Source organism: Microcaecilia unicolor, unplaced genomic scaffold (assembly GCF_901765095.1).
Source record: "Microcaecilia unicolor unplaced genomic scaffold, aMicUni1.1, whole genome shotgun sequence".
Classification (NCBI taxonomy): Eukaryota; Metazoa; Chordata; class Amphibia; order Gymnophiona; family Siphonopidae; genus Microcaecilia; species Microcaecilia unicolor.
The window spans coordinates 1-72,089 of NW_021963477.1; the positions used below are offsets into that span (position 1 = coordinate 1).

General features: G+C 44.9%; 1 protein-coding gene across 1 annotated transcript; it reads right to left on the bottom strand.

Annotated features, from left to right (window-relative positions):
- Positions 1-3,230: 3,230 nt before the first annotated feature.
- LOC115459341 (YY1-associated factor 2-like) lies at positions 3,231-54,790 on the bottom strand. The gene is made up of 3 exons (XM_030189182.1): positions 54,567-54,790; positions 54,027-54,152; positions 3,231-3,333 (listed from the first exon to the last, which is right to left on the bottom strand). The coding sequence occupies exons 1-3, from the start codon at positions 54,590-54,592 to the stop codon at positions 3,243-3,245; spliced, it is 243 nt and encodes an 80-aa protein (XP_030045042.1). The 5' UTR covers positions 54,593-54,790; the 3' UTR covers positions 3,231-3,242.
- Positions 54,791-72,089: the final 17,299 nt, after the last annotated feature.

Consider the following 72,089-nt stretch of genomic DNA (forward strand, 5'->3'; position numbering starts at 1 on the left):
AGCAGCAGAATCGGATACTGGGCCAGCATGATCAGAAAAACAAAGTCACCAGACAACAAAGGTAGAAAAATCATTTATTTTTATTTTAGTGTTTGGAATATGTCCAATTTGAGAATTACATCTGCTGTCTTATTTGCACTGGGTATACTGGAGCTGTAACAGCTTACAGAAATGATTTATAATGAAAGAAAATCATGTTATTTTTTTCTCCTATACTACTATATTTTCAATTATGTCTGTTTATATGCGCCATGGCTGGTGTAAGGGGGTGGCATCATAGGGGTGGAGTCATATTTGGGACCCCGCCCATGAGTACCAGCGCTTTGCGATAAATAATTCGATTTGGGTTGCTGTTTGGATACTCAGTCTCTGAAAGGTTCGCCATCACTGCCCTTACTAACAAAAGTGCTACTAATAGCCCCACTAGGGTAAGCAGGGGAGCCACAGGGAAAGAGCAGGGAACCTACCACACAAACTAGCACAGGTGCTTCTAAACACCAGGCTACAGCAGTGTTCCACAGCACTAAACTAACCAGGGGACAACAGGGGAGCCACAGGGAGAAGCAGGGAACCTAACCACATAAACTAACACAGGTGCTACTAAGCACCAAGCTACAGCAGGGCTCTACAACACTAAACTAACCAAGGTGCTTCCAAAGCACCAAGCTACAGCAGGGCTCTACAACACTAAACTAACCAAGGTGCTTCCAAAGCACCAAACTACCATAAGTGCTTCTAAAGCACCAAACACAGAAGTGCTTCCAAAGCACCAGAAGGGAAAGCAGGGGAGCCACAAGGGAAAAGCAGGAAAGCTAAACACATAAGCTAACACAGGTGCTCCTAAGCACCAAGCTACAGCAGTGCTCCACAGCACTAAACAACAGAAGTGCTCCTAGCACTAAAACAGAAAGTAAGGGAGCCACAAGGGAAAAGCAGGGAAGCTAAACACATAGGTCACCAGTGCACACTGCACCAACACTAACCTGGACCTAAAGCAAAGCACGAACGTTGCAAAGGCCCTGAAGGGAAGAACACCACTTCCTTATCAAGGCCCTGCCTGATGATGTCACAACTACCAGACACAGGCAGCCAGCACACTGAAACACAGAGCTAGAGCTAACTCAGGCAACACGCACAGGTGCAGTATAGTGAAGCAATTAGAGTCATGCTGCTGGAAGCAGCCAGCACAGAGAGACAGAGCTAGCTCAGAAAGGACAGACAGAGGAAACAGAAGCCAGCACAGAAGCTGACCACCAGAAATAAGGTACGTCTGGGAGAGGTCACGGCCACAACCGTAACAGCACCTTATCCCGAACCATGCGCTTTAGAGCGACTGTCGGCCTTCCTCCCATTTCTAGTTTAAAAGTTGCTCTATCTCCTTTTTAAAAGCCGATGCCAGCAGCCTGGTTCCACCCTGGTTAAGGTGGAGCCCATCCTTTCGGAATAGGCTCCCCCTTCTCCAGAATGTTGCCCAGTTCCTAATAAATCTAAAACCCTCCTCCCTGCACCATCGTCTCATCCACGCATTGAGACTCTGGAGCTCTGCCTGTCTCTTTGGCCCTGCGCGTGGAACAGGTAGCATTTCAGAAAATGCTACCCTAGAGGATCTGGATTTGAGCTTTCTACCTAAAAACCTAAATTGTCTTCCAGAACCTTTTTCCCACATTTTCCTAGGTCATTGGTACCCACATGTTACCGAGACACCGACTCCTCCCCAGCACTATCTAAAATCCTATCTACATGACGCGTGAGGTCGCCACCTTCGCACCAGGCAGGCAAGTCACCAGGCGATCCTCACGTCCACCAGCCACCCAGATATCTATATGCCTAATGATCGAATCACCAACTACAACGGCTGTCCTAACCTTTCCCTCTCAGCCAGCACTTGGAGACATATCCTCGGTGCGAGAGAGGATAGTACATCCCCTGGTGGGCAGGTCCTGGCTACAGGAGTTCTTCCTACTTCACAGGGTGATGCTCTCCTTCTAGGAGACCTCCCTCTTCCAAGGTAGCATAAGGGCTACAGACTGGAGGTGGGACTTCTCTACAACATCACTGTAGGTCTCTCTATGCACCTTCTGTCTCCTCGGCTCCACACGTCTGTACTCTAGCCTCAAGAGAACGGACACGTTCTCTAAGAGCTAGGAGCTCTTTGCATCGGGCACACACATATGAACATCTCACCAACTGGGAGATAATCTACATTGACACTCAACGCAGAAGATGGATAGCACCCCTCTCGTGCTGGACTGTGACTCCATTCTTAGTGTTTTGAGATTTTCAATAATTTAAAACTTGCTACAGTATTAAGGATATTAGCCTAATATAAAAGTGTCTTTTAGTTTATATAGTGTATTATTAGTAGTAGTAGTAGCATTTGTATGATTTATTTAGTGTTTCCTTCTTAGATGGTAATGAAATGTATTAAAAACTCTGTAAAAGCACTCCTTGCTTGATACCCTAATTACAATAACTGACTATAAATGCAGTTGTCCTAGGGGTGGGAAGACTAAACTAGATCCTGCAGTGCCTGTTAGATTCTATCTGTTAATGCTGTGGTACAAAGCTTTTAAAACTAAGTGGGAAAGACTATGGAGATTAGTTGTTAAAATTTGCTTTTTATATTTTTATTTTTCCTAACACTAACCTACAATTCCTCCATTAAACCCCAATCTTTAATGTGCTTTTTATTATAGTAGATTCTGCTTCTTTTAATACAACAGCTTTATTTAAAAATAATGTTGGTTATACAGCTGCATTAATATTTTCTCCAACTTCTCTCTCCATCCCATATCCTGAAAAACCTTTAAGTGCTATCTTCATGTCATGTATTAGATCCCATTCTCAAATCAAGACCACAGTTGCAAATTTAGATTTTTCATGACAAGCAATAAGAAATACTTGCCTGTAAATTGAGAGGTATCACCTCACAATATAACACACATAAATATAGCCCTAAGACAGCAGCAGATATAGATCTTAATAAATAACATCTTACGATTTTAACATTGCTTTTTCCTACAAGGTGATTACTTTTCAGACAGTTACTTGGAATTCTTCTATTTAATGCTTCTACAGACAATTAAAAAAAAAAAACACCACCTGATCGAATAAGAAATAAAAGACTTACAGAAATCACAGAGTTCTATCAGCCATTGAATAAACGTACAGAAAAACTATCCCTTGAGGCTATGTCCATATTTAAACATTAAAGCATACACTGACCTATTTTCCGAAGGCATTCAGCAGATGAGGCCAGCAAGCCGCCTGCTGAGACCTGGCACAGCACAAAAGACATTTTTCAACGTATCATCTTTTGCAGCTTTAGGAAACCTAAAGATACCATAATGGTTTCAATTTGACATTGTATATTATAATTGCAGAATTTATGCACACAACACAAAGCTGCAATACTACATCTTCCATAATTAAATGAAGTTTAAAAAATAAGCTATTCACATGCTTTCTATAAATTAATAGTCACAAATTAATATAATAAAGCTGGCTATAACAGCCATTTGGCATAAGGCAACAAACTGTATGAATTACAGCTGGTCATTCAAACTTGTTCAAATTCCATCATGACATGCTGATGTGGGTGGTACAAAGTGCCAAATCCAAAAGCTACCTGAATATACTCAGTGTCTGCTTTCTTGTTAACAGAAAAACAAAAAACATGGGGATTCACAGGACTTCAACAACTGTTTCCTGGAAGAGAAGAAACTGGCACTGCACCAGCTCCTGGAATGCATCCAGGTATTTCAGGAGTCCAATAAGAGTTGCTGGTCTCTGGCACCTGCAAATCAAATAGGAAGGATTTAGCTGTACTATAAAACAAAAAAATTCCTCTGGTAGAAAAACACTCTCCTAGGGCAGCTATAGAGAGCAGTCCACATGGCTATCATCTACAGAAAAGGGCAGAATCCAATAGATCCCTGAAGCAGAGGACAATGGAAGTAGAATGAACCTGGAAATAGCTAGCACTACTGAGGGACCTGGTACATGGTCAGCCTACCAAGAATCAATACCATTGGCCCTCTGTGCACTGAAGATTTTACCCCTTTGTTCCTAAAGGGATGTCAACAGAGAGAGATTGCTTGAAACATACATTGGACATGTTGGAGGAAAAGATTTTATGTTTCAATATTTTTATTGATGACACCATACAAAGGCAATAAACCATATAATTACACATTTAAACAACGCAATAGTATCCTCTCATGTTTCAGAGTTAAAGAAAGTGCATATCAGCCATCGGATTTGTGGTTTAACAACTTTTTCTCCCCCCCCCTCCTCCCCCCCCTCCCCCCCCCCCCCCCCCCCCCCCCACTCAAGTATTATGCTTCTATAGATATTAATAATATTAGCATACATCATCCAGAACTTCCTTATATCAGAAGGCAACACCATGGACATATTGAAACATGGGTGATATAGACAATATGAAATCCTTATTAACAGAATCAGAACTTGTCTTTAAACTCTCTAACCCAAAACTATTTTCCCTATCTCCCAGAACCTCCCCCCCCTCCCCTCCTCGAGCATTGCTCAGATTCAAATCCCTTCACTGGTTCCAAGGAAGTCTCTTCAAAATATGGCTTCTTGCCTTAGGCGAGATAGTGTTTATGTATGCCCCCCATATGTGCTAGGAACCTCCGCTGCCTTCCCGGCGACAGACCCGCCCCTCTAGATTCCCATGTCAATAATTCATGAAGTCAATTCCTCCAGTGTCAAAAGGAGGGTGGGCAATCACTAGTCCAGTAAGGAGGATGCATTTTTTTCCCAATATGCAGGCTCTTTCCAAGAAAACAATTTCTCCCCCTTTGTGGATCCCATCCAGAGCCTAGGTACGCTAAATACAGCTCTTTCAAAGGTTAAATTTATTGTGCGCCCCAGCACTTTGGTCAAGTATTTGCCAATGCCAACCAGAATAGTGATATTGGTCTACATTGCCAGATCCCATGAAAGAAGTTTGCCTCCAACCTGTGGCACTTGCTCAATGCTGTATAGTCGATACTCCTGCCCTGAAAGCTTGTCTCTGAGAGAAATATGCTCGATGGATAGTGCGAAAGTGACACTCCTGTAATTCTGCACTGTGTACCATGGCCACCCCACTCTGAAGAGCTGATGATATCAGCTGTGTAGAAATATCTTTGCCCGATTCTATACTCCAACTATTTGCTACCTCTGTCAAATCCCGCTCCATTGAGAGCCTACCCAATTTGCCATAAAACCAGGATACTGAAATTTGCCCCGCAGCATCTTCTTCTAATAATTCTCTTGTCTCCCGAACTGTGGACGCAGACTATCCGGTGGGAGGGTACTCACATAATGAGACAATTGCTTGTACGCCAACCAGGCCACCGTCCCCTGCCCACATTTCTCCAAAACGTCAGTGTACGAGAGCAGAGATCCATCTTCCCTTACCAGCTTTTCCAACGAATGGATTCCCTTATTCTCTAATAGTCAGAAGATCCTATTTTCGTCTCCAGGCCTAAATGATACATTCCCCCTCAAAGGTAACCATACGCTTCCTCTGCTATCCTGCCCCCAACATGTGAGCACTGTCTTCCACACATGCCACATTGACTTTAACAATACACTTCCTCTTACTCTTTCTGGCAAATCTCTCCTTGGAGAGTGTAACAGGGAAGCCAGATACCAAGGCCTAAAGTGGTCTCGTTCAAGTTCCACATGTGTGTAAACATCTGAATCCATCAACTAGTCTCTCAGATGCCTTAACAGGCATGCCTGATTATATTTCCGAATGTCTGGGAGCCCTAAACCACCCATCTTTTGTGCCCCTAATAAATATTTCCACCTCACTTTAGATTTTCCACCCTCCCAACAGAATTTCATCACTAATTTCCTAAGGGCTTCTAAGTCTTTTTTGAACAACCACAGAGGAAGGGTCTGTAGAAGGTAGAGCCATCTAGGGAATACCATCATTCTAAACAAATGTAATCGTCCCAATAAAGTTAATGGCAAGTTAGCACAAATCATCAGCTGCTCTTTTGTCTCCCGGAGGAACCTTGGAACATTGATTTCATATATCTTTGTCGGATTCATTGCCAATTGTATCCACAGATATTTAAATGATTCGTTTGCCCACTGTAATAGGAACCCCGCTCCCCACAATCTCCACAGATCATCTGAACTAGCCAACGCCTCCGATTTTGAAAGATTCAATCAGAAACCAGAGAAATCCCCGTACTCCTCCAGGCTCTCCATCAGGTAATGCAGGGAGTCTCTAGGCTCAGTTATTAATACCAATAAGTCATCTGCAAAAGCAGCTGTTTTAAACAGAAAATCCCCTATATGTACTCCTTTCACATCGGAATTAAGCTGCAACTCCCGCAACAGCGGATCTAAAGTTAATACAAACAATAATGGGGAGAGCGGGCATCCCTGCCTAGTTCCTCTTCTGATCTTAAATCTATCTGAGGTAATACCATTTGCATACACACACGCCTTGGGGTCCTCATACAGTGTCCACACAGCCTCATTAAACCAGCCTTCTATCCCATAAGCCTTTAATATACCAAACAAGAAGCCCCAGTTCACTCTATCAAACGCTTTTTCCGCGTCGAAACTGATAAGTACAGCTGGCTGCCCTTCCAATCTGATTGTCTCCAGAGCCGCTAGAATCCGTCTTATGTTTTTGGCTATTACCCTTCCCAGTGTGAACCCTACTTGGGGCTCAGCTACTAAGGATGGTAAGACTCTCGCCAATCTGTTTGCCAATATCTTGGCCAAAAGCTTAACCTCAGTGTTAAGCAGGGAGATGGGACGATAAGATTCTGGTTGATCCTCAGGTTTACCAGGTTTTCATAATACTATGATCTGTGCCGTATTCAAATGTACTGGGAGCGTTCCCTGTTGGACAGATTTCTGAAATACTTCTGCCAAAACCGGACTAATATCGTCCTGTAATAGTTTATAAAACTCATTGCGGAGTCCATCGGGACCAGGCGCCCTAAAAAGAGCACTTTGCTTGATTACCCATGCCACTTCCTCCATGTCTATTGGTGTGCTCAACTGAGATAACTCTTCACGCGATACCTGTGGAAGCTCTATGCTATTCAAATAAATATCACTATCTACCAACTGAGATTGCTGGGACTCATACAGTTTAGTGAAAAAGTCCCGAAGCACTTTATTGATTGACTTGTCATCATTCACTCGCTTCCCTCTAGAGTCCACCAATGTGGTTATCTTACTCTGACCTGTACTACCCTTTGCTAATCTAGCCAGTAGAGCACTACCCTTGTTTGCGAACTTATAGAGCTGAAATGTATAATAAGCCCATGATTTCTTTGCCTCTGTATGTATTAGCTCATTTAAAGTTTGTTGGGTTTCTAATAATTGCTTCTTAATTCGCAATGAGTGACTCGCTCCGTACTGCTGTCTTAAGATGGTCACTTGTTTTTCTAGGGGCAAAAGCTCTCGTTTCCTCACCTTTCTTTGGTGACTCACGTATGAAATAATTTCTCCCCGGAGAACCACTTTTGCTGTCTCCCGAAACAATGTTACATCTAATCTATGCTGCTCATTGTCAATTTTATACTGTTGCCACTTGGAGAGTAGAAATGGTGGGAATTTACTGTCTCTATATAGATGAGAGGGGAATCTCCAACCGCTCTCAGTTTGCCTAGAGTGCCCTCCTTGGAAGCTTAACTCTACCCACGCATGGTCAGATATCATTATAGGCCCTATCTTTGTGCTTTCAACCTGTGTAAAAAGTTCTCTGGATATTAGCAGATAATCTATTCTGGAGAGTGTGGAGTGAGCCCTTGACACATGTGTAAAGTCCTTCTCCAAAGGATTAAGAGTTCGCCACACATCCACCAGTCCCAATGCTGACCCTAAAAGGTTTAACCCTCTCATTGTCCTTGCTAGTTCTCTATCTGTAGGTTGAGATCTATCTATCTGAGTGTCTGCCACATCGTTAAGGTCTCCTCCTAATATTATTGGGATATCACCCAGCTCCAATATCTGTCTGATCACCTTTGTATAAAATGCTCGATCAAAGGTATTTGGGGCATAGAGGTTGCACAATAGTATAGATTGACGCTCAAGGATTATCGAGGCCAGAACATATCTGCCCTCTGGATCTGTAATGACTTTCTTAATCTCTAAATGCAAACCCTTCCTGAATAAGGTTACCACACCCCCCTTCCTTCCCACTGCCGGGGCTTCTACAAGGTCACTCACCCACCATCTTTTGAGTTTGGCATGCTCTGTCGCGGAAAGATGGTCTCCTGCAGGAAGGCACGGAGGCTCCCCTATCTCTAAGTACTTTCAAAATTTTATGCCTCTTAATTGGGGATTGGATCCCTCCAACATTCCGAGTGGTAAATGTTAGATTAGGCATGTTATCCTACCCCTAATCTCTCTTTATAGGCAATACCCCCAGGTGTCTTCCATCTCTGATTTGTGAGAGAGTGTCCCAGCCTCCACCCCCCCCCCCCCCCCACCAGACTTGCATATTCCCCATTCCCTACTTTCCCCCAGTCCCGTATCTCTACATACTTTGAGCAACGCCCTCCCCCCTCTAAGACCTTCCCGACTCTCCAAACTCCCCCCTCCCCCCAGTCCTCCCATTCAGTTCCCCGAATCCACTCTGTTCTGGACTTGGAGCTACCCCCCCTTTTATTATACAGATCGCCCAATCCCTCCTCCTCTATTCGGATCCATCTCTGCCCTCCGCTCTTTTAAGCATAAACATTGCCCCTCAGATGTCTTTCAATCATGCATCCTATCAGCCGCTCCTCAGGCTTTCCTCTTCCCCTACATGGTCTAGTACATGGACCTAAAGAATGGTGACTATAATAGATATTCACTCAGCTCTCCCCATTCCAGTTTTGCATTCAGTTCTTGGTTTCTCAGTCAGACCATCCTTGACCGCTCATAGCTGTAGGAGATGGCATCCTTTAGTAGTTCCTGCTACTCTCTGTAGTATAAGCCAGTGCCACTCTGCCCCGTATAAGTATAACGTCCTAGGCTGTCTTCTATTTCCATAATAATGAAATCATGGACAATATCCGCTCAGCTCCAGTCCGTTACCGCTTCTGACTGAGTAGTTGATCAATCGAAAATATGGAATTCGCACTCTATCTTAGGTTGGCCTGAACAGCCTCCTCAATAGCATACAGTCATTCATTCATTACCTTGTAAAAACTGCCTCATGTTGATGTCTCGCACTGATCCACATATGACCATGTGTCCTCCACATGTATAGGATGGAGCAATGGTCTTCGTCTAAACTCTCTATTATACAGACCATTGCAGGGTAGAGCGAGATTACATTTCAGATAATCTTAGACTTATCACATTACCCCGCTCGCTTCAAACTCTTCATTCATCCAATCATTCAGACATTCAAACATCCATCCCTCCATTCATTATCTTGCCCATCATGCTAATAATCAATATACAGGTAACCTACTATGTTCAGTATTGAATACGTGTTTTTAAGCACTGTATTTAGGAAACTGTACTGTCCCGACCAGACAATGCCCACTCGTCTGGTTCTTTTCAGTTTATTGGTGTCTTCTGTCGAATATGCCCTTTATTATAACTGTTTCCTGCGGACAGGGCCCATACTGCTATGTCTTGCAGCCTCCAGTCCATCTGCAGGGCACGCAGAATCCAGCCCATCTCATCTTATATCTTAATGGCTTGCTGCTGCCAAACAAAAGGTTTTTCACCTACTTTAAAGTTAAATCGCATCAGTCTCCACTTATTGTACCTGCCTTTCCTTATAGTGCTGCTTATGTGGATTGCTGTCTGTCGCCCTGCAATTTGTTCACATAGGCCTTCGCTTCTTCCACGCGATCAAAGAAGACCACTTTACCTCCATCTTGAATTCGCAGTCGTGCCGGGTACAGAAGGCTAAAACGGCAGTTCATTTCAAACAATTTCGAGCAAAGTGGTACAAAAGCCTTTCTTGCAATCGATACCTTTGCTGAATAGTCCTGGAAGCATAGGATTTTTTGGTTCTGGTACTGCAAGTGTTTCCCGCCTCGCAGCGCTTGTAAAATCTTCATTTTATGGGCATAATTAAGCGCTTTGAAGATAACTGTTCTGGGGCGATCTCCTCCTGCCGGCCGCTGTCCCAGCCGATGTGCTCGCTCCACTTTAAATTCGCCAGCCATATCCGAGAGTGCTGCTGCTTGCGGGATCCAAGTTTCCAAGAAATTCTGCAGATCTTTGTCAGGCAAGGCCTCTGGGAGACCGACCAGACACAGATTGTTTCCCCTCGATCGGTTCTCCAAGTCGTCAATTTTTTCTTCTAGTTCTTGAACCCGGAGGAAAAGTTTTTATTATTCAGTTTAACAAGAGAAGAACCCTTTCCAGTCAAATCTTTTGAGTTCTTGGGATTACTCAAGTAAGATATCTGAAAGACAGTGTGTCACCTAATGATATTCAGGAGACAACAGTCACAGCCAGATGTGTTATGGCATTCTTCCACAACTGCCGAAAAGAGAAGAAAGAACTGCACAGAATGAACACAAGAAGCAAAAGAGCAGAGGTGGCCAAATGAGATGGAAGCTCGCGTCACAGACACCAATGAAAAATCTTTAATGACCTGATACGGCTGTGTTTGGGCACAATGCCTGCATTAGGGGTCTTTACTGTATCAAGAACAAGGAGAAATTAGGTCTTACCTGATTTATCTCCATTACTCCTTCCCACTACTACAGAACCTGTGGGATAGTTGTGTCCATCAACCAGCAGGTGGAGATAAGAGACCCAAAAACTGAGCTGAGTCACATCTCTCTTGGCATCCAGTATTTACATAGACAAACAATAAGGAGAAACTTAAAACACAACAACCTTAAACAACTCACTAACCTAACACTAACCAGACAAGCATGTGTTGACCACTCACCTCTGGACAACTTGTAGAGAACAAGAGATATGCAGAAAGCACCATGCAAGGTGAGTCATTATCTGAACCATTACTTCACATAGACTACACATCTCAGAAGCCTCAGGCAGGTTTCTGGAATAGTGGGAAGGACTAATGGAAAGAAAATCATCATATAAGACCGAATTTCTCCTTCCATTACACAGCTTCCCACTATTCCAGAACCTGTGGGATGTTCAAAAGCAATATCTAGAGTAGTTTGGATCCTGGCACTGGTGCTACCCTGAGGACCAAAGCCCCAAAACTGACTTGAGTGCACTGTAGTGCTTGGCAAAGGTATGCAGCGTTGACCATATTGCTGCCTTGCAAATATCCACCAGAGATAGTAAGGCAGTCACCGCCCAGTATATTGCCATCCGCCTCGTAGAATGAGCCCACAAAGCCTGAGGAGTCTGCTGCCCTGCAGAAACAAACTGACACGATAGTCTCCTTCAGCCATCTAGCAATTGTGGGCTTGAAATCCATGAGGCCAAACCACTATCTACCCAAAAGCACAGTCTATCCAATTTCAAAACTCATTCATGACTTCCAGATATTTAATGAGGCCTCTACGCACATCGAGAAGTTTCAAGGAAGAATACTGAGCCTCTTCATCCTCCTCTGTGAAAGAACGGAAGCTCCACATATTAGTTCAGATGAAATGCTAATACCACGATTGGAAGCAAGGAAGAGTACACAGGGAGATCCCTGCCTCCAAAAAGCAAAGAAAGGGATCCCAACAAGAGAGCATGAAACTCCGAAACCCTACATGCTGACACAGCCACCAAGAATGATGTCTTTAGTGTAAGATCTTTCAAGGAGGCCTTTCGGAGTGGCTCAAAAGAAGACTTCTGAACAGCCTGAAGGACAAAATTAAGATTCTACTCTGGACACAGAGTACAAAAGGGAGGCTGCAAGCATCAAACAATATACGAGTAAGCCACGAGAAATGTCTTAAGTAGTCGGCCCCTGAAACAGGCCAAAGCCAGACCTGAACTTTTAAAGAACCTAACACCAATCCTTTCTGAAATCCTGTTTGGAGAAACGCTAGGATATGCGCGATCTGAGCAGAGAAGGGAGACAGATCAAGATCAGCCTCGAACATCCTCCACATCCTTACACATATGCTATGGATGCAGCCTGAAGCAAGGTAGCAATAACCTAATCACGATAACATTTTGTCTCAACCAAGCCCTTTCAATGGCCAACCCATAAGACCAAAGGGGCACAGATCCTCTATGAGCACCAGACCGGAAGATGGAGAGGACCCCTCGTCCAGCAGTTGAATCAGATCTATGTACCATGGCTTCCACAGCCAATCCAGGGCTACAAGAATTATTTGACCCTGGTGCAATGTGATCCTTTCAACATGCAGCCTACCGTGGAACAAGGAGGGAAGACATAGTTGTGTCTACGGCCAGGAATGAAGTAGGGCATTGATCCCTATCAAGCCCGGTTCTTTCCGATGGCTAAAGAACTTGGGCACTTTGCCATTCCTTTTTGTTATCAAGTCCAGAAGCGGAGAACCCCATTGATTCACTATTGGCTGAAACCCCTGGCTGGCTGGATGGTTCCCATTCCCCTGGATCTAAGGAGTTCCTGCTGAGAAATTCCACCTCCACATTCAAGGACCCCACGATGTGAGCTGCCGACAAACAGAGAAGATTTTTCTCCGTCCAGCTCATGAGGGAGGCCAGCTCCATCACCACTGAAAAATTATGTCTTACCTGATAATTTTCTTTCCTTTAGTCGCAGCATATGAATCCAGGAACTTGTGGGTTGTCACCATCTACTAGCATGTGGAGATATAGGATGCAATGCTCCTTGGTCAGTCAGTATTTCTCATAACAAAGCAGAAGGAAACAGGATTATAACATTTCTCCTTCCCCACAGGAGAACTGCAAAGACATGAACTGAGCACAATGGCCCATCTAAAATGTAAAAATGTAGAAACAAGAAGCAACTAAGAGAATGAACCAATAGGAATTGCCAATATGTATAATCCTTCCTATGCTTGGTCCACAGGCCTGGCCTGCAAGCACTCAGATCTACTGTCAGATAAAACAGGGTGGGGCTCTGGATTCATCTGCTGCAACTAAAGGAAAGAAAACAGGTAAGACAATTTTTCATTCCTTAGTGTCAGCAGCAAATGAATCCAGGGAATTTGTGGAATGTAACAAAGCAGTTCATAAGTAGGTAGGGAACCTGAAGCCCTCGTGGATAGCACTGAACCCTGAAAGAAAGCAGGCGACCGAGCAGAGGCATCCAAAAGTAATGGATGCCGCAAGCAGGCCCCAAGACCATGTCACCACCCCAGATAATTCCTCCACGAACACCAGAAGAGCTGCCACCTCACAAGGTGCCACAGCTGGGCAAGAAGTCCGAAATCCAGCCGAACATGCCACACCCTCTAGAAAATACGCAGACACAGAAGCCTCCTCAAATCAATAGAAGTTGCAGTACTTGTAGAGGTCCCGCCAGAACTAATGAGCCAACCACTGTCAAAAAAGGACACGCACACCGAGAACATCTAGCTCGCAGGAAGACATAAAGGTCAAGGGAGAAGGGAGGCAGAAAGCCACTGAAGAATAGCAGGAGAGACTAACAGGCTCATTTTCGAAAGAGGACGACGCACATCTTTCGACACAAATTGGAAGATGGGCGTCCTTCTCACTGCTTTCCGTCGCAGGGACAACCAAAGTTCAAGGGGGCGTGTCAGAGGCGTATCAAAGGCGGGACTTAGGCATGCCTAACACATGGACGTCCTCGACCCATAATGGAAAAAAAAAAAGGGCGTCCCTGACAAGCACTTGGACGACTTTTACCTGGTCCTGTTTTTCTTATGACCAAGGCACAAAAAGGTGACCGAAATGACCGGATGACCTCCCCATACTCCCCCAGTGGTCACTAACCCCCCTCCCACCCTCAAAAAATATCTTTCAAAATATTTTTTGCCAGCCTCTATGCCAATCTCAGATGTCATACTCAGCTCCATCACAGCAGTATGCAGGTACCTGGAGCAGTTTTAGTGGGTGCACTTCTGCCAGGTGGACCCAGGCCCATCCCCCTCCCTACCCGTTACATTTGTGAAGGAAACAGTGAGCCCTCCAAAACCCACCACAAACCTACATCTAGGTGCCTCCCTTCACCCGTAAGGGCTATGGTAGTGGTGTACAGTTGTGGGTATTGGGTTTTGAGGGGATTTGTGTGTGTGTGTGGGGGGGGGGGGGCTCAGCACACAAGGTAAGGGAGCTATGTACATGGGAACAATTTCTGAAGTCCACTGCAGTGCCCCCTAGGGTGCCCAGCTGGTTTCCTGGCATGTCAGGGGGACCAATGCACTAGAAATGCTTGTTCCTCCCAGGACCAAAGGGGTTGCATTTGGCCGTTTCTGAGATGGGCGTCCTTGGTTTCCATTATCGCCAAAAATCAGAAACGACCAAGTCTAGGGACGACCATCTCTAAGGACAACCTAAATTTCAAGATTTGGGCGTCCCTGACCGTATTTATCAAAATAAAAGATGGATGTCCATCTTGTTTCAAAAATACGGGTTTCCCTACCCCTCCATCGGGACATTTTGCGAGGACGTCCTCAACAAAACTTGGGCACCCCTTTCGATTATGCCCCTCCACATAGACCATCACCCTAGCCAGAGGAATCCAGAGGATCTCAACAGGCCTAAACCCAGAACGCTGCCCGGGCAGATCTCTGGATCTGTAACAAACTAGAGTTCCCCTGATGAGAGCTCCTGTATCACTAAATGAGGGCGAGCGGGAACCAAATGACAAGAATGTGCAGACCCAACCACAGGCAAACACCAAGTCCTAGAGACCATGCCATCTGACACAAAAGGTGTGAGGTCTACTTGAAAAAAAAACAGTTTGTCGCAAAGGAGATCCGAACCAACCACTGTACTATGCTTAACCGGCTACCCAGGGATGTAAGTATAGCGAATATCGGGCTGGGATCACCAAAGACATCAACTCGGGAGACGCCTGAAGCCAGAATGCCTAGCTATCCGGCCGACGCCAGCCTCGATTACCCATTCAGTAACTCGGGGTGATGTCAACTGCTGGGCTCCTGGAAGAAATCCAAAATCTGGGGCACCAGCCAAGGCACGCCAAAGCCACCAAAAATGTTCAGACAGCCACTTGCCAAGAGGACCAATGAAGACAGCACTGGAGCTCCTTGCTGAGGCCAAGCTGGCTCAGATAGTCCAAGAGGGAAGAAGTCCGACAATCGAGAAGAAACCATTGAAGCGATCTGAGGATGAAGTTTGAATCTGGAAAACACACCCAAGAAAAAGGCCAGTGCACTAAGACCTGGCCTCCCAGCCTGCAGGACCCGGTAGCGAAGTAGAACCTGACTGGGGTGAGAATCCTTAGCTGATGAACCATCAGAAGAAAGACTTTCCTAAGGCTATATCAAATAACCCTCCAGGATACAACAAGCATGCGAAGGTAACTATGGACTCTCGGAGAAATACAAAACTAATCTTAAGTTCTGAAGAAGAGGAGCCCTTCGGGAGGAACCTGCAGACTCTTCTGAAAGAAGAGATGTAAAGCAATCAGGTATGGAATAATCTGCAATCCATGACAATGAAAGAGGGCTGCCCCCACTACCATGAAAAATGTCCGTGGAGATGAGGAAAGGCTGAAGGATATGGTCACAAAATGGAAGGAAAGCAAGCATAGAAATCTTCTGTTGGAAGGGGAAAGGAAAAGGCATTTGCATAAGAGCCAAGGAGGTTATAAACACTCCTGGTAGACTGAAAATATAATAGACTGCAAGGGTCTTAAAAGAAAAAAGTTGACCCTTGTGACTTCCAAGGGAAGTGGAAGGAATGTCCTTCCTATGGAACTGCACAGGAAATAGAATAACTGCCCACGCCCCAAAAGCAGCAGGGGTCAGTCTCAACTGTGCCAAAATGGTCCCCAGGTGTCTAGAACCACCTGAAATGTGGACTGGAGCCTGCATGAGAAAGAAGAAGGGGAGACCCTAGCGTGTAACACTACACAAGCCCGTGCCCCAAAGGCAGCAGGGGACAGTCTCAACTGTACCAAAATGAAGAAGCGGTCACCAGGTGGCTAGAACCGCTGAAATGTGGACTGGAGCTTGCATAAGAAAGTCCTCAGAAGAAGGGAAAACCTTAGCATGTAACACTGTAGAAGCACAGCCAAGCCACATCGGGCAGAGGCTAGTTCAGTCCAATCCACCAGTAACCGAGAGGGGAGATCCACCATACTGAAAAAAAAAACTTAGGAGAGGCCCGAGACCCCCACCCCGAAAGGCATGGAAGGCCCTGGTAGACCTGGAGTTGGAAGTCAAAAACCTTTCTGACCACATGAATTATGGATTGATTTAGCCGAAGCAGAAACTGTAAAAGAGAGAGACACCCAGCCTGGAGCATCTGGGCCCCCCGACAGCAAAACGTAGACTGAAAAGATTCAATGGAATTTTGAGTCCTGTCCTCCTGCAACCTCAGCAGTTGGGAAATACTAGGTCTGCACACAACTGCACTAGACCAACTCTGAACCCAAAGCTATCTCCGAAGAGTAAGCTTGGCAAAGAAGACCGAGGCAAAGGTGAAGTGGGCATAAGGCAAATGTATCTTCTTGCTGTGAGGGCAAAACTCAGCCCAAGAGGCCGTACATAAAAAACTGGTTAGTAAGAATGCTTATTGGAGCCAACCAGTATGAGGAATAGCCACAGCTAAGTGCTGCAACAGAATCTGGCCGTTGGTACCATAGGACAACATGGATGGCAAGCCACCATGGAACAGAAATTAGTAAGCCTGGACCTCCAGGCCCTCCAGCCATACATGAATAGCAAGAAGCTCACCCTCTCCAGCGGAGCCTAGTACAATTGCCAGCCACCCAATACCTGGAAAAGAGAGGCAAAAATGCCATAGAAGCATGTCAAAACACGACAGCATCCTGCTAACGACATTGCAGAAAAAGAAAAGGCTAGAGAACTATAAAAGCTGCAGCTAATGCCAGTGAAAAATACCATAGCCCAGTAGCGAAGTAGCTGCTATCTTAAGTGGGCAAGAATCTGATGCCAATGCCAACCAGAAAGGAAATATATCACACCCCTTAGGACAGAAGCGTTACCTCAGCATTGAGGAAAAGCCACCACATGCAGGTTAATGCCAGCCACCTCACAGAGAACCTATGCTGGAGGTACAAATACAGAGGTGTATCTGGGGCAATGGAGGGTAAAAACTGGCTACAGCCACATGGAGCAGTGGGAAACAAACTCAGCTCCCCAGTTGCCCAGACCGCTGCTCTAAAACAGCAGGCAACTGCTCCACTTAAAAGAACTATTCTGCCGCCAAAGAACCATCTGACATCGTACCTGGACCAAAGAGACATGTAAACAGGACCGCAGCTGCAAACAAAGCATCCCTGGGGAAAAAAACAGCTACCCTGCCAAAGACAAGAGCGGTGAAGCAAAGAATGCCCCCCCCCCCCCCCAATGGCAAGGAACACTGCCCAGGTGGCTTATTTCTCGCACTGGCACCCGACAGAAAGAAAAAAATAACATGAGCTTACTACAGAGGGTCTGACATAAGCCACTGCCTTCGCATTAGTTGGAGAAAACTTGGACTGGAGCCCCAGCCAGAAAGGGAGCAAAGTCGCATAAAGCATTCTGCACTGCCCTGAGCTTTAAGCGATTTATCAACCATTGAAATTTTTGTTCCATCCAGGTGCCCTGTGCTAGATGGAACTTGTGATGAGTTCCCCAACCCGACTTGCTGGTGTCCGTTGTCACCACCTCCCATTGTGTTATTGGAAAGGGAGTTCCAAGACTCTAATTCCTGGGCAACCACTACTACTGCATATTCCATCTGGCAATCAGCATCCAAAGAAGATGAAGGTCATACTTCTGCAATACCAGAGTCCAGCAGCTGAGAAGAGATTCCTGTTAACAGTTGCATATGAGCCCTTGCCGCACTATCACCGTTATTGACCCCAGCACCTGGACATAGTCCCAGCCCAGGGCCTACCTTGACTGATCATCTTTTGAACCCGCTTCCTCTTCTATACTGTGCTGAATAAAACACCCAGATACTCTATAATCTGCGATTGAGTTAGTCTGCTCTTCTCAAAACTGATCACCCAACCCAACGACTGCAGAACACAGACAACTTTGTCTGTTGCCACCATGCTGCCCAAATAGTGTGACGCATGAATAAGCTAGTCATCAAGATACGGATGATCTGATTCCTGGCAACTGAAGAAAGGACGACGACGCCACCACCACCACCACCATAACCTTGGTAAACATTCTTGGAGCTGTGGCGAGTGTTATGATTGTGGTCATAACCCTTCTCAAACTTACCTTTTTCCTGGTGGTCAGCTTAGCTGGCTTCTGTTTCTTTTGTCTGTCCTTTCTAAGCTGGCTCTCTCTCTCTCTCTGTGCTGGCAGCTTCCAGCAGCATGACTCTAATTGTCTCACTTTACTACAGCTGTGTGTATGGACTGAGTTAACTCTACCTCTCTTTGGGTGTACTGGCTTCAAGTGCTTCACGGTGCTGCATAGGTGTGGGTTGGGCCTCTATGGGTTTCAGTGTGCTGCCTGGGTCTAGGGAGTGTGACATCATCAGGGAGGGCCTTGATAAAGAAGTGGTGTTCTTTCCTTCAGAACCTTTGCAACGGTTGCGTTTGCTTTAGGTAGGGTGGTGCACTGTGCACTTCTGACTTTGTGTCTAGTTTCCCTGCTTGCTTTTGCTAATGGTCCAGGTTAGTGTGAGTGCAGTGTGCACTTGTGACTGTGTGTTTGCTTTCCTGCTTTTCCCTCTTGGTGGTTTTGGAAGCATTGCTGTGTGTAGGGCTTTGGAAGCTCTGTTGCTGTTAGAAGTACTTCAGGGTTTGGTGGTGTTAGGTACACTACAGTTTTTGCTGTTAGAAGTACTTCTGGTGTTTGTGCAATTGGGAGCATTGCAGTCTTTGCTGTTTGTGTGTGGTGCTTTGGAAGCACTTTTGGCTTATGAGTTAGCTTCCCTGCTTTTTCCTTGTGGCTCCCCTGTCTTCCCTTTTAGTGCTAGGAGCTCTTCTGGTTGTTTGGTGCATAGGAGCACCTTAGTTAGTTTAGAGTTGTACAGCTCTGCTTGTAGCTTGGTGCTTAGTAGCACCTGTGTTAGCTTTGTGTTTAGTTCCCTGCTCTGTTAGTTTAGTGCTTAGGAAGTCCCTTTGTTGAGCAGGGCTTAGGAGCTCCTGTTTAGTATAGGGCTTAGGAAGTCCTTTTGTCAGTTTACTGTTAGGAACACTTCTGCTGGTTTAGGGCTTGGGAGCACTTAGGTCAGTTTAGGTTTAGGAGTACTTCTGTTTCCAGTCCTGGTCCCTGTGTCATCCGGTATCCGGTAAGTCCTGCCGGCCACTCGAACCCAAGGGCTTAACCCTTAGAGGGGTAGTGGCCAAGCGCAGGTGAAGCTGTACGGACAAGTCCAGTGTGTTCCGGTCCGGTGTGTGTTCCAGTCCTGTGTCCTCCAGTCCGGGGGATTGCAGTCCAGTGTTCCAGTCCTGTGTCCTCCAGTCCAGGGGATTCCAGTCTGTGTGTTCCGGCTCGCTGGGCGGTGCCTGCAGTCCCTGCCGGTGCGCTTGCCCAGCGTTGGTTGGTGGGTTTTGCCTGCTGCTGTCGCTCCTCGTCAGCAGCCCAAGGGCTCACGTTTGCTCCAGAGCCCGGCCCCGTGGGCTCTGAACCTGAGAACCTGACAGCGAGATCGAAGGGCAAAGCCCTGGACTGGATGTGCCGGCCCAGCACCGCAAAATATAGAAACCTCTGATATGGCAGCCATATGGGTATATGCAAGTATGCCTCCTTTCGATCGAGGGTGGTAAGAAATTCTCCCACTTGAACCAAGGCTGACTGCTCTTAATGTCTCCGTGCGAAAGCAGGACACTCAGAGGCAGTGGTTTAGACCTTTGAGATCTAAGACCAGACAAAAAGGTGCCTTCCTTCTTTAAGACCATGAAGCAGGCGGAGTATCTGCCTTGTCTGTGATTGGCCTGAGGAACTGGAACAATGGCCCAGAGCAGCAGCAAGGAATCTATGGTGGCCTGAACCTTGACTGCCTTAGTTCCCTTTCGAAAAGTAGACTGCAAGAAGAAATGAGCGACAGGGCAAGAAACTATTAACCTTCTATAAGAATATCCAGAACCCACTGGTGCGATGTAATTTTGGCCTACTCCTCCCGAAACTCCTGAAGACGTCCTCCCACCAGAGGAAGAGAAGAGCAGACCAGCCTCACATTATTGCAAAGCTCTGGAGGCACTAGGCATTCTAGCTGACCAAGAGGAGGGCTTCCTGTCTGCACAAAAGACTGGTGTGTCTGAAAGCTGGAATTCTGATCATATTGCTTACGACCAAACCGGTACTGTCTGCCATCTCAAATTTGAGATTAAGAGCCCCCTGAAGATGGACAATCAGAGGCTTTCAGCTTATTCTCCAGTAACCACTGTGGCTTAGTTTCCCCAGTTCTTTCACCAAGTTACTGAGATCGTCTCGAAATAGCTATTTGCCCCAAAAGGGCAGTTTACTAGATATGACTAATGCTGCTTCTGCTGCCCAATGCTGCAGAGTTGCCGACACGCCAGATAGCCAAAGATACTGCAGGCCGAAAACATGTCATAAATAGCATCCACCGAGTAGGCCAACTCGCTTCCACCTGGGCATTATGGTGCCAATCTTGTGTTGCCAACGGCTGATGCCACTTCAGGCATGCTCTTGCTGCTAACAACTTGAAGGTCCAAAGAGGCTATTTCAAAGGCTTGGTTCAGAAAGCCTTCTAGCTTCTTATCGTGTAGGTCTTTCAGGGCAATGCCCCCTTCCACCGGCAAGGTGGTCTTCTTAGTTACTGTGAGAGAAGATCCACCAGCAAGCGGAAAACTCAAGCACCCCACGGTAAAAACAATAGTGTATAAAGAGTGGGAGTACGACCAAGGATACCAGAAACTGGAAGATGTTCTTAAATAAAGATTTTATTAAAGGTATGAAGACTCGACACGTCGTGTTTCGGCCGTCAGGCCTGCATCAGGAGTCTGCTATGCAGAGTGCTGCAGAGCAATGACGTTGGAAATCCTCTGAAGATTTTACAGAAGTCTCTTGCACGAAGAATTACTAAATACTAATGGGATTGGTTCTTCAGAAATAGTGTAGTAGTCTTTAAAAAGACTATTTGATAAAGTCCGTCAGAAGCGCTGCACGCACAATTGGTAATGCATTACCAATTGTGCGTGCAGCGCTTCTGACGGACTTTATCAAATAGTCTTTTTAAAGACTACTACACTATTTCTGAAGAACCAATCCCATTAGTATTTAGTAATTCTTCGTGCAAGAGACTTCTGTAAAATCTTCAGAGGATTTCCAACGTCATTGCTCTGCAGCACTCTGCATAGCAGACTCCTGATGCAGGCCTGACGGCCGAAACACGACGTGTCGAGTCTTCATACCTTTAATAAAATCTTTATTTAAGAACATCTTCCAGTTTCTGGTATCCTTGGTCGTACTCCCACTCTTTATACACTACACTTCTTAGTTACTGCCATAACCAGGGAGTCTACCCTGGGAAGATGCAATTTATCTTTCTCCTTTGCAATACCTCTTCCCACTCTCAGCCCTGCGCCCAGTGAGACTCATTCTGCAGTAAATAGGTCCTGAATGTCTGGATGCATCGAGAAAGCCTTAGGAGGACCTCTAAGCCCCCCCCCCCCCCAAAAAAAAAAAAATCAAAGATGGAATTCCTGACGCTGAAGCAGAAGGCTCCTCAATGGAAAGCACTGCCAGTGCCTCAGAAATAAGAGTACTAAGCTCCTCTTTATGAAACAACCTCGGTACTTTTTGATCATCCCCTTCCTCAAGAGGGAGCTCTGTCTCCTCTAACGGATCCTTCAATGATGGCTCCGCTGAATAGACCAAGGCCACATCAGATAAGGAGGGAGAAGCAAAGATAGCCTCATCTCCCCACTCCTGGAGTCTAAAAAAATCTCTTAGGAGCCAGAGGGGCAGTGGGGCAAGAAACTGAAACACCTTGTTGCAATTCTGACTATCCTTGGTTCAGTAAATAGGCCTGGTTAAGAGCACTATAAACTCCATAGAAAACAAAGATCCAGATGCAGTTGACTGCTAAGTTGGGATCTGAGGCTGTAAAATGGCAGCTGTGCTCCGCATGTGATTAGACAGAGGCTGCTCCTTGCTACGTTAGCCCCAACAAAACGGCACCAGTTCTCATGCTCTCCTGCATCAAACTGCGCACCAGCCCTGCCAGAGAACCCGAAGACCCCAGTATGTTCAGATGCTGCGCCAAATCTGAAGATGTGCCACCAATGACCATTTCCTCCGTGTTCCGTGGGATTCCCGGCTTTCACGCCCTGCAATGCTGGCCGGTGGATCCCACAGCGGGAACATCACTTAATACCTCCAATGGAATCGACTATCACAGCACATGTCCCAAGCAGTGAGTCAAGATCTCTCCCTCTGAACCAAGTAGAACTTGCAGCCCTCCAAGCAGTTCTGAGTCAAACTTCAGTTGGACTTACCACTGCCAGCTACTCCCTCCAAGCTCACAGTCTCCACAAGTCTTACCACAGATGAAAAAGGTTCAGGACTTATACTCTGTCCCATGCTCTCCAGCAAACCTCTTTCATTCTTTCTTTCCTTTCTCCCCCCCCCCCCCCCCCCCCCCCCCCCACCCAAACTTTGTTGTGCTGGAAAAGGAGAGCTCCACAGGAAATAGGGGAGAGGTGAAGGAAGGGAAGAAGTAAATTCACAGGGCACCAGAGACAGGGATCTGAAGACCTCCAGATACAACTCTGCAGACTCGAGTCACCTGCAAAGCTCAACTGGGGACCAGATGACTAATTGGACCAAGAACAAAGCACTCAGAACCACAGGCTGAGAAAAGTGTGTCCATCCACCTGCTGGATGTAAAAAAATACTGAGGAGCTGACCTAGATGCAAAGAGAGTTCTCTATTCCACCTGCTGGTTGATGGGCACAACTATTCCCACAGGTTATGAATGTGGGTAAGAGGAACCCGAATTACAGCTATGTCATGCAAGGTTCTGCGTTAGGAGTTACGGACCTAGAAAGGGATCTGGGAGTCATCGTTGATAAGACGTTAAAAACGTCTGCCCAGTGTGCTGCCGCGGCTAAGAAAGCGCTCAGAATGTTGAGTATTATTAGGAAAGGGATGGAAAACAAACACGAGGATGTTATAATGCTGTTGTATCGCTCCATGGTGCGACCGCACCTCGAGTATTGTGTCCAATTCTGGTCGCCGCATCTCAAAAAAGATATAAAGGAATTAGAAAAGGTGCAGAGAAGGGTGACGAAAATGATAAAGGGAATGGAACGACTTCCCTATGAGGAAAGGCTGAGAAGGTTAGGGCTCTTCAGCTTGGAGAAAAGGCGGCTGAGGGGTGATATGACAGAAGTCTACAAGATAATGAGCGGAGTAGAGCGGACAGATGTGAAGCGTTTGTTTACACTTTCAAACAACAACAAAACCAGGGGACACAAGATGAAGCTAGAATATGGTAGATTTAAAACAAATAGGAGAAAGTTTTTCTTTACTCAGCGTGAAGTTAGACTCTGGAACTCGTTGCCGGAGAATGTAGTGACAGCAGCTGGCATTACGGAATTTAAAGGGGATTTGGACAGATTCCTGAGGAAAAAGTCCATTGAACATTATAATTTTTTTTTTTTTTTTTTTTTGGGGGGGGGGGGGGGGGGTTTGCCAGGTTCTTGAAGCCTGGATTGGCCGCTGTCGGAGACAGGATACTGGGCTTGATGGACCCTTGGTCTTTTCCCAGTATGGCGGTGCTTATGTACTTATGTATGTAATAGAAGCATATGTTGTTGCAGCAATATGCAGGTAACCAGCAAACATAAATGTCTTGCAGCTGAAAGCAGCACAATGCTTAGTCGAACGCGGCTTTATGTTAGAATCGATGTTTATACGTTTGCTGGTTACCTCCATAGTGCTGGAACAACATATGCTTGCTCTTGATACAGCAAAGACCCCTGACACAGGCACTGTGCCAAAACACAGCGGTGCTGGGTCAGTTATCAATAAAGATTTTTCACTGGCATCTGTGGTTCAAGCCTCCATCTCCTTTGGCCACATCCGCTTTTTTGTTTTCCTATGGTGTTCTCCTAGACATTTAGGGGTATGTTTGCTAAGATGCATTAGCGTTTTTAATGTGCCTGTAAATTTAAGGCGCGTTAAACGCTAACGCACCTATACATTTCTATGGGCAAGTTGGCGTTTAACGCTCGTAAACCATTTACGCGCATTTAAAAACGCTAACGCGCCCATAGCACTGCTTAGTAAACATAGATCTTAGAGCAGAGAGCATAATAATCCTGGATAAATATCTTCTGAATGCACCTGGGCCAGCTTGTCAACACAGAACGCTGTCAATTTAAAAGATTACATTTTCTAATTAAAAAAAAAATTTTAAAAGCCATCTTGAACATGCTACAAAGTATCAACCACATTTCAACAGAATGGATTATGTGACAGTAAACTGAATGGCAAAACTGAAAGCTTAGAAACAAGTCAAAAATACTTAAGGGCACTAAACAATGGTGAAAAAATGAAAATCCTTGCTAAATATGGCTAATTGCTTAAATAAACAGAAAAGAAGCCCTAAAAAATGGTGGCAGATGTAGGATAATGTTCACTCAACAATTAAAGCTGATGAGCAGTTGGTATGGTGACACATGGGAAGCAGACTATACCTGACCAAGAAGTGTGATGTATTGTTTTTGCTTCTCAGAGAAACGAACAGACACGTTCTTGCTGTCTATCTGAACCTGTACAAACTTCTGCTTACCTCTTTCTACAGGTAAAGAGCTTTAGCAGGAGTTGGCTTAACCGCTACCATATTTCCTCGATTTTAAGACGCACTTTTTTAACAGTTTTGACATGCGTGGAAAGTAGGTGTGGTTTACATTCGATAGTATCTTAGAATCAAGGCCCAAAAATTGAAGTCTAATGGTCTGATTGACATAGCCACTGGAGGCTTGGGGACCTCCTCCCCCCCCCCCCCCCCCAAAAAAAAATGATACCTGTACCATGCCAGGCTGACTCAGAACCCTTGTCCAGTTAACACTTTTTTTGTCCACCATGCCTCTCTAGTCTCGCTGTGCCTTCCGTGGGGTATGTGATCTTCAAACAGCCAGAACCCAGTGCTGCCTCAGCAAAGAAGTCAGTGGCCTGCCAACACTGGCATTACTCACACATGCTTACTTCGCATATGAACTGAGCGTGTACAAGGAGAACACTGGGATTCAACCAAAGACCACCTACATACCCCAGGGCATTCTCTCCAGCAACAGTATTAATGAGGAGGGCTGGGGGAGTAGAGAGAAAAGAAAAGAAATGTCCACCCCTGTGCCCCCCCCCCAGAAGTTAATCCTGGCAACGCTCCTGCCTGACGGGGGATTGTGTTTTCCTGGAGAAACTGTGGCTGCCGGTAAGCATCACCAATGATCAAAGAAGCCGAAAGGTATGTTTGCAGTATTTATTTACCATACTGGTATTTTTCACTTTTGCAAAATGATGGTGCATCTTAGAATCGAGGGCATCTTGTGTTTTTTTTCTCCTTGTATGCTGGGAGGGGAGGTGTGTCTTTGAATCGAGGAAATACGGTAACAGTTTTTAAGCTTATTTGAAGGTAGAGCGCGAAGGAATCTGTGGTCTTTTGGAAATCCTTTGGATCTTCTACATGTAAGAAAACCAAATGAAAGAGTTTTACCTAGAAAGAACATGTGGAGGGCTGGGTTTTAAGCCAAGTAGCCCTTTAGGTGTTTCAGAATTTATTTTTAAAATTATAGTCTGCTTTTTTGTGCACTGCAGGAAACAGCAAGTGGATTACAACAGAGTTAATTACATTACCAAAAAGGAAAAGGAATAAAAGAAACAAGACAAAAAGCATATCATACATAAAAATTAATAGTAAACTGAACAAAAGCTAAGAAAAAAATCCATATAGTGGATAATACATTAATCCGGTAGATAGCAGCACTCGAGCCATGACTTAAGCTTCAAGGGCAGCTGCTTTTTTCAGAGAGCATCAGAGATCTAATATAGGGGAGAAAATAGGATAGTAACACTGCTTGTTACATTTGTCTTTCCACAGGACAAAGATGCTATCCTGAACTACTACTTTTCAGGATGCCAGAAATTATGGAACAAGAAATACATATTTTTCTGCACCTATCTCAAACTACTCAGTATTGGAGAAAAAGTACTTGCTATGTCCCTCCTCCTTTTTAAAAATTTAAATATCCTTGTAAATTTATTTTATTTGGATTTTGCTCACACCTTTTTCAGTAGTAGCTTAAGATGAGTTACTACATTCAGTTACACTGGGTAGTTCCCTGTCCCAGGAGGGCTCACAATCTAAGTTTGTACCTGAAGCAATGGAGGGTTAAGTGACTTGCCCAAGATCAGGAGGAGCAGAAGTGGGATTTGAACCAGCCACCTCTGGATGTGTTTTGAGTGAACGCTAATGACGGCTACGCGGGGGAGCAAAACAGAGATTAATCAAATGTCTTCCTTACCTACAGTGGTCTAGATAGGCTCACTTCCACTCCAGTCTATTACACCTCCTTGGTTTAACCTCCTTGGAGATTCGCCACAGAGGGAGGAGAATAGAGAATCGCGGCGCTGGGCTATGGCTGGTGATCGCTGCAGTGTACTATAAGCAGCAGCAGCCGTCAAAACATGGACGTGCTCCAGTCTCAAGGCTATACTTAAATCCGGGGGATCCTGCAGATCCGGCTTTTACACCGTTCCCAGCGCGCAAGAAGTTAAGGAGCCAGCGGCAGTTGCGGGGTGTAGCCAGATGGTGACTCTGCAAACCAAGACAGCCTGCAGCCGGCACCACGACTCCTAACCCCAGGGCAAGATGTACACAGCCGAAGGAACCTGAAATCCCTCACTTTCAAGGCGCAACTCAAGATCCAAGGAAGCAACCTGCCACCAAGTCAATAAAGAAGGCAGACTCAACAAGCTTACTTCCTCACCTATTACATGTCCCAGAGAGGAGGAGGACTAACGGCAACCCAAGCTGCTAAACGCCTCGACCCTTCCTCCTGCCACTGGAGCAGCACATGCACCCCAGGAAACCCAGCATATAACCCTGCTGATGATGGAAAACAGAGCTCTGCGCAGCTTGTTGTTGATGAACCACAGAGCTCTGTGCCCAGGACAAAACTCCTGAGCATCTGACTGTGAGTACCCTATCCCAAACTGACACCAAATGAACACAAAATACTCCTAGTCATCTACTCCCTTTCACTGACCCATCTAACACTATCCATCCCACTGTACCCATCCTACAAAATCACCAAAGACTGATCAAACACTCCACACTTCACCAAACTGACACCCACCAAACTAAAGGAAGACTATCTAAATACGGACAATACCAACAAAATGGAAGGAAAGATCACAACAAACACACACCATCCAAGGAAAGAGAACTAACAAAAATCCACATATGATCAAACCTAGCAGCCCCATACAAAAATATCCAAGTGGGCTACATTAATGCTAGGTCCGTAGTCAACCAAACAACAACAATATCAGACTGGATCAGCTCAGAAAACCTTATCTTCATCAATGAAACATGGATCCACGATCAAAAGGACCCCATAATCCTTGAACTATGCCCTCCAGGTTACAAAATTACTCACTGAACCAGATTGGGAAAGAGAGGTGGAGGCTTTGCACTAATTTACCGAACCCAATTCACCACCAAAACAAATTGCTGTATCCATAACACCCCAACTAGAAATTGCTTCATTCAGAATCCATAACAAATCCATAACAAATCCCTGATCGATCACCTGAATTGTGTCCTGTTTTACAGACCGACCGGTAATTGGAACAAAAGCCAGCCTATCTTCAGGGACTTCATCTCAAATACTTGTGTTAACAACTCCAATACACTAATACTAGGTGACATAAACCTTCACATAGAAGATCCCGACTCCACCAACATACGTGAATGCAAATACTTCCTACAATCCTGGGATCTAAAATGGCCTCACATGCAAGCTACCCACACCAAGGGACACACACTGGATCTCATATCACACAAACTGTCCACGGATCATAACCTATTAATAACCGATATCAAATGGTCAGAAACACCTTGGACCGACCACTACAAAATGAACCTATCCCTAGACTGGCGGAAAAAGGGATTAAATCGTGCACCAGAACATACAACTTACACTACAAGGAGGCAAATAGAGACACAAGCATTTTGGCAAATGATATATGACAACAAATGGACAACACGAACGGATTCCATACATTATCTTAATCACTGGGAGGATAGATGCAGAAGGGTACTAAACAAAATAGCACCCTTAAAGACAAGAACATCAAAAAGACAAAACTCGATACCATGGTTCAATGACGAATTTAAAAAAACACAAAACACAAACCAGGAAACTTGAACGAGCATTGAAAAAAATAAAAGATGAACATACACTCAATGTATGGAAACAAATACACAGAAAATACAAATATGCAATAAGACAAACCAAAAGGTCATACTACAAAACTAAAATAGGATCGGGTTACAATGATCTGAAGAAACTATTCCAACTCGTAAATAAGTTACTAGACACCACCCCTATCACCACAACCAACACAGACATCCCACCCGCAGACAAACTTGCTAACTACTTTAACAAAAATAAATAAATAAAATTACGCAGCACACTTACTCAGCACAACACCGAAAACTTCATCAACGACCTGGACCTAAGCCCTGGTGGATACCCAGCTGACCGTATCTGGACAACATTTATCCTCCTCACCACTGAATCAGTTACACAAGCGACTCATAGGTTCGCCAACACCCACTGCAAGCTAGATATATGTCCCGGTCATCTACGTAAATCCGTCCCCGGCCGCTTCATAGCAGACCTCACATCCCATCTTAACCTCATGCTACAACAAGGTCTCTTCCCCGAGGAATATGGTAAGATCCTACTCACCCCAATACCAAAAGACACTAAGAAAAACACAAACGACCTCACCAACTATCGCCCAGTTGCATCTAACCCACTAGTAGTCAAACTGATGGAAAGCTTGGTGACCAAACAGCTTAAGGAATACATGGACAAGTTCTCAATACTGCACGACTCACAATCAGGATTCCACCCCCACCACAGTACTGAAACTGTCCTAGACACTCTCCTGGCGAAATTCAAGTAGGAAATAGCCACAGGTAAAAGCACACTTCTACTCCAATTCGACATGTTGAGCGTATTTGACATGGTAAACCACAATATGCTACTAAGAGGCATATTTTCAAAGCACTTAGCCTTCCAAAGTTCCATAGAAACCTATGGAACTTTGAAAGGCTAAGTGCTTTGAAAACATGCCTCTAAGACTCCTTGGCCACTTTGGGATTGATGGAAATGTACTTAATTGGATCAAGGGTTTTCTAACCACTAGAACATACCAAGTAAAATCAAACTCAAACATATCACCACCATGGAAAGCAGCCTGCAGAGTACCCCAAGGATCACCATTATCATCAATACTCTTCAATATAATGATGATCCCACTAGCAAAGTCCCCATCCAATCGAGGCCTCAACCCGTTCCATCTATGCAGATGACGTTATAATCTACATTCCCTTCAGACATGACCTAACAGAAATAACCAATGAAATCAATGACGGCCTGAGCATCATGGGCTCTTGGGCAAATTCATTCCAACTGAAACTGAACATGAAAAAACACACTGCCTCATCCTCTCATCTCAACATAACAAATACAAACCCACAACCATGAACACCCCAGGACACACCCTCCCTACCTCAGACAGCCTAAAAATACTCGGAGTCACAATCAACCGCAGCCTTACCCTTGAGAGCCAAGTAAACTCCGTAATAAAGAAAATGTTCTACTCAATGTGGAAACTTAAAAGGTTAAAGCTTTTCTTCCCGAGAGAAATTTTTCAAAACCTAATACAATCAATGGTCCTAAGTCATGCAAATTACTGCAACGGAATCTATGTGGGATGCAAAGAACAACTCACAAAAAAAAAAAAAAAACTCCAGACCGCCCAAAACACAGCAGCCAGGCTGATATTTGATAAAAAACGATTCAAAAGTGCCAAACCCCTCCAAGTAAAGCTACACTGGCTCCCAATCAAAGAAAGGATCATCTTCAAAATCTGCATCCTGGTCCACAAAATTATCTACAGCATAGTCCCAGGATACATGACAGACCTCATAGATCTACCAACCAGAAACAGAATCGGATCATCACGACCATATCTAAACCTACGCTACCCAAATTGCAAAGGACTTAAATACAAAACACCTTACGCACCCTGCTTCTCCTACATACGTGCACAACTATGGAATGGACTCCCAAAAGCTGTGAAAACAATCCATCACCATCTAAACTTCAGGAAATCACTAAAAACCAACCTCTTCAAAAAGGCTTACCCCACCGATCCACCGTAAATCCCCACACCCAGAAATACAGCATAATCAATGATCTTACTGGACAAAATACAATCTACATTCCCTTCGACCCTCGTGTTGCCTGATACACACCTACCTCATTAGACCACAATACAACCTGTATTTGTTATCAACTGAATTAGCCAATGCCATTACGGTACTATGTAAGCCACACTGAGCCTGCAAATAGGTGGGAAAATGTGGGGTACAAATGTAACAAATAAATAAATAAATAAGGCAGGTGCTCTAACCACTAGCTCACTCCTCCACTCCTGTTTAAGGTTGTCAGACATCCTTCAAACCTGAACAGTTATGAAGCTTTCTCTATCTGAAAAAAATTGGGCAAATATTTGTTACTGGATGAAGCGATATAAGCAGGAACTATGGTTTCATTTCGTATGTACTGAGGGGGCATAATACTCCTTTTATCATACATTTGTTTTTAATTGTTTTTCTTCGCTGATAGGCCCAAAAAGTCAAGGAAGTGTGACTGGACATTATGGATTTCTTTGGTATGTTTTTTTCTTTCCTTCATGCTTGTGGATAATATTTCTGGATTTCTTATTCAAGCATTTTACTTCACGTGTATATAAAATGCATAACAGTTAAAAAGGAAGGGAGGGGGGAAAAACCCTAATACGTGAACCGTTCTGAAAGAAGTACATTAGCAGTGGAACCTAAAAAAAAATGTGGCAACATGACAGAACAAATCTCATGACCTTTTGACGCAGGTACTGGGGGGGGGGGGGTGAGAGAAAGCGAAAATAATTACCTGTAGCATTCTCACAAGTGGGTAGACAATCCTACATCACCCGGCACAGTACCAAGCAAAAAAAATTGAGAGCGCTTTCTGGAGCACGAGCAGCGCTCCAACGCGCATGCGCAAAGTGCCTTCCCACCCGCAGCAAAACCGTGCCTCTCAGTTTAATACAAAAACAAAAAAATAGAAATAAAATGTGACGAAAACAACTCCAAGGGGAGGTGGGCGGGTTTGTGAGAATGTGAAGCTTGCTGTCCTCGGAGAATACCTGCTACAAGTATCTTCGTTTTCACAAGCAGGCTTACATTCTCATAAGAGGGGAATCCCTAGAATCCAGGCTCGCCCTAAACAACAAACAGTGGTCAATTGGGCCTCGCAACAGCGAAGACATAACGCAGATTAACCTGAAACTATATACAGTAGTACCTCAGTTTTCGCTGACGTCGGTTTTCGTCTGTTTCGGATTTCATTGATTTTTTCGACAAGAAATTTGTCTCGGTTTTCGTTGGTTGCCTCGGATTTCGTCGAAAAAGAAGGACGTCCATCTCCCAATTTGTATCGGAAGATGGACGTCCTTCTCCCGATTTTGGGCGTCCTGTAATTGCCTCGGTTTTCATCGGTTTCGGATTTCACCGATTGTTTTTGGACGGATTATCGACGAAAACCGAGGTTTCACTGTACACAACTAGATGAGGGTGCAGTTTGAAACAGAACAAAACGGGCCTAGGAGGGTGGAGTTGGATTCTAGACCCCAGATTCTGCAAACACTGACTGCTCAAACCAACTGTCACATCGGGTATCCTGCTCAAAGCAGTAGTGAAATGTGGATGTGTGGACTGAAGACCACGTCGCAGTCTTGCAAATCTGTCCAATGGAGACTAACGTCAAGTGGGCCACCGACACAGCCATGACTAACATTATACGCTGTTACATGACCATCCAAAGTCTGCCCAGCTCGGGCATAAGCAAAGGAAATTCAATCTGCTAGCCAACTGGAAATGTGTTGTTTACCGATGGCAACTCCCCTCCTGTTAGGTTCAAAAGAAACAAATTGGGCGGACTGTCTGAAGGGCTTCATCTGCTCCATGTAAAAGGCCAACACTTTCTTGCAGTCCAAGGTGTGCAAGCTGCTTTCACCAGGATGGGCGTGAGGACAGGGAAAGAATGTTGGCCAGACAATCGACTGGCTCAGATGGAACTCCAACACCACCTTCAGCAGGAACGTAGGGTGTGTGCGGAGGACTACTCTGTTGTGATGAAACTTAGTATAAGGTGCATCCACTACTAAGGCCTGAAGCTCACTGATCCTACGAGCCGAAGTAACAGCCACCAAGAAAACGGCCTTCCAGGTCAAGTACTTCAGATAGCAAGTAACTAACTTGTTAGTCTCACTCACACACACAAGGATTGACTCGGGCTGCACATATCCACTCCTACCCTAGCTGAGATATTTAACCATCTCTCTGACCTCACGTGTAACTTTCTTCAAATCAATCACCTTACTTTCTAACTCTTCCAACTTTCTTACTCATCTATATGTTACAACTTTGCCTTACCCTTCACTACCAATTATAATGTTCTAGTACATATTGTTGTCAACCATGCCATACTTTGTATTGTTGTTCGAATATTTTTATTGCTCTAATTGCCTCCTGCTCACGTTTGATCTATTCTTACTGTACACCGCCTTGAGTAAATTCCTTCAAAAAGGCGGTAAATAAATCCTCATAAATAAATAAATAGCTGGAATTCAGTGGCTCAAAGGGAGCTTTCATCAGCTCGGTGAGAACGACATTGAGATCCCATGACACTGGTGGAAGTTTGACAGGGGGCTTTGACAAAAGCAAACCACTCATGAAGTAGACAACTAAAGGATGTCCAGAGACAGGCTCACCTTCTACATGCTGATAAGCACTAATAGCACTAAGGTGAACCCTTTCAGAGTTGGTCTTAAGGCCATATTCTAATAAGTGTAGAAGGTATTCAAGCAGGGTTTGTATAGGACAAGAAAGGGGATCTATGGCCTTGCTGTCACACCAGACGGCAAATCTACTCCATTTACAAGGATCAAATCTTTCCTGAAAGCCAGCAAGACCCGGGAGACATCCTCTGAAAAACCCAAGGAAGCGAATTCTAGGCTCTCGACATCCAGGTCACGAGAGCCAAAGACTGGAGGTTGGGATGTAGAAGCGACCCCTCGTTCTGTGTGATGAGGGTCAGAAAACACTCCAATCTCCACGGCTCTTCAGAGGACAATTCCAGAAGAGGAGGAAACCAAATCTGACACGGCCTGTACAGCGCAATCAGAATCATGGTTCCATGGTCTGTCGGCCAGGCCGTTGTTTACACCCGCCAGACAAGTGGCTTGGAGAAACATGCAATGACGGCATGCCCAAAGCCACATCTGGATGGCTTCCTGACACAGAGGGCGAGGTCCGGAGACCCCATGCTTGTTGGTGTAATACATTGCAACCTGATTGTCTGTTTGAATTAGAATAATTTGATGGGACAGCCAATCTCTGAAAGCCTTTAGAGTATTCCAGATTGCTCAGAGTTCCAGGAGATTGATCTGGAGATTAGTTTCCTGGAGCAACCAAGCTCCTTGGGTGTGAAGCCCATCTACATGAACTCCCCACCACAGGAGAGATGCATCTGTCGTCAGCACTTTTTGTGGATGAGGAATTTGGAATGGTAGTCCTAAGGTCAAATTGGGCCAAATTGTCCCCCACTGAAGAGAGTATACAAACTCCGGGGATACTTGGATGACATCCTCCAGACTTCCCGTGGCTTGATACCACTAAGAAGCCAGGGTCCATCGAGCAGATCTCATGTGTAGACATGCCATGGGTGTAATATACACTGTGGAAGCCATTTGGCCCAACAATCTCAACATCTGCTGAGCTGTGATCTGCTGCGATGTCCGAACCTTGGACGCAAGGGAGAGAAGGCTGTCTGCACACGTCTCTGGGAGGTAGGCTCGGACAGTCTTTGTATCGAGCAGGGCTCCTATGAATTCTGATTGTTGAGCCGGTTGTAGATGGGACTTGGGGTAGTTTACAACGAACCCTAGTAGTTCCAGCACCCGAATAGTCATCTGCATGGACTCCCAAGCACATTTCTCCGAGGTGCTCTTCACTAGCCAATCGTTGAGATAAGGGAACACATGAACTCCTAGTCTGTGTAGTGACACTGCAACTATGGCTAGACATTTTTTTTTTTAAAACTGGGAGCTGATGCGAGGCCAAAAGGCAATAAGAGGACTGAAAGTGATGTGTTCCCAGCCAAAATCGAAGATATTTCCTGTGGGCTGGAAGTATGGGGATGTGAGTGTATGCATCCTTTAAGTCCAGAGAGCATAGCCAATCATCTTCCTAAATCATGGGAAGAAGGGTGCCCAGGGAAACCATCTTAGAACTTTTCTCGGACCAGGAATTTGTTCAGGGCACTTAGGTCTAGGATGGGAAGCACCCCCCTGTCTTTTTCTGCACAAGGAAGTACCTGGAATAGAATTCCTGCCCTTCCTCCCCTGGTGGAACGGGTTTGACCGCATGGGCCTTGAAAAGAGTAGAGAGTTGCTCTGCAAGTACCTGTTTGTGCTGAGAGCTGAAAGAATGATCTCTCAGTGGGCAATTTGGAGGTTTGGAAAGCAAATTGAGGGTGTATCCAAGACAGACTATTTGAAGAACCCACCAGTCAGAGGTTATAAGAGGCCACCTTTAGTTGTCTGGAACAGACACTTTGATCATGGCTATGCTCTGCTGGAGCCAGTCAAAAGCTCGTCCCTTGCTTTTGCTGGGGAGCAGCAGGGGCCTTGGGCGCATACTGTCAACGAGAACGAACGCGCTGGGGCTGAGCCTGAGCAGGCTGGCGAGCCGCAGGGGTGTACCTACTCCTAGAATAGGTGGCACTCCACGACCTAAAAATATACCTCCTGGATGAGGAGGCAGCTGCAGAAGACGCCCAGCGGGAGAGAGAAGACATAGCATCAGTGTGCTTCTTAATATGGTGAGTGACCTCTTTGACCTTCTCTCTGCAAGAGGCATCCGCCATCCTGTGCTGGACCGAATGGTCCAGGTCAGAAACGTACAGCCATGAAAGTCTGCGCATTGCTATACTTTGGGCAGAGATTCTGGATGCCACATCAAGTGTCATAAATGCCCCTGGCCAAGAACTTGCGACACGCCTTCTGCTGCTGCTGATGAAACGGCTCAGGCTGCTCCAGAGGAAGAGAATCGACCAAGTATGGCAGCAGCCTCACCGAGTTTCGTAAGTAAACGCTCATGAAGAGCTGGTAAGATTGAATACAGACAATGAGCATAGCGGCCTGATACATCTCTCTGACAAAAGAGTCTAGGGTTCTAGCTTCTCTGCCTGTCGGAACCGAGGCATAGTCCCTAGTACTTCTGCCTTTTTTGAGAGCGGCATCCACCACCATGGATTCATGGGGTAACCGAGACCTCATCAACCTAGGTTCCCCGTGGATCCGATATTAGGTATCAATCTTCTTAGAGACCACAGGGACGGACAGAGGGGACGCCCAGTTCCTGACAAGGACTTCCTTGAGTAACTCACAGAGAGGAGCAGTTACTGCCTCCTTAGGTGGAGAGGTGTAGTCCAGGACCTCGTGCATCTTGGCCCTGGGCTCATCCTCCACTTCTACAGGTAATGGAATGGCCTCAGCCATTTCCCGTTCAAAAGAGGTGAAGGAGAGACTCTCTGGTGGGGACAGTCTCCTTTCAGGTGCAGGGGAAGGTTTGAAGGGATCCCATAGGGCTCATCTGAGAAGAAGTACCTGGGATCATCCTCCGATTCCCATGAGTGTTCCTCTTCAGTATCGGACAGCACTAGAGTTGCACGGGGACAGAAATCTTACCCATCCCCGCCCGTCCCTGCTAGAATCTCACCCATCCCCACTGGAATCTTACCTATCCCGCAAAAATTTAATCCAGCCCAACCCGTCCCCGCAAGAATTTAACCCATCCCCACCCATCCCCGCAAGAATTTAATGGTACATAAAAGAAAATTCTGGTCAGCTCCCTCAGTCTCTCTCTGGATTTGAGCCACATCACTGTAGGCAAGGAAGGAATGGAAGCTGAAACTTAGAACACTCTGGTGTGCATATGTAAGATTTGTCTCTGATTTCTGGCACTGTGTGCTGAGAGGTCACCACATGCAGGTGACATCCGATGCTCTTGCCTGTGTCAGAGCTGAGGTCTGCGCATCTGCCCGGGAGCAAAGAGGATCAACTGTAACATAGTAAGTGACAGCAAATAAAGACCTGAACGGTCTATCCAGTCTGCACAATAGTCTCACTCACTATCAATTCATGATTAAATCAACGAGTGTGATATTATATACTTTCTTTCGTGTTTCTGGAACATAGACCACAGAAGTCTATCTGGCCCTATACTTATGTTCCAGCTGCTGGAGTTCTCGCTGAAGCCCACTCCAGTCTATTCGTCTTCTCATTTGTGGGATACATACCATAAAACTCTGTCCAGCACTGTCCTTATGTTCCAGCCACTGAAGTTGCTGTCTAAGCCCTTTCTAGCCCATCCTAAACCAGACTGCCATATATTAGACACAGACCATACAAGTCTGCCCAGTATCGGCCCTAGTTAATCACAGCCAGAGTCGCCATCTAAGCGTCACTTGATACATCCACACACATGCAGCCATTTAAGGTTAGAATTTTTATAACTTTCATTTTCTAATTAGAGATCCTTTGTGTTCATCCCAAGCCTTTTTGAATTCCATCATCATTTGTGTCTCTACCACCTCCTTAATGGAAGTCTTTCCACATTTGTGCTGTTAAAGCAAGGAGGAAGAAGAGGAGGAGGAGACAGCACTCAAGGTACTCGGTAGATGAGAGGCTGATGCAGTGCAGCTTACACTTCCACGGGAAACCCGCAGAACTGCTTCCATACCCGTGGGAACCCCACAGGACCTGCTTCCGTCCCCGCGGGAACCCTGCAGAACTGCTTCCGTCCCTACAGGAACCCCACAGGACCTGCTTCCGTCCCTGTGGGAATCCCACGGGTTCCGTGGGATTCCCGCAAACCCCGTTCCCGTGCAGCAAGGGATGTCAAAGACCGAGCCCGCCTCAACATTGAGGATCCATGCCCTCGAGAATGGAGTCGAGGAGTCGGATCCCGACTCGACTCCAGAAAAGCTTCCTCCGACATCAAAGAGGTACCGGACTGGGTGGTAATTGACAAAGGGGCCGTAACTGGCACTGGCGTCAGAGGCCGCACTGTGTGCTGAGTACCAGACGGGGCCCCTGCAGAAGGCAAGGCAAGCACAGGCACCGCCAATGCACATTGCTGCATCAAATCTCTCCAAAAGCTCTGGGAGCAAGGCCCAGATACGGTAAAGGCCACCATCGGTAAAGGCTGAGGGACCAGTTGGGGGTCAAGTTGCCGAACCACCTGGAGTGAGGGAGCAGGATCTAGGCTGCTGGGAAAAGTATGAATCAGCTCCTCTTGAATGGAGGGGGAGCGATCTTCCCAGTGTCGACGCTTCTTGCATGCCAAGTTCCTCAGTGTCCCAGAGCTCCCGGCACCGTGCATCAAAGGAGATCAGTGATGGTGCTTCTTGGCCTTCACCCGATGCACCTTGCCCAAGCTGCTTGGTGAGATGGGGGCGACATTGAACCCAATTTAAAATAAAATAAAGCAGAAGCAAAGGCACAAAAATAAGCTCTCTCTCGGGCATGTGGAGCAACAAGATGAACCGCCACTTCTCACGTGGAGAAAAAAAGAATCGAGAGGCACGGTTGCACTGTGGGCAGGAAGGCACTTTGCGCATGCGTGTTGGAGCTGCTCATGCTCCAGAAAGCTCTCATAATTTTTTTTGCTTGGTACTCTGCCGACCCGGGATCGTCTACCCACTTTGGCTACAGGATGCAGGAAGAAAAATCACTTGTAACTGTAGCCTCAGGCAGCTTTTAGCCTGCAAGCTCAAAAACTTGGCTGAGCTCAAAAGCCAAAAGAGGCTCCTTACGAAATACTAATGTTTATTGGAGAAGGAGTAGCTTAATAGTTAGAGCAGTGGGCTGAAGCCAGAGTTCAAATCATACTTGTTTCCCAGTTCAGCCAGAGTTCAAATCCTACTGGTTCCCCATGTAATCTTGGGCAAGTTACTTAGCTTTCCAAGGAGCTGATACAGAAAACCTTGCATCAGAGCTGTGTGTTGACAGCTACGTGCACAGCTTCAAACACTAACATAAAGCAAAAGTTTTTGTTGATGATGCAGTAAGATATTCATATGCAAATTTGAAGTATGCAGAACTTGTGTGCTAATCAGGACAGGCACACCAAACTTCTGTACACAAGGTTCTACACTGAAGACAGCTAGTACTTTGGAAATGTCCAAGCAAAATGAAAAGTGTTGGCACATATCTGCATGTGCTGGAATGTTATTGTGCAAGTAAATAATGGCATCACAAATATCTGGTGAGAATAAAATTTATAAGATGCCAACATTTATGTGGAAAACTATATTCTAGCACATGTGCAGACAGAATGAAGATCAAATTAACCCTTTTAATGCCACATCACAGGAGGGGTAAAACTCCTTCCTTGTGCTCTGCCTTAAAGTTTTCTACCCACTTCTCTATATCAGGACAGAATAACTATCAGTTTCATTAACATTTATTCTAATATGCTATGTGCTATCCTATGCACAGATTCATACAAAATAATTTTCTGTGTGAAACACTTCTCTGTATCATGCGGCTATAAAATTGCATGCAGATGTCATGCTAACTCCATATCAACACCTGTGGTAAGCTTTTTGCATCAGCCCCTTAGATTCTAAGTCCTCTAGGGACAGGGAAATATCTGCAAATATCTGAATGGTAACTGGCCTTGAAATACTAATGAAAAGGTACGAGCCAATGGCGTGGCTGGGAAAGAGGCCTGGGCCCCCTCACCTTGTACTTAAGCCTCCTCCAAAATTGTGGCACTCGTGGAATCTAACTGCTGAAAAGGCCAGTAGTGACTAAACTTGAGTGAAAGTTCATAAATTCCCTTTAGTTAGGTTCAGTTTGGGAGATATAGTTTTAGCTTGTACCAGGGGTGTATGCAGACACCCATTTTTATGGAGGGGGGGTCCACACATTTCTTTTCAGCTCATCTCTGCCCCCTCCCTGCTTCCCACCCTCATGGTAGTGTTGGTGTTAAACCCTGCCTTTTGCTGGTGGAGATGCCCAAACCCAGGCACTGTCCGTTTGCTCTGGTCCTCTGTTTGCTACTTGGCAAAGGGAAGTACATAAGTACATAAGTACATAAGTACATAAGTAGTGCCATACTGGGAAAGACCAAAGGTCCATCTAGCCCAGCATCCTGTCACCGACAGTGGCCAATCCAGGTCAAGGGCACCTGGCACGCTCCCCAAACGTAAAAACATTCCAGACAAGTTATACCTAAAAATGAGGAATTTTTCCAGTCCATTTAATAGCGGTCTATGGACTTGTCCTTTAGGAATCTATCTAACCCCTTTTTAAACTCCGTCAAGCTAACCGCCCGTACCACGTTCTCCGGCAATGAATTCCAGAGTCTAATTACACGTTGGGTGAAGAAAAATTTTCTCCGATTCGTTTTAAATTTACCACACTGTAGCTTCAACTCATGCCCTCTAGTCCTAGTATTTTTGGATAGCGTGAACAGTCGCTTCACATCCACCCGATCCATTCCACTCATTATTTTATACACTTCTATCATATCTCCCCTCAGCCGTCTCTTCTCCAAGCTGAAAAGCCCTAGCCTTCTCAGCCTCTCTTCATAGGAAAGTCGTCCCATCCCCACTATCATTTTCGTCGCCCTTCGCTGTACCTTTTCCAATTCTACTATATCTTTTTTGAGATACGGAGACCAGTACTGAACACAATACTCCAGGTGCGGTCGCACCATGGAGCGATACAACGGCATTATAACATCCGCACACCTGGACTCCATACCCTTCTTAATAACACCCAACATTCTATTCGCTTTCCTAGCCGCAGCAGCACACTGAGCAGAAGGTTTCAGCGTATCATCGACGACGACACCCAGATCCCTTTCTTGATCCGTAACTCCTAACGCGGAACCTTGCAAGACGTAGCTATAATTCGGGTTCCTCTTACCCACATGCATCACTTTGCACTTGTCAACATTGAACTTCATCTGCCACTTGCACGCCCATTCTCCCAGTCTCGCAAGGTCCTCCTGTAATCGTTCACATTCCTCCTGCGACTTGACGACCCTGAATAATTTTGTGTCATCGGCGAATTTAATTACCTCACTAGTTATTCCCATCTCTAGGTCATTTATAAATACATTAAAAAGCAACGGACCCAGCACAGACCCCTGCGGGACCCCACTAACTACCCTCCTCCACTGAGAATACTGGCCACGCAATCCTACTCTCTGCTTCCTATCTTTCAACCAGTTCTTAATCCATAATAATACCCTACCTCCGATTCCATGACTCTGCAATTTCTTCAGGAGTCTTTCGTGCGGCACTTTGTCAAACGCCTTCTGAAAATCCAGATATACAATATCAACCGGCTCCCCATTGTCCACATGTTTGCTTACCCCCTCAAAAAAATGCATTAGATTGGTGAGGCAAGACTTCCCTTCACTAAATCCGTGCTGACTTTGTCTCATCAGTCCATGTTTTTGTATATGCTCTGCAATTTTATTCTTAATAATAGCCTCCACCATCTTGCCCGGCACCGACGTCAGACTCACCGGTCTATAATTTCCCGGATCTCCTCTGGAACCTTTCTTAAAAATCGGAGTAACATTGGCTACCCTCCAGTCTTCCGGGAAAGTAGCACATAAGTCTAATATTTTCGATACTGCATCAAAAGCTTCTGCTGTGGGTACTAACACCGGAGATTCACCTAGTCTTGAGCCTCAGATGTAATGTATGATGTGAAGGATGTGAAGGAAAAACTTGCGGATCTGCTGTTCCACTGGAGATAATTTCTTCAGTGATAAAATGGAAGAAGCTTCTACCTTGATCAAGTAACAGTGACATTCTAAAAACCCTCTCCAGGTCCATTTCTGATCTAAACTCCTCTTCCAAGAGGTATCAGAGTAGAGTACAAAGGAGATCCCATACATAGCATCCACCCCAACTCACCAGTGAGCTATGATGAGAAGGAGCTGTATTAGGAGTGTACCTCTTTGGGGCAGGAAAGAACACCACTCTTTCCTGCTCGCTGCACCGAGTCGCTACTGCTGCTTCTTCCAAATGGCTGCCAAGACTTCCTGTGGCAGTCTCACAAGATTACCACTTGAAGTGTCAGCGGCTATTTTGAAGAAGCAGCAGCACTGGCCAGAGAGAAGCAGAAGTGGGCAGGAAAAAGAATAGGGTTCTTTCCTGTCACCGAAGAGGCCACTAGACCACCAGGGCATGTTAAGGTAGGCCCAGGGAGCACAGATTCTGCATGACAATGATGAATCCTGCGCGGCTGGGGAACTCTGCGCAAATTCTAGGCTGCACAGTTGCACAGAATTCCTGCAGAAGTAATACAACCATTCAGGTCCTAGAAATACTAGGGTTTTATCATAAATTACTCACAACTTACCATAAATTTCACCTAAGCTTGTAACAGCAATTTGAGCTCATAGGAGCCCTACTAGACACAACTCAAGCAACTGCCTTGCTTCTTAAGCAGAGATCAATTTAGTGTCCATAATGGAAAAAAATCAAAACATGTCAGTAAGTATCAGCAAGGCATGGCCCAACAATAAATGTATCACTCCTGGCACGTCTCAATTTGATCGAAATTAGAGGCAAGATTTAAGAAACAGCAGACAGGGGATCTGGTCTGGAGAAAACAGAAAGCCAAACACAAGGATATAAGAAGCACCAGTATGGCAAAAAAGGTCATTTGTTGAGCAATGAAAGCCCAATGTGACCACATGCCAACAGATGTTGACCATCAAGGGTGTGGAAAAACAGTGTCATCTGCATTTTACATATATGTGCTCAGGATAAATCTAAACTCTCTAATCCAGAAAGAGATGTTGACTTCCTGAAATGAAATCTCAGTAATGCATTCAAGTCTTGCTCAGAAACAAAAACTTCATTAGATTGTCCTTTTATCTCATCTGTTGAACTCTCTAAAACATCAGAGATATCCAAGTATTGCATAGCATTTTCTTCTCCTCTACCTCTCCTCACAGGCAAGAAGTAATCCTTATTAAAAGGAGGGAGAAATATCAACCATTACCAATACTTCTACCATATACTGTTAGTCTATTTTTTGAGAAACCCATTGAATATTCTATATCCTGGTCATCCTGTTACTGTATTATTTACATGTATACTTTTGTAATACATATTTTAATGTCTATATTGGCTTTTTGGTTTCAAAGGTTACGATTTATTCATATTCATATCATCAATATTGTTTTTTAAAGTTACAATATAAATAAAACATGTTGAATAAAAACATATCTACATTTTCATTTTTTTCCGTATGTAATGTACATATATATGTTTTTCACTCCTGAGATAGGCACTTTGCCAAAACATGGTGCCGTATCAAGTCACCATTTTAAAAATCTTTTATGGAATAAAATGTATATACTACTCTCCATCTCCCTGGAAATATTTGAAGACTCTTGTTGATCACGCTACTTTTTTGTTTGACCCAGTACGATCATAGTGGATCCTTTTCCTCCACCTCGGTGGTTGACTCACATCATTTTTCAACACATTCCAATTTCCTCTGAAATATAGCCTTGTCCTTAATTAATGCATTCACAGCAGATTGATTTTCAGCATCTATTAACTTCTGTTGAAATTCCTGAGAAGTACTTTCCACTATAGATACAAAAGCTGACATATTAGATGAGATTTAGATAAAGAGGTGTCCCAAATGGACTGTAAAGAAACCTCAGATCTTGGCATAGCTGGAATCATACCTGGAACCACAGAAGGCTGTCTCCTCCCAATGCAGCCGGTTGAGTCCCAGTGCCAACTTCTCCTATATTGGCAGGATTTCTTCCCAACACTGCTGTTTGTTCTTCCCTTCCTGAGGATGATCCAGTACTGGAAGCAATCTCTCGCTGCAACAAAATCGCTCTTTCCATGAGTCCCTGGGGAGGTAATGGGAAACAAATATTCGGACTGGAGAAACCTCCCCCTTCAAGCAGCACTGCCACTCCAACAGAAGCCACAGCAAAACACTGGTCCAAGTGTGAAAGTGAAAGCGGCTGGAACTGTGAAACTGCACAATCTTCTGTTGAGAAACCGGCTGAAAAGGGTCAGCAGATGGGTAAACCAGAGTCTCGCCTCGCTGTTTAGGAGCCACGAAAAAAAATCAAAGACTTACAAAGGTAAGAGCAAGGTTTCAGCAAGGTACAGCAGACACCCCATGAACAATTTTTTCACTGCTGCCTCAGCAACAATATATTTTGGACTTGATTCCCATCACAAGCCCTTCCATTACTAAAAAAAGGATCACTAAAATTTACTAACGCCTTTGCTGAATATATAGAGAAATTCCTACAAAATCTCAGACAAGAAATCATTATAGATGCATTTATACGAAGAATATTCCACATAATCTCAGATTTCTGCAAGACATCTTTTAAAAAATGTTCAACAGGATATCATTAGCCACACTAATTGCTAACTTCAGGAAAGAAATCAGCCTAGGCAGGAAGATCATCCTTATGCAATTTGATGTGTCAAGTGCATTTCATGTAGTAGACCATAATTTACTACTTGCATTAATGGACAATCTAGGTATAGGAGGGTCTAGCCTAAATTGGTTTTGAGGATTTTTAAAATCTAGTTCCTATCAAGTCAAATCTAATTCCATCTCCCACCAATAGGCTCCAGACTGTGGAGTCCCCCAGGCATCCCCTCTTTCACTCATCTTATTCAATACTACTACTACTTATTTCTATAGTGCTACTAAACGTACACAGCGCTGTACACTAGACATAAAGAGACAGCCCCTGCTCGAAAGAGCTTACAATCTAACTAGGACAGACAAACACGACAAATAAGGGATAAGGGAATTACTTAGGTGGGAATGATAAAAATGGGGGCTGAAAGTGAGTACGGGTTAGGAGTTAAAAGTGAAATCAAAAAAGGTAGCTTTCAGCATAGATTTGAAGACAACCGAAGAAAGAGCTTCCAGGCATATGGTGCAGAAAGATAAAAGGAACGGAATCTGGAGTTAGCAGTGGAGGAGAAGGGTGAAGAGAAGGGAGATTTACCCAGTGAACAGAGTTCCCAGGGAGAAGTGTAGGGAGAGGTAAGAGTGGAGAGATACTGAGGAGCTACAGAGTGAATGCACTTGTAACTCCCTATCCGGAAACGGATAGGGAGCCAATGGAGTGACAAGGAGAGGGCTAATATGAGCATCGTAGGGAGGTAGGGAGGAGTGGCCTAATGGTTAGTGCAGCGGGGTACGGACCTGGGGAACCGGGTTTGATTCCCACTGCTGCCTAACGGTCAGTAGTGGGTTAAGATCCTGGGGAACTAGGTTCAATTCTCTCTGCAGCTCCGTGTGACCCTGGGCAAGTCACTTAGCCCTCCATTGCCCCAGGTACAATATACTTAAGACTGTGAGTCCATATGGGACAGTGCAAGTACTTGAATAGTTAAAAGATGTAAACTGTTCTGATTTGCTATGCAAGAAGTGACGGTATAGAAAATAAACGCTAAACGATCGCGACACTGGCGGAATATAAGTCATGCAGCAGAATTTTGAACAGATTGAAGGGGAGAGAGATGGCTTAGTGGGAGACATGTGAGAAGCAAGTTGCAATAGTCTAAGCGAGAGGCGATAAGAGTGTGGATAAGGGTTCTGGTAGTGTGCTCAGAAAGGAAATGACGAATTTTGGTGATATTATAGAGAAAGAAACAACAATATTATGATGTACCTCTTAGGAAAGGTGCACGATGCCCATAGTTATAATAATTTTATTTAAGCAAATAACCTAACCACCAACATCCCTTTCAAAGATTTCTATTGAAGAAGTGCTATCATGAAATCTGGTCTAGACCAGATGGAGATTTGGGCCTTTATTTATGTTATTATCTAACTCTCACCATGTCGTAAACTGTCACAGCTTCACAATTGATAAAGTAACTTATCCACTGGAGTCCCAAATACTTGGTATAATAACTGATTCCTACATGTTATTCAACATCAAAGTCCAAGCAGTCATCACTAAAACCTTTAAAGCAATGTGGAAACTAAAAAGAATCAGGCATCTCTTCCCTAATATGTTTAGAACCTTAGTACAAACATTAGCATTATCACACTTCAATTATTGCAATGCCATTTATGCTGGCTGTAAGGAATCTTCCTTGAAAAAACTGCAGACAATTCAAAATATAACACAGCCAGATTAGTCTACAAGGCTACGAGATTTGAAAGTGCAGCCCTTTTGCTTATAAAGTTACACTGGCTCCCAATCAAAGACAGAACAACATTCAAACTATGTACATTTGTTTACAAAACTGTATGTGGCTTAACCCCTGATTATATGCAACCTTTAACTGATCTCCCCCTTCACAACGCTCTCCCTGGTTAAGAGATTATCTAACCCTCTACTATCCTGGTTGCAAAAAATGTGATCTACAAGTCTATCTACATGTCAGGATTATTTCTGTACCAAATGGTGGAATTCCCTTCCGAAAATCACCAGATAGGAACCTAATTTTTTGATATTCCAGAAATAACTTAAATCCTCTCTGTTTAAGCAATTTCTCACGGATGATCATAATTAATTTAAACCCCAAATTGTACAATTATTCAATTTCTCAGATATTTTCTAATTGTTATTATACATGGATGACTGTTACCTTTTTTTGCAACTAGCATTCGTTCCATATTGTAATTACTCAATCCTCATTTATTTTATTATAACAATAAGTTGTTAGCCACACTGAACCTCATCTATTGGAATAATGTAGGATATAAATGAAATAAATTAATTAAATCAATCATATACTTATAACCACTGGTCTCAAAAATAGAAGATCTCTCTGTAACTTAGAAAAGTAAAGTAAAATCATGCAACAAGCTAAAATACATAGGCCATATTGGGAACCAGTTACCCCCCCCCCCCCCCCCAAAAAAAAAAAAAATAAAATAAAATATATATATATATATATATATATATATATATATATATATATATATAATACCACTCAACAGCTTAATTTATCTGTCACTCATCTAAATCTATATAAAAGCTCTTCTTCAGTATTGCAGTATCCTCCATGAATTCATTTTGCCAGCCTAAACACAAACAGATCAACTATTATGTTCATTTAGTCAATGTAATTAAAAAAAAACTACATCTTGCCTCAGAAAAGGTTCTTGCTGTATTTTTACAATTAAAATCAGACTCCATGAAAGCTTCTATTATAAACAGAAAGACTGCTAAATGTTAATCCTTTGTGCTTTTGACCCAGCAGTTTCCTCCTGATCCTTTGGGCTTCCAGTTCACTAAGAACGATAAGCATTCATTTGCCACCATCTAGGGACTTTCCCCCATTTTATATCCCCTTTCATTTCACGTAACTCAAATCACTGCAGTGAATCCTCAGCAGGAAGCCAATGCATCATGCACTCTATATCCAGCGACTCAGTATCACTGTTGCACAATTACTAGAGCTCCTTACAGCTGGCCTGGGAAGCAAAAGACTGAACTAAAGAAGCCACGTTATCTGCATGGCACTGCACCACTATGAGTCGCCCAATTAATCCATTTTAAAAACCTCAATAGCTTTCCTTTTATACACAAACTATGAATGAGAAAGACCTTCGTTTTAATGAACTATTTAAAAGTTATGAAAATAATGAACTTGGTAGTTTTGGCAATAACTCAACATGGCAGTATTGCAATGGATTATGTCCTAACATAGTTTCAAAATTTTCTCTTAGGTAAAACATTAAAGTTGGTTACAGAATGCTGGTCTGGAAGACACACTTCTGTGTTGAGAGTATACTTTTAAGCATAACACAACAAAAAAAAACTTGTCCTAAATGCCTATATTGAAATTTGCTATCTTAAAGCATATTGAGGTCATGAGACACCATGTTCGGGGAAGCAGCCGAGAACAGCTTCTCCCTCTACCCCGCTTAAAAACCCAATTTTGCAAATGCATCAGACCCATGAAAACATACCAAAGTTTGAGGTAACACCTTGGAAGCATAACCAAACTGAAAAGAAGTAGCGGAGAGAGTGAGGAGATGCCCGCAAAAATGGTAGAGACAAGGAGACGACGCGAACAGGGGAGGAAAAGATGGTGACATCCCACAGTCCTGCACCTCCTTTTGTTAACTCAACATGGCTGGCTGCAGAGGTCACGACGGTTATGGAGACACCGCTGGACAAAAAATTGGTATTGATCAATGCCAAACTGGAGGGAGCCAGAAAGCAACAAGGCAAACAATCTGCAAAATCCAACATGGAGAACAAACCAGCAGATCAGTATAATATCCAAAATACTTTATTGAAGATACCGTATGTTAGACAAATGCCCGACACAGGCCGTGTTTCGCCCAACAAAGGGGCTGCGTCAGGGGCTATAATGAACAACAAACATAAATTAAAAAATATGAGAAATTATAAAAAATAAATAAATATATATATCTCTATCTCTATAAAACACATAAAACATCAATGTGAATGATAATGGAGGAGTGGCCTAGTTGTTAGGGTGGTGGACTTTGGTCCTGGGGAACTGAGGAACTGAGTTCGATTCCCACTTCAGGCACAGGCAGCTCCTTGTGACTCTGGGCAAGTCACTTAACCCTCCATTGCCCCATGTAAGCCGCATTGAGCCTGCCATGAGTGGGAAAGCGCGGGGTACAAATGTAACAAAAAAAAATGTACATGTAAACCATAGACGTGAATTATAAACATTGTCTCTTTTGATTCAAAAATAATATAAACATTTAAAAATATATTAAAATGAACATGTAAAATTACATTAGACATTAACTAATATTGAAAAATATAACATAGAAATGCTTAAAATATATATAGTAATATATCTAAAAACTTCTACATTGTGAATTGAAAACATATACATTATAAATTACCAACAAAGAAAGGGCACAGGCGCAAATGTGAAGGTTTAATTTTGAAATGAGTTGTAAAACCATTAAGAAACATAAGATTAAGGACACGTACCTAGTTAGTATGTTTCTTAAATAAGAACAGCTAAAAGAAGAAGAACAGTTATGTAAAATGCATGATTACATGAAAAAATGAATGAAAAAATGAAAACTAAAAAAAAAATAAGGAAATAAATTAAAAATAAAAATGAAAAAAAAAAATAAAAACTAAAAAATAATAAATAATTAATAAACATAAAACTCAAATAGGTATATAATACTTACTCGCAAATTGCATATCAGAGCAAGGATAAAAGGAATTTCTTTAAAAAACCAGCATAAGCAGCCCAAAACTGCGTCTACCTGAATAAAAAGCAATTTTTAATAGACAATGACGACATCTCAATAATGAGACTATGAAAATAATAAAAAACAATAAATAAAAATGAAGAAAAAAAATAAAAAATAATGAAAATCGAGATATATAAGCCCATAGGATACTTGTATCAAATACCAAGAGCTAGCGTACTACAAATTAAATTATGATTCTATGTATATCAATATATGGATCATGTGAATGATAAAATAGTGAAAATCAAGTAGTGAAGTGAATAAATAAATAATAAAAAAATAATAATAAAATAAATAATTCAAAACAGATACATAAGCTCTATTAAATACCAAGAGCTCTATAAACTGAATGTGTATCAATATGTAAATCATGTAAATTGCAGTGGTGCTCTGTCAGGACCTAATTTGCATGAAACGTGTTTCACCATCGATAAGGACAAATCAAAATTATCATCAATATAGGCAGCCGAAACAGCCTAATATTTAATGTGACAATATCACTGGACTCAAACTGTGTCCATATATAAGTCTGCATTTATGATGTATCATGAATTTGTGTTCAAACATAACATTTGAAACAGCTTAATGTTTAATGTAATAATATCTTCAAGCTATTAAAGCTATCCTCGTGCTGGACTCAATCGCTGAAACCATAGCAATGAGCTCACTGGCTTCTTGGATGCCAGGTTACCTTGGCCTTTACAGTTGGGTACTCATTTGGGACAGTTAAGAGTGGAGAAGGCCCACAAACTTGGGTTTGACAGATAGCCTCTAACAAAACAAGGGTGGCGATTTTAAAAATGTTTAATTACATAAATATTAAGTCACAATCCTCCAGGCCCTGAGAAACGGAAAAACTCTCACATATGAAAACAAAAACCATAGAGACATACAAACAAAAACTTAAAATCCATTCTATTCAAGAAATACGTCTTACCAAACTCCTCGCAAATCTGATTCCCCAACATGACTTTTTCAATATGTCTAATGTCAAACTAAGTCTTTTTCATTGCATCTATGTATTAAACTGAATTATCTACTACTAACCCACTCTGTAATCTGCTATTGAAACTACTCTTCCCAATGCAATCTTGATGAATTCTCTTTACTCTGTAACCCACTCTGAACCTCTCAAGGTGTGAGCGGAATATAAGCACCTGGTAAAGTAAAAAAATACTTTCTTTCAAGATTTCTCTGTGGGTGTGGCTGCACAGAATCGAAGATGCCCTCCAAAATGCACGCAGCTCATGACCTGCAAAATCAGATTTGTACTCCCTCTAGCCAGTTCGTCTCAAAATAATACCTAATGGAAAGAATCAGCTCTAAGAGACTATGGAAGCAGCACAAATTTTTATGGCTCAGCTTGAAGTTGGAGTGGCTTCACCGACGGCGAGCATATGTTGAAGTGATGGGAACTGAACCATTTGTGCAGATGCCTCAGGAATTAAACCAAACCCAGAACAACACTATGGGTCTTTTCTCAGTCCTCCCTGCTCATCTGGTTATTTCGCTGAGTGGATTGTACAATCTCTAAAAGCTGTTGGCAGCCTTTCTGAAAGGGTGGGTCTTTGCCCAGGTCAAGTGTTTTCATGATACCAACAGCCTCTTACTGAATGGTGGGTTTGTCTCACAGTTGGACTAGGGGTTGGCTACCTTTGGCTCAGAGAGAGAAATCCTACTGCACAATATCTTTGATAACTCATGGTTCTTAGTTGGACTAGTTACACTCTCAGCATCAACAAGCATTTTGTAGCTGTTATGGATCAAGTGATGAGTGATTTTTCCTTTTGTTTAAACATCTGGCAACCTGAGCACTGGGGATCAAGGCATTGCCATCAAATTTGATGTTGCCAATCCCCCACTTTTATTTATTACTAGCACTATATCTTGCCATGCTTATTGGAGAAGGACAGTAATAGCAGGCACACTTAGTGCATTGTGATTTATTGTTCACATATCGCCTGGGCAAAAAAAGTCCCTCATACCGGACACTATCAAGAAACCCTAAAGGGGGAACAGGAAGGGTACATACCTAAGGAAAAATAGTTTTGCTTGAAATTATGGGGGCAGGACAGCCGCTGTGTTGGCCCAAAATGTTACTATGGTTTCCTCTGAATGTAATATTGCTGAGAGTGCCACTACCATGATGCCGTGCTTGGAACAATTTTTGGTCCATTTATGATTTTTAAGGGGATTATATTCAAAGGGCATTTAACCACTATGGTATGGTGGGTGGGATTAAGAAGGGTTAAGGGGAGTAGGTGTTGACAGAGACTGATCCTGGAATGGGATTATTAATGGAAATCAATTAGGTTATAAAAGGGTTGGGACAGTGGGAGTGTAGGTAGGGGGACTGGAGAAACAAGGAGAAATGTAGATCCAAAGGTTTGGCTAGGATTTCTCAGGATTTGAGTATAAGGCGTAGTGAAGTTTCAGCTCTGGATTGCTGGAGTAACAGGACAATGTAATGTGAACAAGGGATTTCAGGATAACTAATCTTCCCCCACTAAACAGGAGGGGAGAGGATCAATGGCTGGGACAGTCTTCTCACGTACAACATAATGTTCGTGTCAAGATAGCAATAATTGATACTCTGTCCCCAAGATGAAAATAGTTACTTGGAATGTAGTTGTCCCATCCCCTTTACAATTTTTGTTGCCCATCTCTATATATTTTCTAATTCCACTATTATCTTTTTTGAGATGCGGTGAACAGATTGAACACAATATTTGAAGTGTGGTCACATCATGGAGTGATTATAACATCCTCATTTTTGTTTTCCATTCCTTTCCTAATAATACCTAACATTCTAGTTGCTTTCTTAGCCGCCACCGCACACTGAGCAGAGGGTTTCAACGTATCAACGATGACGCCTACATCCCTTTCTTGGTCGGTGACTCTTAACGTGGAACCTTGCATTCCGTAGCTATAATTTGGGTTCCTCTTTCCCACATGCATCACTTTGCACTTGCTCACATTAAACATCATCTGCCATTTAGGTGCCCAGTCTCCCAGCCTTTTAAGGTCCTCTTGTAATTTTTCACAATCCTCCTGCGATTTAACGACTGAATAATTTTGTGTCGTCAGCAAATTTAACTGCCTCACTAGTTACTCCCATCTCTAGATCATTTATAAGTATGTTAAAAAGCAGCGATCCCAGCACAGACCCCTGTGGAACCAATTATCTACCCTTCTTCATTGAGAATACTGACCATTTAACCCTAATCTATGTTTTCTATCTTTTAACCAGTTTTTAATCCACAATAGGACAATGCCTCTTATCCCATGGTTCTCCAATTTCCTCTGGAGTCTTTCATGAGGTACTTTGTCAAATGCCTTTTGAAAACCCAGATACACAATATCGACCGGCTCACCTTTATCTACATGTTTGTTCACCCCTTCATCTAAAAAGGTCCCTAACCAAACTGACCAAATATTTTATAAAACCCTAACTTCCCTTTTTCTACACAGAGATAAAATACCAATTCCAATCGGTGGGGATTTCAATACGGCATAGGACCCTGAAATGGATAAATCACACAATCCCAGATGAGAGAGAAAACTCAAAGTTCTAGGAAGCCGCCCAACCTCTGTCAGCTGATGTTTGGAGAGTCTTGCATCCTTTGGAAAGCCAGCGTTAAGCTCCTAAATTCCCCCTTCCCTAAATCTGCCCTTGTTGCCATCTACTTTTTATGCTCCTAAATTTAGAAGTTTAGCGTCTGTTCACGCTTTCTAAAAATACTAGGACTAGGGGGGCATGCGATGAAGCTACAATGTAGTAAATTTAAAACGAATCTGAGAAATATTTTCTTCACTCAACATGTAATTAAACTCTGGAATTCGTTGCCAGAGAATGTGGTAAAGGTGGTTAGCTTAGCGGAGTTTTAAAAAGGTTTGGACGGCTTCCTAAAGGAAAAGTCCATAGACTTATAAAATGGACTTGGGGAAAATCCACTATTTCTGGGATAGGCAGTATAAAATGTTTTGTACATTTTTGGGATCTTGCCGGGTATCTGTGACCTGGATTGGCCACTGTTGAAAACAGGATGCTGGGCTCGATGGACCTTTGGTCTTTCCCAGTATGGCAATACTTATGTACTTATGAATACACATTTAAGAACTCAGTCCTAGTAAGTTATCAAATATGTATATTTAGGAACATAACTCTCTAACATCCCTGTTTATCATGCCAAGCTAGCGGCAGTCGGTGCAGTAATGCCAACACAGGCAATTCACTTTGAATGGGCTATGTTGGCACTGCCGTACGGCTTAGTAAGCGGGGGGGGGGGGGGGGTGGAGAGAGTTAGGCACATAACCTGTTTGAATATCAGACCCAATATAGCTAAGATAAATAAAACTATACAGTTGTCGTACTGTTATCGCTCCCAACTGGTCTTTTCAATCTACCCTTACCTACCACTTTCAAAAGAAAGAAAATTTTTTTTTATAGGATAATCACTTATCCTATGGTTGAGGTACTGTTCCTTTATAATTCTGTTTATACAGTAATCTCTAATCTATAGGAATAAAATATGCATCCTGAAATCAATTACAATACAGTATCTCTTTCCTAAGATATTGTTATATTTTCTGTTTATTCTGTGCACTTTTCAGATTGATTTCTCTATACACAACAAAGTGTTATTCAGCTAAATAGCATCCTTGCTGCAGATGGCTAGAGCAAAGAATTAATTATCCACCCCTGCAGAGACTGGCTCTTTCAGCTGGGGCTGAAACAAGTAGAGCATCACCTCTTTAATGCTAAAGGGTATAGTTGTCAAAGAAAAAGAAATGTATGGTCTTGTACCATTCAATGCTACGTCACAACATAAATAATCCACATCTAGGAATTTTAGACAGGATTTAAGGATTCACAAAAAACACACACACAAAACAGCTAATTACACAAAAGTAGGCCGAGAATGAAACCAATTAAATTACTACTAATTCCAATGTATAATTTGTATTTCTCCAAATATTTACTTAGAAAACTGCACTTTTTAAATATTAAAGAGATATATAAGCACATACATTAATACAAAAGTGGGAACAGTGATAGATTTTTGTCTTACAGATCTGTGTGTTGCCTACTTCAATAACCAACATATTCCAACAATCTAAAATACATACACTCATTATTAGGCTAACACAAAAAGAAATCTGGATTTTGTTTCATAATGGGGATCCATTTACTCATGCCCCGCTGGTTTTCCCGGCAAGGTCTAGTCAGGAATCCCGAGCCCGTGCCTGTGAAGCGAGGGGCATCCCCAAGGCCCCTTGATTCACAGGGAGGCTGCTGCTGCTGATCCTCACAGAGCAAACAAGGCTCTCTCCCACACTACCTTTGTGCTCTGGGAGCGCAGGCGGCTGATAGGAACCTGGGGCTCTCTCGCTCGCTCTCACCGTGTGGACGTGCCCTTCCTGACATCGCACATCATGCACTTGAAAGCCTCAGCGCTGTTCCTGAAGGTGCACACGCTGCAGTCCCAGTACCCCTCCTCGGAGGAAGGCTTCGGCTGCCGCTTCGGCCTGCGGAGCGGACACAACAAACGGGGAGAGAGAGGTCAGTCGCAGTGGCGGCGGCGGCCCTAGGCCTGCTCCCGGCCTCTAATCAATCCTCCCCAACCTCCCCCCCTTCTCCGGCTTTTTTTTTTCTCTCCCCACGCCCCCACACCAGTGGTCTGGGGGTGGGGAGACAGCTCCGGGTATTCCTCCAGCTTTCCCTCCTCCCGTCCTCCTATCATCCGGCGTCCCCCACTCCATGGGAGGTGCATCACAGCTGCTGGGCCGCCGTTAACACGAATTATGGCCGCAGAGGCGCTTACAGCCACCGGGACACGGTGTAACATCGGCCCAGAAAGAAAAAAAAGCGACTCTCACGGGTGACTCTCCCCGCAGCTCGCTCTGTCTGTGAATGTCTGATGTGTACAAGAGCCGCGTTACCTGGTCGGGCTTTTCTTATCTCCCATAATGTATTGCTTAGCTCTTGCAGAAAATGAATAATACCAGTATGCCCCACGGAGCCTAGACGCGCGATATTGCTAAAGAAAGCAAATAAAAACCGATCGCTGGTAATAATGGGGAAAATATTACAAACAAACAAAAAGCGCCTGAAACGGAGCTAGATCCCGCAGTCGCCAGCTGGCCGAGGGAACTCCTGGCTATCATCACGTGCCCCGCGCGGCCCAACCAGCGTCGGCCCGCGCTTCAAAAAAGTGAGCAGGAAAAGCGGAAGGCGGCAGGTTTATGTCTCTAGTGGAGTTATTGCTCCGGTCTGTAACCGCTTGACTACAGCCCTGATCCTCACCCATTCACTTTCATTCCTTCTCTTAATCTGGTTTGGCACTTACCCAGTTGCTTCTTGTTTGCTGTCTGTCTAGTCACATCCTAATTCTGATTTGGTCACTTACTCATCCTGTCGCCTTTTATTATGGGATAAATTGTCTCGCTTTTCCCGGACGTAGGATGAGAAAAGGTTTAATCTTCTTTCTGCTTTGCCCTTAGTCAAAAGTACCAAACAGGAGAAGCCTCTACGAAGACTCCACACAGTTCAAAAGGAGTAAAGGCTGACCAACTCGGGAGACGGTGCTGAGAAAACGCTTTATTGGTTACTAGTGAAAAAGGCCCGTTTGTTTCTAACACAATTGAAACGGGCGCTAGCAAGGTTTTCCTCGGAGTGTGTGTGACAGAGAGAGTGAGACTGGGACCTGGGTGCGAGTGTGTCTGACAGTGTGTGTGCCTGGGGCCCCTCCCACCCAGTTCCAGTGACCCCCCCCCCTCCCTCCAAGTTCCAGGGTTGTCGTTGCTCCTCCCTCCAAGTTCCAGGGTCGTCCCCCCCCGTTTGTTTTTTTTAGTTTTTGTACAGGTGGTGCATTCTCCCCTCCTCCAAGTTCCAGACCCCCCTCCCTCCCCCCCCCGAACTCCAGACCCCCTCCCCCCAGTTCCAGACCCCCTCCCTCCCCCCTCCGAATTCCAGACCCCCCTCCGAGTTCTAGAACCCTCCTGCTCTCCAAGTTCCAGACCCCACCTCCCTGCCTCCCTCCCTCCTTCTGATTTGCAGACCCCCCTCCTCTCCGAGTTCCAGACCCCACCCCCTGCCTCCCTCCCTCTGATTTGCAGACCCCCTTTCCTCCGATTTCCCGACCCCCCCCCCCCTTGGAGTTCCTGACCCCTGGACCCCCCTGCCGCGACCCTCTCGAGCCCCCCTTCCCACCGCCAACCCTCGGGGCTTCAGAGCCCATCTATGAAGAAAGTTACAGGCAAGCAGACGCATAGAACGTTGGGGGTGAGAATTATTATATAGGACGCGTCATAATGGGTCTAGTGACATCAGCTAGGGCTTCGGAGCCCATCTGTGAAGAAAGTTACGGACGCAGGCAGGCAGACGCATAGAATGTTAGCGGTGAGAATTATTATATAGGATTGCATAGCTCAAAACGAGCAAAGGCTGACCACAACCTTGTGTGTCGAAACACGGACCGTGTCGGGTCCCTTGAATAACCAATAAAGCGTTTTCTCATGCCATCTTCCGAGTTGGTTTAGCCTGTGGTCAGCCTTTACTCCTTTTGAGAGCTGTGTGCTTTGCCCTTAGAACATATCTGAACCGGTTAGATAGCAAACATTAACCCCCACCCTTGCTTTTCAATTTGTGTCTGAAGGCAAAGAATGGGTAGTCCTCAACTCTTGGCCCTGACCTTATGTTACGTCTGTGGCCGTGACCACCCTCAGACTTACCCTGTTTCTGGGAGTCAGTGGCTGTGCTGGCTTCTGCTTGTCTCTGTGTCTGTCTCTGTCTTAGTTTCTCTCTGGCTCTGTGTGCTGATTGCCCTACTGAACCTCACCTGTGTGGGCTATGCCTTTTCCAAGATGGCTGCCGCCGACTCCTCTATGCCAGTATCCAAGATGGCTCCCGCTGGGCTGACTTCTCTGTGTGTCAAGCCTCTGTTTGGATGCAAGGTGATTGCTGCAGCTGTGCCTTTGGTGTGGAAGGGCTATGATACATAATTTTACCTTTGTCTATTAGATTGTAAGCTTTTTGAGCAGGGACTGTCTTTCTTCTATGTTTGTGCAGCGCTGCGTATGCCTTGTAGCGCTATAGAAATGCTAAATAGTAGTAGTAGTAGTAGTAGGCTTTATTAATCACTTAGAGACTACAGCCCTAGCCTTTGCATTTCATCTAAGGGCCCTGGTGTATAGAGTGCTCTGTACACTGTTTGCTCTGTGTGAGTTTCTATGTTTAACTAGATAGCTTAGGCACCGTGTGGCTTGTTAGCCTGTGTATAGCTTTGCTAGTTCTCTGTGTTTGTTCCTAGTGTTAGACTAGCCAGCTTAGGCACCGTGTGGCTTGTTAGCCTGTGTATAGCTTTGCTAGTTCTCTGTGTTTGTTCCTAGTGTTAGACTAGCCAGCTTAGGCACCGTGTGGCTTGTTAGCCTGTGTATAGCTTTGCTAGTTCTCTGTGTTTGGTCCTAGTGTTGACTAGCCAGCTTAGGCACCGCTTGGCTTGTGAGCCTGTGTATAGCTTTGCTAGTGCTCTGAGTTTGTTTCCAGTGTATGACTTGTTAGCTTGGGCACAGCTTTGTTGTTAGCTGGTGTGTAGCTTTACTAGTCTCCTGAGTTGCCTAGTGTATGTTTCTTGTGTATGACTGGTTTGCCTGGGCATAGCTTTCCTATTAGCTTGGGTACAGTCTACTAGTCCGAGTGTCTAACCTGCCGACTGCCAGAACCCAGACATTCCCTGCCTGGCTGCCTTGCCTTCGCCGAGGTGCCAGGGGGCACTCCTGGATCCTCATTCCTGCTGTTCCTGCTTGCAAGTTCCAGTTCCGGTTTTTCCTGTAAGCCCTGCCGGCCGCCCGAACCTGAGGGCTCAACCCTCGGGGAAAGGTGGTCAAGCGTAGGTGAAGCCTAGGTCCAGTGTGTTCCAGTCCAGCGGGTTCCGGTCCCGTGGGTTCCGCTCCAGTGTGTTCCAGTCCAGCGGGTTTTACTCCTGTATGTTCCAGTCCAGTGGGGCCCTCCAGTGTGTTCCAGTCCAGCGCGCACCCGTCCGGTGCGTTCCAGTTCCGTGTATTCCTGTGTAGAACTCCAGTCCGGGGTTCCAGTCCAGTTTTGTCTTATCTCTACCTTGGAGGTGATCTTGCCTGCCACTGCTGCTCCATGGTAGTGGCCCATGGGCTCACAAACCCAGTGCTCCCAGGGAGGAAGCCTGACAGTATGCCAAGGTCCTCGAGCACGCGACACCTTAAAACTGAATATGTATTAACAGTACAAAGCTTAATTCCCCTTATGTGGATGGTGGTAGCTTTCCTTTTCTTGCTTTGCCTGTTTTGTTTTGTTTAGCCTAGTGCATCTAAAAACAGCTACTGGAAATTAAATCTGAAGTGAATACTATAAATTAGTGCCCAATTTTATAGAATAATAGCACTTACGAGTGTGATTGGTGCCACTAATTGGCAATTACGCGCATTAGTGCTAGATGCTGTTTTGTAACATAGGCATAGAAGCCAACTTTTCAAAATGATTGGGGGTGCTGAATTTTTTTTTTATAGGTAATGCATTCCACCTCCCCCCTTGCTCCCCTCAAGTTCCAGGCCCCCTCTCTCCCTCCCCTCACTCCCTTCCTCCCTTCGAGTTCCAGGATTCCCTCCCTCCCGAGTTCCAGGGTCTCCCTCCCTCTGAGTTCCAGGGTCTCTCTCCCTCCGAATTTTAAAAGTCATCTTACCTCATCAGGGTTACAGCAGCAGCACCAGTGAAAAGCGTGCAGGCTCGACGCTTCAGCCCTTCCCTTATCTCTCTCTCAGCTGTGGTCCCTCCCTTGCAGAAACAGGAAATGAGAAAAAGGGCGGGACCAGAGCTGAGAGAAGGTAAGGGCTGAAGCACTGAGCTTGCACGCTTTTCACTGGTGCTGCCGCCGTAACTCCAACGAGGTAAGATGACTTTTAAAATTCGGAGGGAGGGGGCCTGGAACTCGAAGGGAGGGAGGGAGGGACTTTTAAAATTCTGGGCTGGTGAAGGGAACTTCCGGTGGGTGAAATATTGGGGGTGCTCGAGCACCCATGGAGTCGGCGCCTAGGAACATAGGCACCAACTTTGCTTAGTGTGTAATTGTGAGGAAGGTGTAAACATGGGCAGAGTTATGGGTGTGTCTCCGAGATAAGCATAACTTACAGAATACTACAAGTTAGACACTTCAGGGCACAATTGGACACCAACAGTTTCAACTGTCATTGACTTGGTATAACAATTAGTGCCTAACTTTAAGCTCATCAGTGCTGATATACACTACTATTCTATAATGGAATCTTGGCGCCAAGAAGCCATTATAGAATTGGTTCTAAGCACATGACATTAGAGTTCTTAAATCTCTGTGCCACTTTATAGAATTGCCAACTTTTTGTATTTTATTCTTACCAGATCTCTTTTAATTGGATGTCTTCTCCGCTTGAGATCACTGATAATTGTGTTGGGAACAGCTAAAGTCTAAAGCAGCCAATGGTCTGAGAATCTGTGTCAAGCAGGGGCAGACTGACTAGCCTGTCAATAAAGTGGTGCCTATAGCCAGTAATATATATCAAATGGGTTGTTAGGGGCCCATGACCCTTAGGGGCTCCGATCACTGTCAAGTCAGCCTCTAGTTTTAGGCCTAGCCAGGCATGAACCAGTGGTGTCCTGAAGATGAAGAGCTGGTATGTTTAACTGACAGGACAATGCATTCCCATTTATGGTAGAAGAGCAATAGCTTAGTCTGCAGGAGCAAGGGAAAAAGAAGGTTCTCATTGGTCCAACAAGGAAACTACCCTTGACTGGCTGAAGTATATAAAGGCCTCTCTAGCTTTCTTGCTTATGTAGCTGAAATCCTGGTACTTTCTTCCCAATTCTTGTTCCTATGATCATCTGTCTTGACTCCTGCCAAGAATTGCTCACCTTCCTCTAACCAGCTGTACCTAGGCTCTTACCCTTTAAAGTCTGACTTGGGAACTTCACTTAGCTATGCTTTTCCCAGATCCAGTTCACCCTTATAACTGTAATATCCTTTGGGAGGAGCTTCCTGTTATCAGCTAGTATGACAGAGACATGGTAGATGAGTCCATGCATCTGGCTGACCTCTCTGCAACCCTCCTCATGTGGAAAGTTCCTGTACATTGATGGTCTGATGATCTCCTGAGGGTCCTAGCTGAAGACCTGGAGATGGGCAGTGTTGAACCTCTTGACCAACGGGGGAGACCCACAGGACAAAAATAACTGGTGTCAGCGTGCTGTTTTGTGTGGATTACAAGATTCTAGCCAAAGCACTATCATAGCAGCTAGCCACCATACTAGTAGAGGTGATCCACCCCAACCACTGCTACATGGACCCAGACAGGACTATTTTGGATAATATAATTTTAGTCTAGTACTTAACTGACTACACACGTAGGGCTGATCTGTTGGTTGCTTTATTCTGGATAAAGCAAAGATTTTCATCATGGTATCTCTTGGGTAGCTTGCATATATTTGAGTTTAGCCCTTGTGTCATGGATCTTTATCCTTTCTTGATTGTAGAGTGATCAAGGTTATCTGATCTCGCTCTTGTGCCACTTACACAGGTGGCTTACTGAACCTGGCATATGGATCACCCATCAACCTAAATGGATGATGTACACCTCAAGGTCTAAGACCTAGAATATCTAGAGAGGATGTGGGTCTATCTAGAGACCACCTCTGCCAAGATCAATTGAGCCAAGTTCTTGTGTCTTTGTTAAGACTGTAACCTCCACCCATCTCACATCCTGTTTGGATTCAGAGGAATCTGGATCTTCTAGGCTGGTCTCTGCAGATATGAATTTCCCTTTAAGAGAGGACAAACAAGGGCTCATGTCTTTGATGTACTCCTTCCACCTTCAGACCCCCTCTCTGATGGCACATTCTGGCAGCTTTTTTCCCCACCAGATATGTGAGTTATGATTGGCAGCTTTTCGGTATCAGTACATCAGGGTGTGCTCATGGCCTAAGGCAGATACCTCTTATCTCCTGTAGAGGCTGATCGAAACTGGGGGGTTTTTCAGTTTTGGCTGAAACTGGCTAACCACTTTTAGTCAAAACTTATTACCTTGCAGTCAGCAGCTCTCTGCTAAATACACAGATTATTACCCTCCAGTCCCAGGAACTCTGTAAGCATGGGCTAACAAACGGCAGAGCCATTACAATAAAAACTACTCAACAAGTCTGGCACGTTTAGGTACCGATGTCAATTCAGATGTAGTTAAACAACCTCTGAGGCAGGAACTTTGTTAGAATGTGTAAAAAAAAAAATCATGACTGCCAGCTTTTTATGCTTACCCAAACTATGCCCAAGTAACAAGAGAAAGTAGCGTTGAGATGTTTCCCATTTTGTGTTTAATTACAAAACTGATTACAGACAAGCATCATATGTGGGATGCAAATGAAACAAATAAATACATTCTTACTAAAATAGGGTAAAGGAGTCCAGACACTGGTCTACATTGCAGACATTATACCAGCCTGATGCACAACCCAGAATAAAAAAGCACATTGATGTCACTGAATGTGAGGACTATATGCACTGTACTGTGGTTAGTGTTGCTCTCTGAGTCTCTTTGGTGCTGGTTTTCCCAATAGGGGCTTCTGTGTTAGAGACATATCCATAACTGCTTCTGGGTAGCTCACTGCCACTGATTGTGTTCACTAGGAGCAATTCAGTCTCCTTTGGGCCTCCCTCAATGATGGTTTTCTTCAGATGTGCCTAGTAATGGTGATCTTGTCAAGGGTCTTCTCAGTGTTCATTCAGTGTTTCCCTCCAGCTGGTGACTCCTCATGTAGAGGAGTATTAAAAGCCCTTAAAGGAGACTAAGGGCCTGAATGTTACTTGAATTTATCTCCTGGGCCATACCAGAACCAAGCAGCTCAACTTGTTTTGATTTTACCTGCTTCTGGGCTCAGAGTTCATTTCCTCCTGCTGGCAAGTGCAGTTCAGGAGGAGGTCAAGGAAGGTTTCTTCTTTATTCAAAAAGACATTCTAATCTGCAAACGAACCTTTTCCGGAGATGCGAAGGCGGTAGAACGAGAGGACATGAAATGAGATTGAAGGGGGGCAGACTCAAGAAAAATGTCAGGAAGTATTTTTTCACGGAGAGAGTAGTGGATGCTTGGAATGCCCTCCCGCGGGAGGTGGTGGAAACGAAAACGGTAACGGAATTCAAACATGAGTGGGATAAACATAAAGGAATCCTGCTCAGAAGGAATGAATCCTAAGGAGCTTAGACGAGATTGGGTGGCAAAGCCAGTGGCGGGAGACGGAGATGGTGCTGGGCAGACTTATACGGTCTGTGCCAGAGCCGATGGTGGGAGGCGGGACTGGTGGTTTGGAGGCGGGGATAGTGCTGGGCAGACTTATACGGTCTGTGCCCGGAAAAGGACAGGTACAAATCAAGGTAAGGTGTACACAAAAAGCACATGTGAGTTTATTTTGTTGGGCAGACTGGATGGACCGCGCAGGTCTTTTTCTGCCGTCATCTACTATGTTACTATGTATTTGAAAATCTGGAAAGATGCAAATCTTCCTGTCTCACATTTTGCAAAAAAAGGAAAAAAAAAATCGAAGCACTTTATAGAACAAAAATCCAACAACCAATAAATCTAAGCCAAACATAACCAAGAAACCAATCAAGGAAAGGAGGTCTCTGCTGTGCTGTTCATACTCCATTCAAATTCCAGGGAGCATATTGATGGAGAAGACTTACCTTGGGGTATAGCAATAGGAGGGGGGGGGGGCACCAAATGAAAACCAAAAGCCAGCAGCAATGACATCTTTCCAACTGAAAACAGAAAAACTCTCTTCCTGGAACACAAAAGCAGCACCAAACCAAACAACAAAGAATACACAAGGCTGTGCCACAGAGTCAAATAACAAACACTAGAGACAAAGGGAAAAACAAGCAAACAGGGAAAGCTGCCTTTACATACACAAATCGGATAAGGAACAATGCTTACAAGAATCAGGAGACAAACATAGCAGACAAAGACTTAAAGCAGGCTAAAGGGAAGGGCTGCTTCTAATACACAAGTCAGAAAGAAGCAGGGCTTACACTGCAGTCAAAGGTTTAAAGCAAACAAAGGGAAAAACAAACAACGTTCTTACAAGAACTCAGCCAGCACCCACAGCTGGGTAGGGAAAGGGAAGACAGGCAGAGACAGAGCACACACAGCTGCACGGAAGCAAAGCAATCAAGGAAAGCAGCTGGCAACAAACGGCTCTCTGAACAGTGAAAGGTAACAAGGGAAACCACACAGGGAAACAGAACAGGCTATGCTGGAGAGCATAGTTAACAAGGAAGTAATCCATTCAGGTTCAAACCAGAACCACACACACAAAAACAGAACAGGGCTTTGCTTGGGAGCAAAGTTAACAGGCAAGTAATCTGTACAGATTCAAACCAGAACAACACACACAGAAACAGAACAGGGCTTTGCTTGGAAGCAAAAATAACAGGCAAATAATCCATACAGGTTCAAACCAAAACCACACACACAGGGCTCAAGGCTGTGCCCAGAGGCACAGCTAACGACACCAGTTCCCTCAGAATCAAACAACAGTACAACAAGAAAAGGGAAAAATAGACCTGTTGCAAAGGCAACGCAGGAAAGCTCCCTGGGTCCTTATAAAGGAGTAGGCTGATGATTTCACAAGTAGGAAATGAAGCAGGGAGACCAAAACAAGGCTTGGCTTCAGGAACACCAATGCGATGCTTGGCTAACAGGAAGAACAACAACAGGAAAAAAGGCAGACTAGAGAGGTCACAGATCTAGATACAGAGAAACAGTAGGTCTGGACATAAAGGCATGGCCACAACCGTGACATTTGGGAGGGGTCACAGTTTCCACCACAAGTGTTACAGGTAGAGGGAGATAGGGACCTGAGCTCCCCACTCCATAGAGCACTTCACCGACCACTACATTACTCCAGGGACCTGCATGCTGCTCTAATAGACCTGACTTTAACATTCTAAGGCTGTCATAGAAGCTGGTAAGTCATATATTTTTATTCACATTTTTGGGGGGTGGGATGGGGTCAGTGACCACTGGGGGGTATTGGGGTGTTGCCACAGATTCCCTTCAGTGGTCATCTGGTAATTTTAGGGCACCTTTTTGTGCCTTATTTGTTCTGAAAACAGGTCTAGACCAAAACGTCTTAGTTTTAGTCCTGGACATTTTTGTTTTATTCCATTATGGCTGTAAAAACGTCCAAGTGTTAAGCACGCCCTAATCCTGTTTCCGACATGCCCCCTTGTGATTTGGATGCACTGCAGACGAATTGCATAGATAAACGCCTGCAAAATAGGATTAGAAAATACCGATTTGGACGTTTTGAGAAGAATAACATCCAAATGGTGCTTTATGACACCTTTTGGACATTTTTCTCTTTTGAAAATGAGCCCCTTGGTGAAAGGATGACACCACCAGCAGGTGCTGCTGGGCAGACCGGAGAGATCTAGATGGAGTATATAGAATCAGACAGAAATTCTGGGGTGACTACTGAGAATCTTGTGCACTAAAAGTAGTATCTTAAAGGAAATCCGAAAGGTGATTGGTAGCCAACGTTCTACTTGGAAGAATGAGGTGACTTGATCGTATTTCTTTCCTCCCAAGAGTAATTTCACCAATGATATTTCTGCACTAGCTGCAAACATCGTAAACACCCTTAAAAAGTGAATTGCAGTAAAAGTGCTCCTCTGTCTAACAGAGGTCATATTGAGTGTATCTGACACAATTTAAAGAAACACCTACTTACCAATAATGCAATGTGAACATGGAAAGATAGCCCAGAATCCAGCAAAACCCCTAACTCCTAAATTCAGAACTAACCTGAATCTGGCTCCCACAAAAAGGTAAAGACCCCGGGTTAACAAACTGAAAGTTCTTACTAAAACAGTATCTTAGTTTTAGACATATTCAATTGCATCTTGTTAAACTGTAGCCAGTGAGTAATCCTAGAGAAGTGAGAATTCAAAATAAATAATACTCCTCAGTCCCCAGTGTCAACAGTAAATGAAAGTAAATGTCATCCACATATATGTACAGGATCAACCCCAGAGACTGAATCAGGCCTTCCAGTGGCGCCATGAAAATATTAAACAGTGTAGGCGCCAGCAAAGATCTTTGTGGCACCCCACTGGGAAGAGAGAAAACAAATGAATTCCTAAGTACTTGATAAGATCTGTTATTGAGACATAATTTAAACCGATCTAATACTGAACCTGAGATTCCAATACTGAATAACCTATCGATGATGATCCACCAAGTCAAACACAGACAACTTGGTTGTTAGTCCTTATTTTATATAATGTTGAAGATTTTAAGCTGAAAAAAAGAAACACAACTACAAGAGATCAGAGTAAGGTTTCCTTTATTCAGAATTGCATATGTTATATTGCTGGCAATGAGAAAAAATTGGGATTTAGGAAGGCAGAGTGAGTTGGCTCCTGAAATTCCAATTCTCTCCTAAAGCAAAATAAAACAGATCCACTCTTTTATAGCCCTTAAAATACAAGTTTCAGGCATGAACAGTTCTTTTGAAAAAGAAATTGATGGTTTCAACTGTTATGTACTGTAAATACCTAGTGGCATAGTCTGTGGGGGTGTTACCAGCACATCACTGTTGGCACCTTAAATGTCTCCCCAATTCTTATCTAGTTTATTCAAATATATTTAAGCTGGAAAAACAAATACTACAGAGATGGAAAGACAGCATGATTGAGGCTTGGGTCTATGCTAGCATATAAGCATTTTTTGAGCTGCTGTTCTTAAAGAAAATTAACTCATTCTAATTCCACAATTTCCTGCTCTTATTCAATGATCCCATTGCTAGGATCATGTAGACAACACTCATCAGTATTCATCAATGCTTGTATCTCCTGTTGTATGTCCATATAAATAGCCTTCTTTTATTCCAAAATACTCATTTTTCTATCATCAAATGGCTGGTCCCTTACATATGTTACTTGAGCTGGCATACTAGGAGACTTCACTGAGGCTAGTTGTTTTTTACAGCATTGAGGGCACTGAAAGAAACATTGAGGGGCATTTTTGATAAAACATCGAAATCAAAATTTGGGGGTGGAGGGGGCTCCTCTTCTTGGTCATCTGGTGGTGGCTGTGGCTCCTCTGGGAGAGGCTGTCCTCTGCGCTGGGCCAAATTGTGCAACATGCAGCACGCCACAAAGATCTTGGCCACCTTTTCTGGACTGTAGAGCAGCTCTCCTCCAGACCGGTCCAGACAGCGGAACCGGTTTTTCAACAAACCAAAGGTCCGCTCAATGATCCCCCGGGTGCTGTGATGTCTCCTGTTGTAGGTTTCTTCTGCCCCTGGTTGTGGGTGGATCAGGGGGGTCATGAGCCATGTCCTCTGCGGGTAGCCTCGGTCACCTTTGGAGAAAAGCAGAATGAGATAGATGAGTGTGTATTGCTTGGAGCAGGTCCGGGGGGGGGGGGAGGAGGGGGGGATTTGGATAGTGGGTTGTGGAGTGAGGTGGAAGAAGCCAGGGCGGAGGGTTGCCCAGTGGAGGAGGTATAGTATGGGTACATGCATGTGGCACTTACCTAGTAGCCATCCACGAATGAACTCCCCTCGCTCGAACCTGCGGAAGATGCCCGAATGCTGTAGGATGTAGGCATTGTGGGTGGACCTGGGGTACCTGGCACACACGTCTAATATCTCCCCCTGGGCATCACATACAACTTGCATGTTCATAGAATGAAATGCCTTCCTATTTCTGTAGGTGGCTTCGTGTGGCCAGGGGGGTCTGAGGGCTACGTGTGTGCAGTCTATCACACCGATGACCGGGGGGAATCTAGCAAGAGCATAGAAGGCAGCCATGTTGTTGTGCAGGGCCTGGGGGGTGGTGGGGAAAGTGATGTAGTGTGAGGTGTGAGTTAGAAAGGCATCCAGGAACTGGGTGAGACAGTGTGAAATAGAAGCCTGGGTGAGCCCTGTGTTAGCAGCTAATACGGATTGGAAACTGCCAGTGGCCAGGACAGAGAGAGAGGAAGTGATTTTGAGGTGGGCAGGGATGGGGTTATTCCTACGTGTCTGGGGCTGAAGGAGGGGTTTCAGCTGCTCATACAGCTGAAGAATGGTGGCCCTAGCAAACCTGAACCTTGTTAGACATTGCTGGTCAGTGAGTTGTAGGAAGGTGGTGCGGGGCCTAAACACTCAGGGCCGTGAATACCTCCTGCGGTGGGTGGCCTCTTCATGTAGCATGCATGCCACAAGTGCATTAAGTGCATCCATATCCCCACCACCAGTGCAAGTATTAGGACTAGTAGTCAAACACCAACACACACAGATCCCTCACTTTCCGCAAACGAATCTTTCCGGAGATGGGAAGGTGGTAGAACGAGAGGACATGAAATGAGATTGAAGGGGGGCAGACTCAAGAAAAATGTCAGGAAGTATTTTTTCACAGAGAGAGTAGTGGATGCTTGGAATGCCCTCCCGCGGGAGGTGGTGGAAATGAAAACGGTAACGGAATTCAAACATGCGTGGGATAAGCATAAAGGAATCCTGTGCCGAAGGAATGGATCCTCAGGAGCTTAGTCAAGATCGGGAGGCGGGGCTGGTGATTGGGAGGCGGGGATAGGGCTGGGCAGACTTATACGGTCTGTGCCAGAGCCGGTGGTGGGAAGCGGGACTGGTGGTTGGGAGGCGGGGATAGTGCTGGACAGACTTGTACGGTCTGTGCCAGAGCCGGGGTTGGGAGGCAGGGCTGGGGAGGTGAGGATAGTGCTGGGCAGACTTATACGGTCTGTGCCTGTGCCAGAGCCGGTGGTTGGGAGGCGGGGATAGTGCGGGGCAGACTTATACGGTCTGTGCCCTGAAGAGCAAAGTAGGGTATACACAAAAAGCAGCAAATATGAGTTATCTTGTTGGGCAGACTGGATGGACCGTGCAGGTCTTTTTCTGCCGTCATCTACTATGTTACTATGTTTCCGCCACCACGCCCTCTGGCCACTCACTCGCCAAACAGTACAGGAACACAGAGACAAACGGAGGTCAGGGAATAGAGTATACACATGGGAACAGTGAATGGGGAGGGATAGGAGAGGGGAAGGGGGCGATGGAGCAAAGGAGTAGGAGTAGGGAAAGGTCAAAGGGTAAGTCACAAAAGAGGCAGGGCACACAGACGAACGTCACAGGTACTCAGCATGCTCGGCTTTCTCTCTGCAACCACCAATTCAACTCTTCCACCAACCATCTCGCCACTCTCCAACTACACATAATCGGTAATGGGTCTAAAGACGATTTCCCCCTTGCTCTGGTCGCTTCTATTTCGGGTCCAACTTATTACGCCCGTCTTCGCGCTCAACCAGAGCCATTTCGCTATCCGTTATATGTTGTACACATCCACGTCGTATCAGCGCCCCTAACACGCCCCAGACACGCCCCTTATTTGGGCGTTTTTAAGTAAACGTAGAAGCGACATGGACGCACTGACACTTTGGTTTCCATTATATTGATTTATTCGATGGAGTGCAGTTGAAAACGTCCAAGTTCGGCTTTCGATTATACCGCATTATTCATTTTTGGGAGATAAACGCCTATCTCCCGATTTAGGTCGCAATATAGGCGTTTTTGTCTTTCGATTATAAGCTGGATAGTCTTATGTTTCTTACCACTTTTGTTCAATTTTGCTACTCCTTTTATTTTTTCTAATTTCTGATTGAGGAGTGACAGTTTTTCCCTATTATTTTTGTAGAAACCCAAATAGTAGCAAGATTCCATGCTGTCAATCCCAGGGCAAGCAGTGGCTTCCCCCATGTCTGTCTCAACAGCAGACTACAGACTTTTCCTCCAGGAAGTTGTCCAAACTTTTTTAAAACCCAGATATGTGTAATCCGTTGGGTTGGTCGTGAGCCCTTGGGCCCTGGCCAAGGCCAAGGGGAGACAGACCCCCCCCCACCACACACCCCAGCTATCCAATACCCCTAATCTACCCCTTCCCGCAATCCCTCAGGAAGAAGGGAAAAAGGCATACAGGCGGGCCTCGCGGCCAAACCAGAACCCACGCACCCAGAGCCACTCGTGCGAGCCTCACGGCTGAACTGGAACCAATCACACACAGGGAGGGGTGAAAGAACCCAGAGGGCCCCCCCCCCCCCCGGGGCCCCAAGATGCCAGACACGCGCTGAACACCAGCAATAGGGCAGAGGGAGAAACAAAGGACCAGAGCGGGCCACGCCCACCCAGGGGACTAGCGTAGGACAGGGGAACTAACACAGCAACCCCCCCCCCCACCAGGGTAGGAAGCCCCAGGCAGAAGCCAGAGGAACCAGACACAAAAGGAAGGCAGAAAGCCTTTGCCTCAAACCCACTGTAGACAGAGGCAAACAGAACACAAAGGGTTAAGCTTGTAGAGCCAGCAGAGAGAGAGTTCCATAAATCAACAAACAATCAGAGAGAATGCTTCCCTTCCAGGAGAGGGAGCAGGGCTGATAGATCAAACACACTGGCAGAGGCAGGAACACCATACACACAGTACACAAAGGGTTAAACTCACTGAGCCAGCAGGCCGGGACACTGAGAAGAGAAATCCTTAAAACGAACAAACAATGGAGAACGCTCTCACTCAGCCCAGAGCCCCGGAGGCTGAGCAATGCCCAGCCCCCACTAAACCAGTGGCGTAGCTAGACTGCCAATTTTGGATGGGCCTGAACCTAAAGTGGGTGGGCACAAAATTTTCTCCCTATCCCCCTTCCCCAGCAAAATTTAGTCACACTAATCAGATGCATTTGTCACATAGGGGTAAAGTGCTGCTTTTCAGTGCATCAGGTTTCAGAAAATGTATTTAAAAGCCTAACACCCTTTTCAATGAGCTTTCAGAGGCCAAAAACCTCCTGCCTCAGGTCAGCATAACGCTGTTATGGTATCCTCTCCTGACCTAAGGAAGGAAGTATTGGTCTCTGAAACTTTATTAACACAGGTACCATATTACTTTATCCTAAATTAAAATAAAATTATTTTCTTTACCTTTGTTGTATGGCCATTTACGTTTTCTCATTGTGTTGCTCCCAGTCTCTAGATTCTGCTTTCCTTCGTCTTTCTCTTGCCAGGGTTTCCTGTCCATTCACCACCTATGGCTTTTCATCTTTTCCTCACCCTTGTTCTCCACATGCTCCTTCCTCTTATTCTCCAGTCTTTCCCTACTCTGTCCTCTCCCTCTTTCCATCCAGCAGCTCCCCTCTTTCTTTTGCATCCAGCGTCTCCTTTTTCTCCCTACCCTTCCATCCAGTGTCTTCCCTCTTTCTCTCCTCATCCTTCCACCCATCTACCCTCTCTCCTGATCCTTCCATCTAGTGTCTCTATCTCTCTACCCTTTTCTGTTCAGTCTCCCCTCTCTATCTCTCTCTCTCTCTCCACATCCTTCCAGTCTCTCCCCTTTCTCTCTGCATCCTTCCATCCATCTCCCCTCTTTCTCTCCCTATCCTCCCATGTCCAGCGGCTCTCTCCCTTCCCTCCAGTCCCTTCTTCCTCTCCCTCCCATGTCCCAGCAGCTCTCTCCCTTCCCTCCAGTCCCTTCTTCCTCTCCCTCCCATGTCCCAGAAGCTCTCTCCCTTCCCTCCAGTCCCTTCTTCCTCTCCCTCCCATGTCCCAGAAGCTCTCTCCCTTCCCTCCAGTCCCTTCTTCCTCTCCCTCCCATGTCCCAGCGGCTCTCTCCCTTCCCTCCAGTCCCTTCTTCCTCTCCCTCCCATGTCCCAGCAACTCTCTCCCTTCCTTCCAGTCCCTTCTTCCTCTCCCTCCCATGTCCAGCAGCTCTCTCCCTTCCCTCCAGTCCCTTCTTCCTCTCCCTCCCATGTCCCAGCAACTCTCTCCCTTCCCTCCAGCCCTTTCCTCCTCTCCCTCCCATGTCCCAGCAGCTCAGCCATTTTTCCTCCAGGTCCGCATCCTTCGCGCTGTCTCTATCCCTTTTGTCCCACGGAGGCAGCGCTTCCTTCCTGCCCTGTCTTCTCCCGAAGCTCCGCTGCATCGGTCCCTCCCTGCAAGTAGAATCCTCCTTCGCCGGTCACGCTGCGCTGCCATGCAATTGCACATGCAGCTTCGCTCCTCCCCCTGCCGCGTTCATCCGGCCCTAAACAGGAAGTGCATCACAGAGGGCCAGATAGACGCGTCGGGGGAGGAGCGAAGCTGCATGTGCAATTGCATGGCAGCGCAGCACGACCGGCGAAGGAGGATTCTACTTGCAGGGAGGGACTGATGCAGCGGAGCTTTGGGAGAAGACAGGGCAGGAAGGAAGCGCTGCCTCCGTGGGACAAAAAGGATAGAGACAGCAATGCGGATGGGCGGGCCTGGAGGGAAAATGGGTGGGCCTGGGCCCGTCCAGGCCCACCCGTGGCTACGCCTTTGCACTAAACAAACGAGCAGCTGACCCTGATTACAGAGCTACGCACACACACACAGCAGCAGCTAACCCAGAGGGAAGGAAAAGAATACTCTAACACAACACAGATCCCTGTCAGAACCTAGAGCACGTTCTGAGAGAAAACTATCAGGCTTTCCAGTTACCACCAAGCGTAAGTAACGCAAAAGCAGAGAAACTCTTCAGCCACTCAGAAGAGACGTCCCCCCCTCCCCCTCAGCCAAACCGGCAGAATCATAACAATATGCTAACTGTAGTTAACACATCGTCCGGCAATGAGTTCCAGATCTTAATTATTCTTTGAATGAAAAAATATTTCCTCCTATTTGTTTGTTTTAAAAGTATATCCAAATAATATCGTTGAGTGTCCCCTGGTCTTTGTACTTTTTCAAAGAGTGAAAAATTGATTCACTTTTACCCTTTCTACACCATTCTGGATTTTGTAGACCTCAGTCATATCGTCCCTCTGCCATCTCTTTTCCATGCTGAAGAACCTTAACCTCTTTAGCCTTTCCTCATATGAGAGGAGTTCCATCCCCTTTATCATTTTAATTTTGGTTGCTCTTCTTTGAACCTTTTCTAATTCCGCTATATCTTTTTGATATACGGTGACCAGAATTGAACACAGTACTCAAGGTGAGGTCGCACCATGGAGTGATACAGAGGCATTATACTATTCTTGGTCTTATTTACCATCCCTTTCTAATAATTCCTAGTATCCTGTTTTGCTTTTTTGGCTGCCGCCAGACACTAAGCAGATCTCCTCAATGTTTTGTCTATGACACCTAGATCTTTTTCTTATGTGCTGACTCCTAAGGTGGACCCTAGCATCAGGTAACTACGATTTGGGTTATTCTTCCCAATGTGCATCACTTGCATTTGTCCACATTAAATTTCATCTGTATTTGGATGCCCAGTCTTCCAGTTTCTCAAGGTCTTCCTGCAATTTTTCATAGTCAACACGTGTTTTGAACAACTTTTAATAGTTTTGTATCATCTGCAAATTTAATCACCTCACTTGTCATTCTGATATCCAGATCATTTATAAATATGTCAAATAGC

Coding starts and splice junctions, on each gene's coding strand:
- LOC115459341 (XM_030189182.1), bottom strand. CDS start 54,592: ATGGGAGATAAGAAAAGCCCGACCAG. Junction 54,153..54,566: donor GATAAGAAAAGCCCGACCAG/GTAACGCGGCTC, acceptor TCCGCTCCGCAG/GCCGAAGCGGCAGCCGAAGC. Junction 3,334..54,026: donor AGGAAGGGCACGTCCACACG/GTGAGAGCGAGC, acceptor TGGTATCTTTAG/GTTTCCTAAAGCTGCAAAAG.